The 60,948-nt window shown below is 54.4% G+C and overlaps 3 protein-coding genes across 3 annotated transcripts in view; all 3 read right to left on the reverse strand.

The window, feature by feature from the left end:
- Efcab6 (EF-hand calcium binding domain 6) overlaps positions 1-2,359 on the reverse strand; it is a 224,086-nt gene extending 221,727 nt beyond the window's left edge. The window contains exon 1 of the mRNA XM_045151826.1: positions 2,304-2,359. The gene's annotated coding sequence lies outside the window, so the exon portion shown is untranslated. The remainder of the gene's footprint in view (positions 1-2,303) is intronic.
- Positions 2,360-9,937: 7,578 nt separating this feature from the next.
- Positions 9,938-44,266, reverse strand: Sult4a1 (sulfotransferase family 4A member 1). The gene is made up of 7 exons (XM_045153033.1): positions 44,072-44,266; positions 32,587-32,717; positions 30,786-30,866; positions 30,198-30,324; positions 22,456-22,550; positions 14,402-14,540; positions 9,938-11,353 (listed from the first exon to the last, which is right to left on the reverse strand). Exons 1-7 carry the CDS (start codon positions 44,238-44,240, stop codon positions 11,241-11,243), a joined length of 855 nt encoding a protein of 284 aa, XP_045008968.1. The 5' UTR covers positions 44,241-44,266; the 3' UTR covers positions 9,938-11,240.
- A 5,150-nt stretch (positions 44,267-49,416) lies between these two features.
- On the reverse strand, positions 49,417-60,310 carry Pnpla5 (patatin like phospholipase domain containing 5). The gene is made up of 9 exons (XM_004650632.2): positions 60,118-60,310; positions 59,636-59,868; positions 56,848-56,913; positions 56,418-56,627; positions 55,385-55,445; positions 54,377-54,538; positions 53,093-53,219; positions 50,636-50,752; positions 49,417-50,033 (listed from the first exon to the last, which is right to left on the reverse strand). Exons 1-9 carry the CDS (start codon positions 60,308-60,310, stop codon positions 49,925-49,927), a joined length of 1,278 nt encoding a protein of 425 aa, XP_004650689.1. The 3' UTR covers positions 49,417-49,924.
- Positions 60,311-60,948: the final 638 nt, after the last annotated feature.

The following is a 60,948-nucleotide window of genomic DNA, read 5'->3' on the forward strand; positions in this document are numbered from 1 at the left end:
TCTCTTGCTCTCCCCCGCCCCCTTCTCTCCCTCTTTCTCTGTTAATAAAGTTTTTTTTTAAGTTTCTGCTTGCTTTGTTTGTACACCATCTTCTCCTTCCATGGGCAGCCCATAGATACCACATACATGGGTGAATTACTACTAAGCAACACTGTTAGTGATCATAACTATAGCCCTTGATCCTGGCTCCATGGGAGCACATCTGTGTTAAGCCTAAGTACCCAAGTTTGATTCTCCAATTCCCACGTTAGCCATGTGCACATTGTGGTGCATACATCTGGAGTTCATTTGCAGTAGATAGAGGCCCTGGAATACCCATTCTCTCTTTCCCTCTGTATCTAATAAATGAAACGATTAAAAAATAGGCTGGGCATTTGGAGGCAGAGGTAGGAGGATCACAATGAATTTGAGGCCAGCCTGAGACTACATGGTAAATTCCAGGTCAGCCTGAGCTAGAGTGAACTACCTCGGAAAAAATAAAAATAAAAAAGTTAAAAATATTACACTAAATGTGAAAAACTCAAAGCATTCCACTAAAATCAGGAACATCCAAGTGTGCCCACTGTCTTCACTCTTATCAAATATAGTGCTTGAGGTCTTTGCAAGCAATAAGACAAAGAAAACACTGTTATCATTAAGGTGAATATTCGGGTTAAAGCAGCAAGGTCTGGGAAAAAAAAAAATTAAAAGGGCTTGCAGCTGGGTATTCCAGAACCAAGATGACCAGATAAGAGGGAGTCCATCTTGACAGACTCTGGGAAGCCTCTCTCTGAGGAACGTACACAAGGCACTGTGGCCCTTTCATAGATTCTTGGACCTAATGCATTAGTTATAACCGACTAGATTATGGGTAGAAACAGTTTAGGAAGCCACCAGCTACTCCAGAAAGAAGATCACCCCAGACTGCCCATAGACAAGGAGCTAGATAGGAGCACACCCAGGAAACCACAGTTACATTTTGGTAGCTGTGTATCCTGAAGGCCACAATGTCCCTTCCTGGTTTAACATCCCTGAAGCTGCAGTTAGACTGCTGCCACTGTGCCAGAAACGGAGGCTCCAGGGTATTCACTCCCTCGTGTGCACTAACAAAGGGGCTGACGCCTCACTGGACCTGACGTCATTACAGCATCATTCACATTGTGATTTTGACACCCCTTTCTCTTTGTGGAGATTATATTGCACACAGGAGAAAGCTGGCTTGCAGGCAGTTAAGTAAGGGGCAGGAGCCCAAACAGAACCATAAGGTGTCACCCTGCCGCCTTTGACAGACCTGCAACTTGCAGTCTGACTTGGTCTCCTCCGAGATGGCTGCCAGTGACACCAAACTTCTCGCTTCTTCCTCAGCCCAGCCTCTCTGGGTCAGCTGAGTCCATTAATCAATGAAGCCTTGGCCTCTCCTAGCCCATAAGCCAATTGGTTCTCTTTACACCTGAGTCTGATGACAAGGCTCACCCTAATTGGATGTCTGACGTACATAAAGGACCTTACCCACATGGCCCAGCTCTCTCCTTTTGCCCTGTGACCTGGCCTGAACACATGTTAAGTCTGGCTCCTCTCTGCCCAGCCCAACACTTCTCTCTGCCTGCATGATTCTCCACTTGCCTTCTCCCTGGGTCAGGCTTTGTGGAATCTCTCACTTTGATTATATGCATGGTTCTTCTTTGACCTCTGAGCCCTTTGTCTCATAACCTCTCTGGGTTTTCATTGAAGGAAATCTATGGGTTCTTCAGCTTTGCTTTCCACATGTGGAATGTCTCTGCCTGCCCTCTCCCAATCCAGCCAGACAAGCATTCTCCTCTAGCTTCAGCCCTCCAGCTAACCTCCTTCCTGGATCATAATTTCCCCTACAATTCACGATTTCTCCTAAGTAAACTTAAAAATTCATAGTTTATCCTTCTTAGAGTCTGTTTTTCAGTTCCTTGTCAAAATAAACAAGGACTCAAAATCTGGGGTCATAAGCCCTCCCTGGACCCCCGAAATCTTGCATCAACAGGAAAATCTCATTCATCATGACTTGGGACGGAAAAACGTTCATCTTACTTCATAAAACATACCACTTACCTCATAAATCATTCGTGAGGACGTCTTTAAAATCTACAACATGAAACCCAGTGTGCCACTTCCCTGCCTCCCACCGGAGGGCAGCCTGCTCAGTCTCTCTGTTTGGAGTGCTCGCCTTGCTTAGCTTGGCTTCTGCTACCTTGCTTTTGCTTGAAGTGCCTCGTAACTGAATTCATTCCTTCAAGAAGAAAAGACCCAAGAGACCCCGCAACATTTGGTACGCTGATTTGGATGCTACTTACTTTTTCTTTCACTGCATCAAACTTCTCTTGTCTAAAAATTCTCCCATCGTTACCAGTGAATTTATTCAAGTCTGTGAGATGAAGAAACTGGAGCCACTGGCTCAGAACAGCTTGAGTGACTGTCGATCATCCAGCACCCTACACCCACCTAAGAGCCAAGAAAGGCTCCAGCAGCATTATGTCTGTTTCAGACAGTGTGATCCCATATGTAAGAGACCTGATCCACTCCACCAGACAACTCTTAGAATTTTAGCAAGTAGAAGGACACAAAATCAACATACAGGAATCAGTAGCCTTTCCATATATCAATAATGACTATTCTGAGAAAGAATGAAAACAACTCCATTCACAATTGCTTCAAAAAAAAAAAATCCCTCAGAGGGCTGGGCAGATGGCTCAGCTTCCTGCACAAGTATGAGGGCCTGAGGGGGCCCAAGGCTGCCTAAGCTCAAGTCTCTAGAAGACATAAACAGATGAGCGTGGCCAGGCGTATCTGTAACCCTAGTCTTGTGGGAAACAGACCAGAGATTGCTAGAGCTTATGAATGCAAGCTCCAGAATCAGTAAGAGACTCCATCACAAGGAAAAACATGAGTAAGGGAGGGGGTACCTGACATTCTCCATTGGCTGCCACAGCTGAGCACACAGGGTACTGCCTCAGCACATACACAGGCATATACCACACACCCATGCCACACACACACACACACACACACACACACACATACTAAAATAAATAAATAAATAAATAGGCCAAGCATGGCAGCACACGCCTTTAATCCCAGCACTCAGGAGGCAGAGGTAAGAGGATCACCGTGAGTTTGAGGCCACCCTGACAGTACATAGTGAATTCCAGATCCCTCATTTCTTTGAACCCAATGTTGTTTTAGTGGTCCTTACTCGTTTCAACATTCTCCAGTTTCAGCCGCACAGGGTCAACTGCTGTCCAAACATACTACATGGGGAATTCCAGAAATAAATAATCCATCAATTTTAACTTGTACTGTGTCCTAGGCAGAGTGATGAAATCTTCCCTGCCCAGGACGTGAGCCGCCCTCTGTCCAGTGGATCCACACAACGAACATCAGCCACCTCTCAGGTGCTGACTACCCGACTGCATAGTGAGATGGCCTGTCGCAGGCTCCGTGCCTGTGTCTAGTCGAAGTCCTCCTTGCACGGTGGCTTGCAGGTCACAGTGCCCACAATGCTCACCTCTCTTCATCACGTCACACTCCCAAGACTACTGTGACTATATTTTTCTTTGCTTTCCTTTTTTTTTTTATCCTTAGGAAAGAAGAACTTATTTTTTTAAATATTTTTAGTTGTTTGAGACAAAAAGAGAGAGAAAGTGCATGGGTACACCAGGGCCTCCTGCTGCTGAAAATATGCTGTAGATGCATGTGCCATTATGCATCTGGCTTTACTGGGGAACTGAACGTGGGCCAGCAGGCTTTGCAAGCAAGTGCCTTTAACCGTTGAGCCATCTTCCAGCCCAGAAGAGAAGAAATTAAATGGGAATGAATGAGGTATAAGTAGCTCCTTCGGAAAACCACTGCAGTTGTTTATTTATTTTTAGTTTTTTGGAAGCAAGGTCTCACTGTAGGCCAGGTTGACCTGGAACTTAATCTGTGGCTTAGGCTGGACTTGAACTCACAACAATCCTCCTACCTCAGCTTCCCAAGTGCCAGGATTAAAGGCGTTCACCACCACACCTGACTCATTGCAGTTATTTTTTCTTGGCTAAAATAGATTCATATTCATCCTCTCTCTCTCTCTCTCTCTCTCTCTCTCTCATTTGACAGATGATGCAGCTTTTCATTTCTGTTCAATCAGCCAGAACCCAAATTACACATTTTAAAATTGCCACTATTGATAACTTGTAAACAGGGGGCATTTTCATGCCTATTTTCATCAGACCCAACACTGAGAGAGACTGTACCTGGCTCTGCCTGCCCCTTGGCAGTTCCGTCTCCATCCGCATGATGATGTACTATTGAAACCCTCATTTCCTGGAATGGTAGCCAGTTGTCTCCCTTCATGGAAACAGAACCAAATCCATTTATGCCTCTCCAAATAGGACTCAGCAGCGTAAAATACTGAAATTCAGAATCCTGCCCTCTAAACACAACATTGCAGCTGCCTGAGCAGCCCTCCCTCTGGGACAGAGAAGGGCAAGCCTATGTGTTCTCTGCCTGGACCGTAAGCAAAGGCCTGCCAATCACACGCGATTTTTTTGCTAAGAACCGAGATCTTAAACAGCTTGTACTGAGCGCTGTTTAAGCATTTCATCGGCCTTTAGTCAGGTAACAAGCACTTATTGATTACCTGAGAGTAGCAGAGCGCCGTACTAAGCAAGCATGGGGACAGGGTGATGAATGAGGCAGTCTCTGCTTAGAATCTACTTGGGGCTGAAAATATCCACCTTGGAAACCAAACATGAGAACAGCTAAGAAATGGAAAACAACATCCCATTATGGGTTTCAAAATCCAGGGCTCTAAACCCTGGCACGCTCTGCTCTACGGACAGACATAGGTTGGGGCATCTTATCTTGGGATGAGAGTGACCGGGGGTATCCAGTCCACCTTGCCCAGGCTTTCCTCTGCAGAGTCCCAAGTGTATTAAGGGGCCAAGGACACAGACAGCTGCCATATTGGTGACCCTCCTAACATCTCGGGTGAATATGGGGGCCTCGGTGTGAACAGGCTGGTGGGCCATCAATCCAGGACTCATCACAGTGGCTTCCAGGAGGCTGTTTGAAGGCCAGCGTGTGACACAGGGTGGCCCCCGGATTCCACCCTCAGCACCAAAGCCAGAAAGGAGGAATAGGAAGACATTCTGACAACTTGTCAAAGTGAGACGGACCAACATGACCCATGGAGGTCACATGGCAAATGACAACATACTTTCAAGGTGAGGGACACAGGTGGCAGGATGGCAGAATCACAGCCTGGCAGGAGGGGACCTGGCCAGGCTGGCTCCCATGAGCAGTGGGCAGGTTCCAGCAGGCCTCACAGCTTCTCACTAACTGCTTGATTTTCGTATGTGTATGCATGTGTGGTGTGCATGTATGTGGCACATGTGTGCACGTGTGCGTGGAGGCCAAAGGCTGGCATTCACCCACTCTCCAGCTTATTTTTTAAAAATATTTTTATTTACTTATTTGCAAAGAAAGAAAGGGGGAGGCACACCAGGACCTCCTGCTGCTTTAAATGAAGTCCAGATGCATGTGCCACTCTGTGTATCTGACATTATATGAAGAATCCAAGTTGGGCCTTTCGGCTTTGCAAGCAAGTGCCTAAACTGCTGAACCATCTTTCCAGCCCTCCATCTTATTTCTTTAAATATTTTATTTATTATTTATTTGTGTATGAGAGAAAGAAGTTCAGATAAAGAGAGAATGGGCACACTAGGGCCTCCAGCCACTGCAAACAAACTCCAGATGCATATATCACCTTGTACATCTGGCTTATGTGCATACTGGGGAATCGAACCTGGGTCCTTAGACTTTGCAGGTGAGTGCCTTAACTGCTAAGCCATCTCACCAGCCCTCCACCTGTTTTTTTGAGACAAGGTATTTCATTGAATTAGGCTAGACTAGCTAGACAGCAAGCCCTGGGGATCCTCCTGTCTCTGCCTCCCTGGCTCTGGTATTACAGGCTCGAGTCACACACTTAGCTTTTCTGTGGGCGCTGGGGATCTGAACTCAGGTCCTCACACTTAAGTGGCAAGCACTTTACCCATGAGCCATCACCCCAGACCTCACTATCCTAACACCAAAGAAAATAAGAGACACATCCCTGACCTCCCAAAGCTGAGCAGGAGGTCACCGTGTCCCAAACGTCACAGGAGGTGCTGTGATAACCAGCCCGAGTCAGCATAAAGCAGATCAACTCCAGGAATGGCATTCCTGGCAGAGGGAAAAGACTAAGGTAGGGGTGCAGCTGCCAGCAGGACCCCAGCCCAGGGAGACAGGCTCGGAGCGGCCAGCAGTCTTTCCCTCTGCGTACTGACGGGGGACAGACAGAACACCAGCCAAATGGTCCACATAGGGACCAGTGTCCCTGGTGCCTCTGATGTGGTCTGTGCTTCACATGTGGTACGTTGAGCCTGCCCTCCCAGCACCATGGGTCTGAGTAATGACAACTTCAGAGAGGAGAAGATGCATTTTCTGCTTGGTTTTTATTTTTCAGACACACAGCATGCTCTGCGTGTGCTTTTTTAAAAATGCTTTTAAATGGAGCAAGAGCTCCCTTCCGTGGCAGCAGGAGAAGTGTTTAAGAACTGCCACACTGTCACCTGATGAGAGGAGTTGACAAAAGCTCAGCCACGGATACCCAGACCAAAGGCCACATCATGGGGCAAGGGCCAGATCCCCCTTGCTGGGCCCGGCCCTCCTGGGCTAAAGCAGCCGCTGTCCACTCTCTCACCTGCTCTCGCTGGAATGAAGTCAGCAGAGACCTGAGCCACACAGGCTTCAGCAGGGCCTGATGTGAGGCCACCTGGACCAAGATAAAAAGGGCCCTCTTTGTGGCCCCGGAAGTGGTGGCAGAGCTAGAAAATGAACAGGGGCAAGCTCAAGTTCTAGTAAGGAAATAACATGCCCTCATTTGATCTGTTCCTCCAGGGCCCCTTGTGTCCCCACCGTTTCCAGCTCCAGCTCCCCCGTTTCTCACAGTCCCTCCCCGGCTACATCCTTCTCTTCCAGAGATCCCATGTTGGGCCTGAACACACAACCACGTCTGTACCTGCAGGGGTCCGCCTTACCGTCCTCACCCCACCCTCCCTCAAGCCTGAAGGATGCAATCAGCATGTAGCCATCAGGGCGTGCTGGCTGGCAGGCTGGAGCAGCACAGGACACACTTGGTGTGGTTTTGAGACAGGCCTGACTCGCCCAGCCTCCTGCTTGGGCCTCTCGGTTGCTGGGATGCAGCGGTAAGCCATCACTCCTGGCCCAGTAAGGGAGCTTTGAACCCTCCATCCTGCCGGTCCTGGCTTGGTAAAGGTTTTGCTTACTTGGTTTGGAGGTGGTTTTATTTGTGGGGGGGAGGATCTGTGTGTGTGTGAGTACAGTGTCCACATGGAAAACAGAGGACAACTTTTGGGGGGCTGGTCTTCACCTCCCACCTCATTTGAGGCTGAATCTCTCATTGGCCCACAAGCTTCCCAGAGATTCTGCCTCCACACCTCCCTTCTCACTGGAGGTGCACAGGGTCTGCAGACAGCCACACCAGGGGCTGGCTTTAATTTTTTTAATAATTTTTTAAAATTTTTATTCATTTGAGAAAAAGAGAATGGGAGATCCAGGGCCTCTAGCAGCTGCAAACAAACTCCAGACCATGCACCGCCTTGTGCACCAGGCTTACATGGGTTTTGGGGAGTTGAACTTGGGTCCTTTGGCTTTGCAGACAAACACCTTAACCGCTAAGCCATCTCCTCAGCCCTGGGTTTTTTGTTTTTTTTTTTTTTAATGTGGGTTCTGGGCATCTGAATTCATACACTTTCACAGACAGTGCTTTATCCACTGAGCAATCTCCTCGGCCCTTCCTTGGTTTGGGGGTTTTCAGACAAGGTCCCATGATGGAACCTAGATAGACTTCGAATTTATAATCCTTCAGCCTCAGCCTCCTCATTACAGGGATTATAGGCAAGCACCACCATTGTCATCTTTGAAGGGTTTTGTGATTTTTTTTTTTTTTTTTGTTTTTTCGAGGTGGGGTCTCACTCTAGCTCAGGCTGACCTGGAATTCACTATGTAGTCTCAGGGTGGCCTTGAACTCATGGTAATCCTCCTACATCTGCCTCCTGGTTGCTGGGATTAAATGCGTGCACCACCACACCCGGCTGGGTTCTGTGATTTTTATTCAGCTTCCAAAACGGCTTCACTCTTGGCGGTGGTGTGTGACCAGCCCACCAAGTGGAGGTCCTACGAATGATGGCTGGGTGGGAGGCATCCAGTCACCGCTTCAAGACAGAGCAATCCTTCCAGCGCTCTCAGGCGCAAGGAGGGGAAAGCTAGTTCACGCTCTAAGGGAATGAAGCAAGCAGAGGAGACCCAGAGGGAGAGGCTGGAATCTCTCTAACTCAGCTGTCAGCCCCTACTGGTCCCCTGGGGACTTGCGTCTGTGAATTGAAGTCACCCAGCTCAACTTGTTGCCTGGACACTGGGGGATATGTGAAGGATGGTAACTCTGCCCTTCCCCGCCTGCCCTGCTCAACCCACCACAGAAACCCTCAGATTGTGACTGCGAGGTGAGGGCCCCGAGATGCCCCAGCACCACCCCATGATGTCCCACACAGCAGGCATGAGGCCAGCAGGAAGCGATGAGCAGAGCTTTGGAAGTCAGGTAGCAACTTCCTGACTAAACTTTTGCCTTTCTTTCTTAGCACAGAAAAACCTACTCTTATGACCCAGAAGGCTCTCTGTGAGCGGCCACCTGTATAAGCCTCCAGTCTGTACACACAGGGTCTTTGAACTGGCCAGCCTGCACGCAGCATGTTCCCCTCCTCCAGAACCCGCTCTGTGTGCTTACAGACGGAGGCAGCAACTCTTCATCCTGAACTCGCCCAGGGACTCCTCACAGACCTGTCCCCCACATGGATGCAAGCTTGAGCCGCTGCCCAAGGAATGAGTCCACAGACGCGGGGCAGTGGACAGAAGAGATGAAGCAAGTCCTGAACCCTGCCTCCTCGGGGCTCCCTGCCTTGCTCCTGCAGCTTGGAAATGATCCAACACCCCACTATTAACCTAGGTCTGTGCTCACTCAAGACACTCCCAATACACCCCAAGCTCTCTCCTGAGACCTGAGGTCGCCACTCACTGGAACAGGAGCCCGAGTACCCAGAAGGCTGTCATTCCTGCAGGGAAAACAGTACCCCAGACTTTCTTCCCACAAGACTGGGGAAGATGGACCTAGGATGTGACAGCCAGGAAGTCACTCTCTACCCGCCACACCAAGTGTGGGGACCCAGATGCAGGCCGAGGCTGCAGGGGTGAAGGTCCAAGATCCAAACACCACTCTTTCCCCAATTCACTCCTTCCTTCCCCCACCCTTCCTATCACTTCTGTTTATATGAGGTCAAAAGTCAACGGAGGGCTGGAGAGATTGGCTTAGCAGTTAAGGTGCTTGCCCATGAAGTCAAAGGACCCACGTTTGACTCTCCAGATCCCATGTTAGCCAAACACACAAAGGTGAGGCAAGCTCAAGGTCACCCATGCCCACCAGGTGGTGCCAGCATCTGGAGTTCCACTTCAGTAACTGAGGCCCTGGTGTGCCAGTTCTCTCTCTCTCTCACCCTAATAAAAATCATATATATTTTAGAAGTCAATGGAGAAGTAGGGGCCCCAGCCCTCGGAAGGTTTCTGTGTGAGTGACATGGCCAAATGCTGCCTCCTCAATCCACTGGGCCATTTCCTCTGCACCTAGCCCCAGGCCCCTTTTTCTCAGTGCTGATTGATGGTCATCCTTATCCTGGCAGAGCCTCTGGTGCGTGCTGCAGCCTGCGAATGCTGGCCTACAATTCCTAACACATCAGCACTTTTTCTTTGGCAGGAGCAGGGCTCACGCTCTTGTATGTCCCGCAGCTGCAAGGACCCCCAGGGGCCCTTCTCCACGGGCCAGCACACACGTCACACAAGCAGGGGAGGCGTCTTTATTAAAGATGCAAGCAAGCACAGAAGTACCATGTGTAGTGCTCAGGAATATCCGTACAGTACTAAAAATAGAAAAATAGAAACAAAATTTCACAGAAGGCAGTCTCCCTCCCAGACACACAGAAAAGACGTGGCCGCACCCGTTGTACAGCCACATGCCCGGCCAAGCTTCTCCCCAGACCCAGGTCCGCCCAGACCTGGCCCGGACAGCCCACCGCAGGCCCTCCTGCAGCCTGAGCCTCCCGAGAGACAGGCGTGGGTCTGCACAGTCCCTTACCCCCTGGTGGTCACCCACCTCTCATCTAGGCTGTCTGGCCTTTACTTCAGCCAATTTTGACCCAGAAAATGGAGTGGGTGGAGGAGCAATAGGCACCCAACCTTTGTTCCCTGTGACGCTGGGCGCCAGGTGCGCGAGCCAGGCAGGATGTTGTCCCCGCACGCTTCCCCCAGCTGAGAGGCTCGGGCACGGCTGGGGCCCGTGGAGGGACAGAGACCCTCAGCTCTTGCCAGTAGGAGTACGTCACTGCCTCGGGGAACAAGAGGTAAGCATGTAGCAGATGCCACTTCTTGGGGTTCGGTGAGCTCACACTGCACCACCTCCACACGCCAGAGCCGCCTTCGCTCTATGCGCCACCTCAGGCCAGCTTCCCTTCTGGAAAGTCCCGCAGGTTCTTCTGCACTGGGCTTAGACGGCCTGCTGGAAGAGCCTCTCTGAAAAGGATCTGGGACAGGTCCTGATGGGTGCTAGGAAGGTCACAGAGGGCCGAGCGCCACAGGCTAGACCAGCCTCCTGCTCCCCTCCCCTGCAGCCTCCCATCCTGTGTTCTCGCCGCGATCTCGGAAGTGAGGGGGCACGGCTGTGCCTCAGAAATGACCACAGAAACACAGCGAACCCCGAGATCTTCCTACCATCTGGGCGTGGCTCGCTCCTGCGTCCCCTTGGAAAGGAACTTGAGTTTGGTTGACTGACATTTATTTAGACTTCCAGTGAAAAGCTCTATAAAATACAGCAAGAGAGATGGGTGTACAGGGCGGACACTGGAGCCACCTGTGGTACCGGCCACCAGAGCTGCGGTCTCAGACGTGTGCAGGCGTCGAACGCCAAAGGGGAGGCAGCTGCTCTGCGGGGCGGCGTCACACTCCTCAGCTCTCTCCACCGGGCTCATCCCCCCGCTGTTCCCACGCGGCCTCCAGAGTGTGTCCGGCAAGGAGTAAATGAATGCATACAGGACTTAGCTAGGACAGCGTCTGGGGACCGTGAGCATGCAAGTTCGCGGTTTCTGTTATTATAAATAAAAGTCAAATGTGAGGTCACACTTCCCCATCTTCTGTTTATACACCAGGTCGAACTTCTCGTTCATGGAGACGGTGAAGATGTCCTTCCAAAGACCAACTCTTCCTGCAACACAGACCAGAGCACGGCGGCTGCACCCACTGCTGCTAAGCAAAAGGAAGCCTTGGAAACAGATCTGGAAGCTTTCAAGCAAGCAAGTGCCTTTAACTGATGAGCCGCCCACCCACCCCCAGCCCGTCTGGAAGCTTCCAGATCTATTTCTGGACCACTCTTGAACTTAGCCTACGAGGCTATGGGGTGAGATAGGCCACATGAGCTACCGGCCACCTGGGCCCCACGATGTTCTGAAACTCCTGCACGTGCTAGGCTGACACTGCAGCCAGCTTCCTCGAGCCTGGAGTGCGGGGGTCACAGCCCCCTCCCGCCCCTTACTCACCAGGCCTCACGCGGACCCCACCGGTGGCCCACAAAGGAGGGAGTTCACTTCACTCCCGGCTGACTCTCCAGCACCCACAACAGCAGTAGCACTCCGTGGGGCTCAGTAAGCCTCCCCAGAAGCGAGTGCTGTGGGCGGAGGACAGTGCTCGGGACTCACTCCCAGCTCTAGAGCACCACGGGGTCCTGCTGCTGGGAAGTTGGGGGGAAAAAAGGAAACTCCATCCCAAGAGCAGGAAAAACTGTAGCAGCCAGCAGGAAGCCCTCCTAACCTGACGGGGGTCAAGGACCAGGCTGTGCAGAAGCCTGCAGTCTGCCCAAGAGTCCCATACCCGGGCCCAGAATGTCTCCCCCTCCCCTGGCTGCTGTCCTCAGCTGGTTAGAACCAGACTCCATCTGGTAGCTCCAAGGGGCGCTGGGCCACAAGGTAAGGTGCAGACACTGGGCTGCAGGCTATGAAGTTTAAAGGGAAAAAGAGCAAAAAAAGCCAACAGAAGCTGAGCCCTCATTTTCCTTATAAACTACAGAAATCTTTGCTTGGTCCGGTCCAACAGTAACGGGTACCCCGCAGATTTCACGAGTGGGGCGCCTCAACTTCCCACCTGTGGGAGCAGCAGCCGGTCACGGACTGACCCTGTGCTTTTGAATAAGACCCTTGGGGACAAAGCCTTCCTAAAGAATTATCTCACTGTCAGAGTTCTGATGACTCTGGCAAATGCCTTTTGGCTCTTATTAGCAGTTGCCCTTGTCCCGGCAGGACCTCAGGCTGCTACCCTGCAAATGCCAGGCTAAAATTCCTGACACATCAGGACTTTCTCTTCAGTAATGAAAAATTATCTAGCAGTGTCGAAGGGGAAAAAAAAAATTCTTGCCGCCCTCTGATGATACCAAAGGGACCAAATTAGAAGCTTCTAGACCAACCACACTATAAATCTATTCTTCCATGATTATGATTATTTTTCTCGGCCGAGAGCTTGCTGAAGGAGTAACCCACCTGGTGTAGGGTTTGGAATCAAGACAGTTTATGCTGTGATATGAACCAAATGTAAACATGCAGCTGGCTCCCCAAGCCCCTGCATTCTCACCACCTCAAGGCGATCTTCAGAGCACAGAGGCAATGTGCTAAAAGAAAACAAAACCACAGAACTGAAACAAAACAAAACCAAGGCAGACAGTGACAAAACAAAAACAAATGTCTCCGGAGGAGCGTGTGGGCTTGTGGCATGTCCCAACACGGTGCCACCACACACAAACCTACGCGGGGCTGAGGAGGTTGTGGACAAGGAGAACGAAAGACAACAAAAGCACAACAGAAAAACAGCAAATAAACTTTAAATGATAAATGCTGGTGAAGATGTAGCCGGGAAACATGCCACAAGGAATCTGCGTTTGGGTAGCTTCCTCCTGTAACAGCACAAGACAATCATGCACTTGACCCTCAGAAATGCCACAGGCCGCAGTCAGCTGGTTCCTGTTTGTGTTATGTGTGTGGGAATATATGTGTGCGTTTGCATGGGAAGGCCAGAGAACAATTTGAATGTCATCTTCACGGTCTTTCATGGGCCTGGAACACAACAATTAGGCAAGACTAGCTGGCCAGTGGGCCCCAGGGAACCTCCTGTCTCTGCCTCCTCTGTATTGGGATTACAAGAACATGGCACCGTGCCTGGCATTTTAAGTGGGTACTGGTAACTGATCTCAGGTCCACATGCTTGTGAGGTGCTATAATGACTAAGTTATCTCCTCAGCCTCCCCCCCCCCACCCCAGCTCATTCACAGAGGAAGGCCAAGAAGCGAGGATGATCTGGGGCTGTTCAAGGTCGCGTCCTGGGAGGCAGCCAGAATACAATTCGAGACCAGCTTTTGCTGTCCCACCTCAGGTATGTCCCCTCCACCCTACGCTGCTGCAGAAAACAGATCTACAGGTCCAGAGCCTCTCCCGTGAACCTCCTCAGCCCCAGAAGTTTCCAGTTCACACAGCTAGGAACTGGTTTCGAGCCTCCACCATGGGCCATACTTACCCACAGAGGTGTGTGACATGGCCACCACACGGAGGGGGGGTGGTCTACAGCACCTGAACTGCTCACTAAGCAACAGCACATGTCACATGCCCCTAAGGGCTGGGAGTGCCACCTGGTGGCCCTGAGTGGACTTTTGCCCGAAACACCCCCTTCTAAAGGCTGCCTTCCTTCCTGCCAACTGCCTATTGCTGCCAAGGGTACCTGTGTGCTATGGGCCACCTCCATGCCGCTACCCACACTTGCCTGCCCTGAGCCCAGGCCACTGGTCATCTGAGCCACCTGCTCACACCCAGGAAACCCTCAGACAGCATCCTCTGGGTGAAGGGAAGCCAGGGTGTCTCCTTACATGGGACCCATCTTCCTACACCTGAAGCTCACGCCCAGCCTTATGCTGTGAAATGCCCTGGCACCATCCCCTGCCCTGGGTCAGCTCTGTAGACCTCCGATGCTGGCTACGATGGGAGGCTCCTTCTGAACACACCTTGCTCAGAACCTGAGCCCCCATGTGTCAGATGCCACGTGTGGGTGGCCAGGCCCTACCAGCGTTCCATCACCCAGCACTGTCAGCAAGTGACCATCTTGTCCAGGCAAAGTGGAAGGCAGAGGTCAGCAAGAGCTGCTGCCCGAGGAGAAATCAGTCCAGAAACGTCTCAGGTATAGACAGGGAGGCAGCCGGGAGGAGGGCAGGGACACGTACCCCGGCCCACAGGCAGAGCCTCGGCATTGCAGCACTGGTCCACCAGCTGGTGACAGTGCTCCACCAGGGACTCCAGCTGGGCCTTGTCACAGGACACACCCAGGAATCTGGCCAGCTGCTCCACCATGGTCACCAGATCCTGGAAGACAAGGACAGAGCAGAGCGGCCCATCAGAGGTGGCGTGGTGCCTGCAGTGGGGGGCTGAGGGCCGGCTGGGGATCACACCTGTGGCTCCTTCCCTCACATTCAGGACAGCCCCTCCGGAAACGAGCTGGGGGGCTAAGACACTGCAGCCCTCGGCTCCCAAGCTGCAAGTGTGGGATTCAAACCCACAACCTTGGAGGGGAAATGGGATGCAGATTTGAGGTCTTGAGAGCGGTGGTTCCCTTTTAACCATCAGCAGGAAGGCGGAATTCTCTCTACTGGAAAGCTCTAGCTGCCACCAGTACTGGGCTCTGCTGGCCCTGCAGGTCCCCAGGAGGCCCAGGCCCGCTCCACCTCACGTGCCAGAAGGCAACAAGAGGAAGCGAGAACCTACTATGGAGCTTTCTTGCTGGACAGACTCCAATATGCCCATGATTGAAGATGAAACATCACTGATGCCACAGCCAAGAGGTGCACACCCATGCTCCCCAGGGCAGTCGCTTCCTCGCAGGGAGGTGCCGAGGAACCTCCTATTCCCAGCGGATCCCTAAACTGTCACTCCCTAGTCCCCAGGCCTGTTGGCTGCTGCCTGGTTCATATATGAGGAAAATTCCGGAGGCTGTTTCCTCTCCTGGAGGCTCTTGTTCAACTGCTCTAACCTTAGCGGAACAACCTGACGAAGGCTGGTGGACATGTCTGTGCCACTCTGGATTCCTGTGGCATCTGCCTGGCAGCCTTGATCTTGTGGTTCCCATTTCTGCCTCCATGGCCTCCCCAGGAGTGGGTAAGCCCCAGGGCTGTGTGCAATGGGCTAATCAACAACCATGTCCAGGAGGGAGTGCAGGACTAGACAGGTCGTCGTACATTCCCTACCATCAGGAATTCTGATTAAAATCAACAGAGCACAAGAGAGGAACGATACTGGCCTTCAAAAGAGATGGCTGAGGACAGGGCTGCGGTGGGCAGACACAGCAGCCAGGGCGCCCCACAGGGCAGCTCGGCGTTGGCTCACCACCCTTCTTGGAAGGCGCACGTTAGCGGAGCTGCTGTGGTTACCGGGTCCACGAATCCCTGTTCTCACTGCTGTGACCCAACACCTTGCAAGCAGCAGCTTGGAGGAGAAAGTGTTTATTTTGGCTTATAGTTCCAGGGGACACAGCCTGTCATGGGGAGGCGGGAAAGCATGACGGTGAGAGGCAGCCAGGTAGCTTTGTCAGGCAGCTGGGGTGCCTGGGACCCTGAAAGTAAAAGCTGCAATGTCTCTGAGCTTTGCTAGCGACCAGAGGGGAAGCTGGCTTCTCATCTCCTGCCTGAAGGAGTTCCCTAGATCTGTTTTTCCACAAACAACCTGAGACCCTCCTGGGGAGGAGGTCCCCTTTCCTAGAATTTAAGTCTGATCCAGACATTGTGGTTGGTCAAGTTCAGCCCCCAGTTCAGGGTCACGGCTGGCCTCTTCCTGAGCCAGCCCCCAGCCTGGACCAATAAACTCTCTCTCTGGCTCATCTGAGGCTGAAGGAAAAGTACGGTTGTAAATATGATTATGAGGGAGGACCAGCTCTCTTGGCTGCTGGTTCATGGCTCCTGAACCTGCAGGTTCTGGTGAGTCTCCCTTGACCTCTAGCTCCTCCTGCCCTCACATTTCAGGAGCTCTCCATTCGTTCTTTCTTTTTTTTTTTTTCTCTCTCTCTCTCACTAAATCTCTTTTCACATCTCTTTTAGGCCTTTATGGGCTCTCAGACCACGTGGATGTATTCATTTGGTTTTGTACTTTTTTGAATAAATAATTTAATAATTATCGTTTTCAGTTTGGTTTGCCTAATTCTTTGGTTAAATGAAAGCACGAACCTAGGGTTCTTGAACACCTAACACTCCATTTCAACAGGAGCAGTTGGCCACATTGCATCTGCAGTCAGAAAACAGAGATGAGGGGCTAGGCTATAAAACTGTAAGGCGCTCCCCACCAGTGACCCACTTCCTCCAAGACTCCACCCCCTAAAGGCTCCACAAAGCTTCTCACACAGCACCGCCAGCTGGAGACCAAGAGTTCACACACGTGAGCCCGTGGGAGACACCGCACATGCAAGGCACACGGGGTGGCACACAGAAGTGAGTGGCTCACTGGCCTCTCTAAGAGTCACTTTCCCTGTGACCAGTACTGGAGCACCTACCCTTGGCACCTCACACTGTGTCACGCAGCCAGGCCCACTGTGGGGATCAAGCCCCAGCAATGTCAGGCACACATTACCAGTGACAGATCACCCCTTAGGATGACTGTGAGGATGAAGTGGGTGATGTTCTGGGGCACCTTGGGCATGAGTCACACTCGGCCTTGGAGGGGCAGTGGTGAGGCAGTAGGGCATTAAGAAAGGTGAAGGCTGGGGAAGGCCCTGGGGTATAGGCGGTGGGCATCCAGCCCTAGTGACCACTCACCCTGAAGAGAGCAGCCAGACTCATCCTGAGCTCCCGGAAATGCAGGCATCCCCTCAGTAGGAAGGAAACATCAACTCCTACAAACATAACCTCAGCCCCCAGGCCCCATTAGAAATACCCTAGACCACGTGTGAGGTTGCTGAAAAGAAAACAGACACGCCCATGAGAAGCTGACATTGCCTGTACCGGGGGAACATGCCTGAGCGTGTCCCCCACGGAGCTTGTGCTGGAAGCTGGGTCCTCGGCGTAACGCTATGGGAATCTTTAATAATAAAACAAGCGGCCATTGAAGCACTGGCCTCAGAGGAACCGTACATCTCAGTTCCGGTGGGATCCTGAGACAAGCCTGACGTGGCACGGCAAGCCCGGTCCGCATCCCTCTCTGGCCTCTCGACTGCCACAAGTCCATCCACCATGACGTATGTGATTCACCTCGCCAAAGCAAGACAGCGCAGGCACCATGGCCCTGAACCGCCAAAACCGTGAGCTAGCTACATCTTTTATTTCCTCACAAAACATCCAGCCTCGGGGATATCATTATAGTAACTGAACACAGACAAATGACACTGACCGGGGAATGCCAGCGAGTCATGGGACAAGGACTCCCCTGCTGGCCCAGAAGCTCCAACAAGCACAGGCAGGAGGCCTCGACTCGGGCTGACCGAACACGGTGCGCATAAGCACCGAACGAGATGGCCTTTGAGGGATGGGGATAAAGCTCCGACAGACCACGTGTTGTGCGGAAAGCATGTTTTCAGTCCCTTACCCACACAGAGTAGTGAGGCTCCAGGAAGAACCCGGGGGCTGCGGCAGGGGACCCCAGCAAGCGTGTGTGCCGCTGCTGGGCTCGGAGCTCTCCTTGTTACCTCCTCCTAAGCAAGCCCTCACCTGTTCCCACCGCCAAGTCACAGCTAGCTGCCAATCTGTCCCATGCCCAGTGTCCCAGAATCTCCACTCCAAGAACAGAGCAAATCAGCAAGAGTGCATGTCCACACGACCAGGGAGGGTCCCCGCAGCTCTGCTCACAGGACCCAATGATGCCGGCAGCACCAAGTGGATACACTGGCACAGTGGCAGTGCAAGACGTGCAAAGGGCACACCCCTGCCACATGAGAGATGCCTCATTGTTATCTCGCTGCACCCGGGAAGCCAGGTGTCTCGGACACACAGGACTCCATGCTGCGCTGAGTTCAAACACAGGCAGCACTACATGATGGTTTGAACCTGAAACACCCCCATAGGCTCCTGTGCCCAAGGCTTGGTGCCCATGTGGTGGTGCCATGTGGGGAGGTGGTGGACACATCAGGAGGTGAGGTCTAGCTGGAGCGGGGAGGTCACTAGGGGTGGGCCATTGAAGGTCAGACCAGGTCTCTGGTCTCCTCTCTCAGCTTCCCGTCCCCAGTGAAGTGAGCAGACCCTGCCACACGCTCCAGCCTCACCACACGGCCAGTAGCAGCAGAGACAAGAACTATGGGTGTCACTGTCTGAAACCATGGGCTAAAATAAGCCTTTCCCCGTGACGCTGCTTCTGCTGGATGCTTTGTCACAGCGACACACAGGACACGGACACAGCAAGCCAGGGTGGGAGAGGGCAGAACGGCAGCTTCCCGTGGAAAAAGTTAGAACATTCTGGACGTGCTGTAAGTAAACGCTGCCAAGCTGTGTGCTGCGATGGGTCTACTTACCATTAACCAGTGGAAGTTACCCCCACAGCCAACACCTCCAGAGACACACCGAGAGTGCTGACGCGTGGGCAGGCCCCCACAGCCGCGCCCCATCATCTCCCGCCACGCTAGGGACGGGTGTCACCCCTACTCAGCAGCCTGGGGAGATCATGGAGTCGGGCCGAGCCATCCGGTGTCCAGACTCCTCACCAAGGAGCACAGCAGAGCCAGGCACAGCCCTGGCTTCCCTCAGCTCTGCAGAGCCCAGCTGAGAGGTGCAGAGGAGGGAGTGTGTCCGGCTCAGCTGGGTCTGTGTGTGAGAGAGGCCCTGGCCAAGGCCCACTGCCTCCTGCTTCCTCATCTGAACCAGGCTGAGGAGGGGACTCAGGGACTGCCGGAAGTATCACAGCAGTAGACACACAGACAGGCTTTCCTGCAAGCAGAACAAGCCCGAGAAGTTGATACATGCAAAGGCAGGACCCCCAGATCATAGGGCGTGGTGCCCAGGGTTCCTCGAGTGTGTAGATGGAGCCAAGGCCCGCCCCTCCCCCCCTCTAGACGTCCACCGGCTCTTTGCACAATTGGGTCTGTAATCCACCTAGGATCCTCCTATGGGTGTGGCATGAAGCAGGAAGTTCTCACTGTCCTGGGGTTCTCAGCCACGAGGGGCAGTTAGTGGGGCTGTCAGTCCAGTGCCCGTCACGACCCCTGCAGCTTCCCCAGTGGGATAGGCGGGTCTCCCTGCTTCTACTGCCGCATGCTTTCTGAGGCTGGCTGACCCCTGACTCTACAGGACCAGCCCAGAGTCACTGCAGAGGGACAGGCGAGGATAGGACACTGGGGCAAGTGGCGCCACGTCACTCACAGCCTCTACCTAGCTCTTTCCCGTCTGGGCTCCGGAGCCTGGCCATGCCACCGCTCCCCCCGTCAGCAACCCTCCCCCCCCCCCGTGAGCACCTCACCTCTACCTAGAGACCTCTCCCGCCATGTTCCCCGTCAGATCTCCAGGGTCACGTCGAAGGCCACCCAAGGCTGCCTCACTCTCACATGTCAGCTCCAGCCCACACCGACTCCTGTGCCCGCTGGACTCCACCAGACAGAGCGGGTCATGAGCCACTGGCACAACAGCCCTTATAGGATACGTGAGCAGGGCTCCTCTGCAGCCCAGGCCTCTGAGCCCTTGGGGACTGTAATACTGGGGGCCAGATTTCTGAGCTCTAGAAACGTGACCTATACAGCCCCTCGACTCTCTGGGGCCTCAGGTTTCTCATGAAATGAGAAATTTCATGATGAAAGGGATTTAAGTACAAGGACCAGACAGAAGCCCCATCGGAGTCTGTTCTAGTCGAACCCCGTGAGCAGATACAAGTGACGAGCTGCATTCGAGACAATACGTGACCTGGGGAAAAAGGAAGCCGAGGGAAGTGCGGAGGCCGCGGGTGGGGCGGCCCAGGAGCAGACCTGGGAGAGGCCAGAAGACCCGTATGTTAGGTGAAGCGCATTCTGATCGGCAGAGCAATGCAAAGACCCTGAAACAGGTTCAAGGAGTCACTAGGTGATCAGTGTAAGCTAAGACAGCAGGACCTGTGACCACTGCAGAGGTCTGTCACCCAGGGCCACTCGGGCTGAGGCAGGACATGAGTGACATGTTTTAGTGCCAATGGCTCAGAAGCTTGCCGAGAGGACTTGATGGGCAGCGAGCATGCCACAGTAGGAGGCTGAAGAGACCCAGAGTGGACAGAAAGGTGGGGAGAGCCGAGCTCAGACTGTGACAGAGCTGAGGGCTAGATAAATGGATCCGCGGTTAAAGGCGCTTGCTTATAAAGACAGAGCTGGCAGACGTACGCTGTGAGGCACGTCAGGGTGATGGGCGAATCCTGTCTGAGCAAGGCCTGCTGGTGGGGTCAGCTGCCACAGATTCAGACGTGGGCGGGAGAGGCAGCTGAGGCCTTGAGGGGCAATGTCAGAGCCTGCTCCGGACATGTTAGGTCTGAACTCTCCTTGGGACATCCATAAAGCCATAGGTCTCGAAGAGTCCACAGCTAGCCTGCTGTGCAGGGAGGCCATGCTATTCCAAGCCTGGCAGATGATTGAGACCCCAAAGGAAGGAGCAGGTGAGAAGCGGAGAGGCGAGGCAAAATACTGAAGCCTGGGTGTGCACCATGTGGCCATCTGCTGGCAGAAGGGGGTCAGCAAGAGATGCCAAAGACAAGGAGATGAGGAAAGGGCAGCATCGTGGCAGCCAGACAGAGGAAGAGCCAGGCTGTGCCAAGCACCGCTAGACGGCTGGGTGGCAGGAACCCAACACTGACTATTGACTGTAGCAACACGAAGGTCACTAGGGACCTGGAGCCGCGGGGCAAGGAGAGGAGGAAGGAGAGGAGGAAGGAGAGGAGGAAGGAGAGGAGGAAGGAGAGGAGGGGAAGGAGTTAGAGTGAAATGAAGCCTAGGGAAAGCCACCAAGAGGGAGAGCAGCCAAAGTCAAGTTTACTCCTGGCCTTTTTCTTTCTTTCTTTCCTTCTTTTCTCTTTTTTTTTTTCCTTTTATTCTTCATTTTTCACATTTTTATTAACAACTTCCATGATTATAAAAAATATCCCATGGTAACCCTCCCTCCCCCCACTTTCCCCTTTGAAACTCCATTCTCCATCATATCTCCTCCCCATCTCAATCAGTCTCTCTTTTATTTTGATGTCATGATCTTTTCCTCCTCTTATGATGGTCTTGTGTAGGTATTTTTTTCCTGGCTTTTTGAGGTAGTATCTCACTTTAGCACCCAAGCTTTACCTGGAGTTCACTATGTAGTCTCAGGCTGGCCTCAAACTCAAAGCAATCCTCCTACCTCTGCCTACCGAGTGCTGGGATTAAAGGTACGTACCACCACACACAGCCCCTGGCCTGTTTTAAGACAGAAACTGTGTTCCTCCGACAGGTGTGTAGAGTCGATAACAAGTACCGATTCCACAAGAAGACACGGCTGTGCCAGCAGCAACGTGCTCACGCACAAAGCGCTTTGGGACACGTGCACATGCCGAGGGCGCGCTGGTAATCCCTGCCGTGCAGCGAGGCCTGCTCTCTGCAGCCTTACCCCCGCCCTGTGGAGCCCGCTCACAGCGAGGTGCAGCATCAACATGCTGACCCCCCTCTCAGCCTAGGGCAGTCAGCAGCCTGAGAGCCACCATGGCTGAGGGCAAAGGGACGCAGGCACCCCAGCACGCTGCCCCTGACCAGCACGCCAACAGCAACGGCGCGGCACTGGAGCAGCAGGCGAGTGTGGAGAGGCTTGACTTCTGCTGTCAAGGCAGGAAAACCAGTTGGCAGACTTTCTAAAACGCCACATCAGGGGATGGAGAGATGGCTGAGTGCTTGAGGCAATAGCTTGCAAGGCCAGAGGACCCAGGTTTGATCCCCCAGGAACCACACAAACCAGATGCGCAAAGTGGTGCATGTGTCTGGAGTTCCTTTGCAGTGGCTGGAGGTCCTGGTGTGGCTCCCCCACAATAAATAAAATATTAAAACACCACATCACACGACCCAACCTGGAACTAGCCAGACAAGGCAGAGGCCACGCCCTGGCCCAGAGACTCAGACCCGGTCCCCTCTGTGTCCTGCATGCATCCCTGGGCACAGGGACTGAGCGTGCTTTCCCCCTGCCACCCACTGGGTCTCCACGGATCATGCCAGAGCCCTGGGCAGCAAGCTTTCCCTGTTGCCCAGTGGGGCGTCCAAGGGCAGTTCCAGAACCCTGGACAGCAGCTTTCACCAGCCGGGGTCTCTGGGCAGCCCAGGCCCCGTGGCCAGTGACCCCGCACTCACCCGGTGCATGTCTTCGTACTTCAGGAAAAGCACGTTGGCGTCCATGCGGTGCTCCCAGAACTCTTGCACGTGCTCAAACCAAGAGCCATAGCCCACTGTGGAGACACACAAAACAGCTGCAGAGGGGACCGCAGAGACAAGTGGCGCCCTGTCCCCCCCACAGGCTGCCCTCCTCCCATCCAGCAGCACTGAGGTGGCCCACGGGCCCCAAGGTCAGCGAGCATTGGAGGGACAAGCCCACGGAGGGACCCCTCACCATTCCTGCTGACACACCTTCACCCTCACCCTCACCCACCTCTGGACTCCCTGAAGACTAGACTGGGCGTGAGCGTTCCAAGGACATGGTGTGCACCACAGGACATCAGGGGTACCCATCACGTCACTGTGTAGTGAGTATTCAGTGACAGACTGTGAAGCCCACAGGAAGTGGGGCAGAGGACCGGTCAGTTGCTGGCGGAGTAGGAAGGTGCAGGAAGCTCTAAGGTAGTCCCGGAGCATGGGCCCATAACTTGCGAGTGATCCAGGCATTCTCTGCAAACCCCATAATCTAAAGAAAGGGGGGGTCCTGCAAAGCCCCACAGGCCTGCGCTATACCATGGGCCTGCCTGGCCTGAGCGTAGCAGGCTAGGGCTGGGCACACTCAGGTGAGTGCCTGGCACTATCTGCTGGTTGCATCACAACATTCTTAATGACAAGGACTGATGCACGCCTGTCAATCTGTCAATCTGTCCCGCCCAGTCTGAGCCTGTGGGGGTTTGAGTCAGGTGTCCCCCATAAACTCAGGTGTTCTGAATTCTAGGTTCCCAGCTGATGGGGATTTGGGAATTAACGGCTCCAGGAGGCAGTGTATTGTTGGGGGCGGGCTTATGGGTGTTAGAGCCAGTCTCCCTTGCCAGTGTTTGGCACGCTTTCCTGTGGCTGGTGTTCATCTTATGTTGGCCAGGGGGTGATGTCCACCCTCTGCCTATGTCATTGTTTTCCCCTGCCATTGTGCAGCTTCCCCCTTGAGCCTATAAGCCAAAATAAACCTTGTTTTTCCCACAAGCTGCTCTTGGTTGGGTGATTTCTACCAGCGATGAGACCCTGACAACAACAGAGTCCCTGTGCCACATAGGTGCGGCTGTTGACATAGGTGGACCTCAGTGACATGCACTGGAGGGGGTTCACACTGACCCCTTAAAGGCACAGGAGGAAGCCAGCTGTATGTAAAGCAGGGGTAGGAAAAAGACTCGCAAAGGTTCGCTGCCTGGCCTTGACCTCCAAGCCCCTACAAGCTCCCTGGGTGAGGAGCGGCACCCACCCCATCCTACAGGCACCCCGCTCATACAAAGTCCCCTAAGTAAACCTGGGAAAGGACACTGACCATACAAGCCACAAGAGACCATCTGTAAAAGAAGCTGGAACGGGGGGACCCAAGAGGCCTGATTCTCATGCTCAGCCAGAGCTGAGTCCAGGTAGATGCGGTCCCGGGAAGGGGAAGGTAAGTAGCATACAGAAAGGAAGGAGAAGACTTCCAGGTGGCCGGGGCCCATGGGGGCCACATGGACCCTGAACAGATGAAGCCAGGAGTCAAGCAAGACATGACTGACACTAAGGGGGCAGGAGACTCCACCACCCTGTACCTGCGGGCCCGGAGAAGAGCTGTGTGCAGAGTCTCCCTATGCTAAACCTCTCAGAGAGGGGTCCCTGCAAGGTTCCCTGTTTCTCTCAACACCTCACCCACTCACCCAAGGACTGAGGGAGAATGACAGCTGACCACGGCCCCGGTGAGGAAGATGCCTGTCGTGGAACATGTCCCCACATGCACGTGTCACAGTGACCCTGCCCACAGAACACCCACACTGCATGTGTCACAGTGACCCTGTCCACCGAACACCCCACACTGCACGTGTCACAGTGACCCTGCCCACTGAACACCCACACTGCACGTGTCACAGTGACCCTGTCCACAGAACACCCCACACTGCACGTGTCACAGTGACCCTGTCCACAGAACACCCCACACTGCACATGACACGGCTAACCACCCTATTCACAGAACAACCCACGCTGCACATGTCACAGTTAACCACTTTTTCCACAGAACACCCCACACTGCACGTATCACAGCTAGCCACCCTGTCCACAGAACACCCCACACTGCACGTGTCACAGTGACCCTGTCCACAGAACACCCCACACTGCATGAGTCACAGTGACCCTGTCCACAGAACACCCCACACTGCATGAGTCACAGTGACCCTGTCCACAGAACACCCCACACTGCACATGTCACAGTGACCCTGTCCACAGAACACCCCACACTGCACATGACACAGCTAACCACCCTATTCACAGAACACCCCACACTGCATGTGTCACAGCTAACCACTCTGTCCACAGAACACCCCACACTGCACGTGTCACAGTGACCCTGTCCACAGAACACCCCACACTGCACATGTCACAGTGACCCTGTCCACAGAACACCCCACACTGCACATGACACAGCTAACCACCCTATTCACAGAACACCCCACACTGCACGTGTCACAGCTAACCACTCTGTCCACAGAACACCCCACACTGCACGTGTCACAGTGACCCTGTCCACAGAACACCCCACACTGCACATGACACGGCTAACCACCCTATTCACAGAACAACCCACGCTGCACATGTCACAGTTAACCACTTTTTCCACAGAACACCCCACACTGCACGTATCACAGCTAGCCACCCTGTCCACAGAACACCCCACACTGCACGTGTCACAGTGACCCTGTCCACAGAACACCCCACACTGCATGAGTCACAGTGACCCTGTCCACAGAACACCCCACACTGCATGAGTCACAGTGACCCTGTCCACAGAACACCCCACACTGCACATGTCACAGTGACCCTGTCCACCGAACACCCCACACTGCACATGACACAGCTAACCACCCTGTCCACAGAACACCCCACACTGCATGTGTCACAGCTAACCACTCTGTCCACAGAACACCCCACACTGCACGTGTCACAGTGACCCTGTCCACAGAACACCCCACACTGCACATGTCACAGTGACCCTGTCCACAGAACACCCCACACTGCACGTGTCACAGCTAACCACCCTATTCACAGAACACCCCACACTGCACGTGTCACAGCTAACCACTCTGTCCACAGAACACCCCACACTGCACGTGTCACAGTGACCCTGTCCACAGAACACCCCACACTGCACGTGTCACAGCTAACCACCCTATTCACAGAACAACCCACACTGCACGTGTCACAGCTAACCACCCTGTCCACAGAACACCCCACACTGCACATGTCACAGTGACCCTGTCCACAGAACACCCCACACTGCACGTGTCACAGCTAACCACCCTATTCACAGAACAACCCACACTGCACGTGTCACAGCTAACCACTCTGTCCACAGAACACCCCACACTGCACGTGTCACAGCTAACCACGCTGTCCACAGAACACCCCACACTGCACGTGTCACAGCTAACCACGCTGTCCACAGAACACCCCACACTGCATGAGTCACAGTGACCCTGTCCACAGAACACCCCACACTGCACGTGTCACAGCTAACCACCCTATTCACAGAACACCCCACACTGCACGTGTCACAGCTAACCACTCTGTCCACAGAACACCCCACACTGCACGTGTCACAGTGACCCTGTCCACAGAACATCCCACACTGCACATGTCACAGTGACCCTGTCCACAGAACACCCCACACTGCACATGACACAGCTAACCACCCTATTCACAGAACACCCCACACTGCACGTGTCACAGCTAACCACTCTGTCCACAGAACACCCCACACTGCACGTGTCACAGTGACCCTGTCCACAGAACACCCCACACTGCACATGTCACAGCTAACCACCCTATTCACAGAACAACCCACACTGCACGTGTCACAGCTAACCACCCTGTCCACAGAACACCCCACACTGCACATGTCACAGTGACCCTGTCCACAGAACACCCCACACTGCACGTGTCACAGCTAACCACCCTATTCACAGAACAACCCACACTGCACGTGTCACAGCTAACCACTCTGTCCACAGAACACCCCACACTGCACATGTCACAGCTAACCACGCTGTCCACAGAACACCCGACACTGCACGTGTCACAGCTAACCACCCTGTCCACAGAACACCCCACACTGCACGTGTCACAGCTAACCACGCTGTCCACAGAACACCCCACACTGCACGTGTCACAGCTAACCACGCTGTCCACAGAACACCCCACACTGCACGTGTCACAGCTAACCACCCTGTTCACAGAACACCCCACACTGCACGTGTCACAGTGACCCTGTCCACAGAACACCCCACACTGCACGTGTCACAGTGACCCTGTCCACAGAACACCCCACACTGCACGTGTCACAGTGACCCTGTCCACAGAACAACCCACACTGCACGTGTCACAGCTAACCACTCTGTCCACAGAACACCCCACACTGCACATGTCACAGCTAACCACGCTGTCCACAGAACACCCGACACTGCACGTGTCACAGCTAACCACCCTGTCCACAGAACACCCCACACTGCACGTGTCACAGCTAACCACGCTGTCCACAGAACACCCCACACTGCACGTGTCACAGCTAACCACGCTGTCCACAGAACACCCCACACTGCACGTGTCACAGCTAACCACCCTGTTCACAGAACACCCCACACTGCACGTGTCACAGTGACCCTGTCCACAGAACACCCCACACTGCACGTGTCACAGTGACCCTGTCCACAGAACACCCCACACTGCATGTGTCACAGTGACCCTGTCCACAGAACACCCCACACTGCACGTGTCACAGTGACCCTGTCCACAGAACACCCCACACTGCACGTGTCACAGTGACCCTGTCCACAGAACACCCCACACTGCACGTGTCACAGTGACCCTGTCCACAGAACACCCCACACTGCACATGACACAGCTAACCACCCTATTCACAGAACAACCCACACTGCACGTGTCACAGCTAACCACTCTGTCCACAGAACACCCCACACTGCATGTGTCACAGCTAACCACGCTGTCCACAGAACACCCCACACTGCACGTGTCACAGCTAACCACGCTGTCCACAGAACACCCCACACTGCACGTGTCACAGTGACCCTGTCCACAGAACACCCCACGCTGCATGTGTCACAGTTAACCACTTTTTCCACAGAATGCCAAGACTATACAAGTCACCTGGCCTGGGGATCTCTTGGCTCCTGGACCCTGGGTCTTGGGCCACCAACCAGCACATGTGGGTCTCACTCTGCTACCTCCTGTCTAGCAGGAAATCTTTTGAAATTTTTGGTGGTACTGAGGATTAAACCCTAGGCCTCTTGCATGCTAAGCAAGCTCACTAGCTCTAAGCTGCATTCTCAACCCTTCTTCCACTTTGTGTTGAGTCAGGGTCTCACTAAGTTGTCCAGCCTGGTCTTGAACTCATCCTGTGGCCCAGGCAGGCCTTGAATCTGCATTCCTCCTGCCTTGTACCGTGAGGCCTAGCTAGGAAATGGTGTCCTTTGAATGTCCCTTGTGCTCTTAGCTTCCACCTTGAGGAAAAATAGGAAGCGTTCACAATAGTCTTGGCGCATGTTAGCTGATTTCTCTAAGTCCCTTGTGAAGCTCCTAGCAGAAGCCACCTTCGGTCAGTTTCCTGTTCCTCCTCCCACACTAACCTCCCTGCGCAATGCCCCCTCGGACCCGCGTCCTGCCGTCTGCCTCTGACGCCCAGTCCAATGACAAGTGTGCCGTGTGGCTGCATTCATGGGCACCTAGTGCACCTTGAGCATGTGTGCACACGTGGATGGTTGCCCTCCTCCCAACTCCCTCCAGGCAAGAACCTAGTCCTCTTGTCCCAAAGGCCATAAGGTCACGCTGTAGGGAAATCGTCTCCCTTCCAGTGGTTTCATTTCCTGTCAGAGTACACAAGAATGCTTGTAGCTACTGTAATATATTCATTAATATCTGAGAGACCTTCAGTGGACAATGGGAATTAACTCTCCCAAAGTGAGTATCAATTAAATAATTAACATGTACGTTGACTTAATAATTGACTAAATTTCAAGCTTCAGGCCTTTCAGATGAAACCAGGAAGTCATTATGCAGGGGTTTAAAATCATCTGTTACAAGAGATACGTGATACTACCACGAACTCATACCATAACATTTTTGAGGTATTTATTTTTCTTACTAATAAAATAGATGATGACTTTCAGGCATTATGTAGGAAACATGGAAGCTTTCAGTTAAGGTGCTATTTGCTAAGGAAAGCAACAGAAACTTTTTAAAGTTTTTTTCTTGTTTATTTATTTATTTAGTTTGTTTGTATGTTTTATTTTGTTTTTCAAGGTACAGTCTCACTCTAGTCCAGGCTGACCTGGAATTCATTATGTAGTCTCAGGGTGGCCTCGGACTCACGGCAATCCTCCTACCTCTGCCTCCCGAGTGCTGGGATTGAAGGCATGTGCTTATTTTTATTTCTTTATTCGAGAGGGACAGATAGACAGAGAAAGAGGCAGAGCAGGAGAAGAGAGAGAGAGAGAGAGAGAGAGAGAGAGAGAGAGAGAGAGAGAGAGAGAGAATGGACACTCCAGGGCCTCCAGGCACTGCAAACTCCAGATGCATGTGCCACCTTGTGGCTTACGAGGGTCTTGGGGAATTGAGCCTCAAACCAGGGTCCTTAGGCTTCACAGGCAAGCACTTACCCACTAAGCCATCTCTCCAGCCCCAAAGCAACAGAAAATTTTGTACATGCCAAACTATGGGAGGGCCTCGAAGAAACCTGTTCTACTGATTGGGCTTTGACCTGGCTGCCCATGCGCATGAAAATCAAGAGTATTGCTGACATTCAGAGTGGCGTGACGGCACTAAATGTGTCCCATTAAAATATTTTATTTCAAAATTTGTGTAGGAAACGATATAATGGCTTTCATCACACACAAAAAAAGTCCCGGTGTGGATTTACTGTGTGACATAAGGCACTTCCAAATGTCTGGGTGCCCACCAGACTGCCCACTTGCCAGTCGCCTCATGGTGACATGAGTATCACCAGGGGAGGCGGGAGCCCACACGGAGGAGGTGCTACCACTGCTCCAAGGGGACAAGTGGCCTGGTGGGGTAGAGAAAACCAAAGTCAGCTGGACGTGGGGGGACGCACCTTTAATCCCAGCACAGGTAGGAAAGTCGCCGTGAGCTTGAGGCCAGCCTGAGACTACATAGTGAACTCCAGGTCAGCCTGGACTAGAGTGAGACCCGCCCTCAAAAAACCAGAGAGAGAGAAACAACCAAGGTCTGGGAGATATGGGGTGCTTCCTCCCTGGCTAACGTCCTCACCTCCCTGGGAGAGCTGGCGTGGCCCTGCTCAGCGTACCCAGCCCCCAAGTGTGCCCAGCTCTTCAATCTGCCTGCCTAGGAAGTCCCAAGGCCACATGCCTGTCACTTCTCAATTAACAGCAGCGGGGGCGGGGCCTCTGGGTTCACAGTTCCTTCTCACCTGGTTAGCAACTCAGGCAGGAAAGATAGGGGGACTCAGGACCCTCAGGGTGGCTGGGTTAGGGCCCTGCTCTGCCAGCGCCACCTCCAGCACCCAGAGTCCCCCAGCCTCGGCATCTCCGCTGGTGGGTGGAGGTGGGAAGGTAGGCCCACCCACCCTGTTGCTGGGTTCAGGAGGCACAGGTGAGTGTGGGCGGGCCGGGCCTGGCTGGGGCACTCACATTTGTCGTTCATGAACCTCCGGCAGAACTCCTGGAAGGTGCCGCGGTAGCTCATGGTGCGCAGCGAGCGGTGGAACTGGTAATAGGACACCACCAGGTCCTTGGGGTTGCGGGCCATGTAGATGACCTGTGGACGGCAGCACAGGACGGCGGTCAGTTCTTCCTCCTCCAGGGCAGGCGGCTCCCCGGCCTGCTCCCTTCATGGCAGGGGGCCTCCGGGCCTCATCTGGCTGCAGCTGTGCCCGCCCACGTAGATGCCCGCTGGCCCAGGCGCCCTGTGTGTTCAAGCACCTGTGGCCGCCCTCGTCCCCTAATGCTACTGGGACGTCATGACTGAGCACCACGAGGAACAGCAAAAGCGAGGCGAGCCCGCGCCCTCACATCTGGATCACGGAGGTGATCAACCATGAGGGGACCCCCTTCCCTGCTGAGCGGTAATGCACGGAGAAAGGACAGGCAAGATCCAAGCTGGTCTCAGACGATCTCCACACGCTGAAGTTCCAGAGGAAGATCCCAGGGCAGGGACAGGGGGACCTCGGGGCACTGCTCAGGCCTTGCTAAGGACACAGTGAAAGGGGCGGAGGTTACCTTGGAGTCCCCATTGTGGAGGTCAGAGGGCAGGAAGCGGTAGGGGAGATGGCTCTTGATGAGGCGGGGAGATGTCAGTTCCTGCAGGCAGAGGGGACTCTGAGAAGAGGTGTGATGCCTGTACACACACACACACACACACACACACACACACACACAACACCTCTCCCCTCACAGCGCACTGGGAAGAGACACACACCACCTGACTGATTTCCCACCTGACCCATCTGGACCTGGTCCATAGCAGGCTGAACCTAGGGGTGGAGACAAGGGTGCCACCCTCAACCCGAGGCGTCTGGTCTGCTCAGCCAAGACCGAGGAAGGGCCTTGCAAAGGGCCAGCAGGGCACAGGCAAGGAGCAGCGCCTGCAAGATCATGACGGCTCCCAGCCAGCGCCTGCTGCTTCTGTCCATCCCTTGTCCCTTCCCACACAGCGCCTGACTGATGCTGGACAAGGGTTGGCTCAGAGCCCCTCTTCCCCCATCTGCTTCTGTTTGGACTGTGGGGTCTCTGTGCCCACTGGTCCTCTGCTCCTCCCCGCTCCCGGGCCATCCCCAGATACCTGATCCTGATCCGCTGGCCCAGCTCTCCCTACGGTGACCACAGCTTCCTGCCCACTGCTGCCCCCCATGCCAATGGCGGGGGCAGCGCCAGCACAGAGCACTCGGAGTGACTCGAGTGGGGCAGCCAATGCAGCTGGGCATGGAGTATAGACAGAGGGGTGAGCTCAAGGGGCCCGATGGAGTCAGAGACGGGCTCACTCAGGATCGGAGCTGCAGAGGGGTTAACTGCTACGACATGGGAGTGGCCATTCCAGAAGGCTTTCCTAGTGGGAGGGGGCAGGCGAGGCCATGACTGTGGTGGCCTGAGCTCCAGAGGTGGCAGCAGAAACAGAGTAGACAGGGCAGAGGAAGAACGCACAGAACCTGTTGATATCTATCCTTCCTCCCTCCCTTCCTGCCTTCCTTCCTGCCTTCCTTCCATCCACTCATCCTCTTTTTGGTTTTTTGAGGTAGGGCCTCACTTTAGCCCAGGCTGACCTAGAATTCACTACGTAGTCTCAGAGTGGCCTCAAACTCACAGCGATCCTCCTGCCACTGCCTCCAAGTGTTGAGATTAAAGGAGTGCGCCACCACGCCTGGCCATTATTATTAATTTTTTGACAAGGTCTCACCCTGCTGGCCTTGAATTCGTAGTGATCCTCCTGCCTCATCCTTCCCTATGCTAGGATTACAAATGTAAGCCACCTCACCTATCTTATTTCATTTTGAACACCAAAGATCTGACGTAAACATCCGCTCATGCTCCATAGACAGAGGAAGGGGGGAGGATGCCAGGGTCTGCTGCCCCCTGGTGGTCCTCTCATGCTTCCACACCCTATGCTAGTTCCTCCCCACCTCAAAAACTCCGTGAACTGGGGCTGGAGAGATGGCTTAGCAGTTAAGCTCTTGCCTGTGAAGCCTAAGGACCCCGGTTCCAGGCTTGATTCCCCAGGACCCACGTTAGCCAGATGCACAGGTGGGCGCACACATCTGGTGTTTGTAGTGGCTGGAGGCCCTGGCGCGCCCATTCTCCCCCCCCCCCCCGTCACTCTCAAATAAATAAATAAAAATAAACAAAAATTTTTTTTTTAAAAACCTTCATGAACTGGACAGTCATTGGCTCCAAGGTCACGCTCATGCCACAGGCCTGTGAGTTTCTGGCTGTCTAGAGCTACCTGGAGGCCCTCAGTCATCCCCTCCCACAGAGCCGCCACGAGCCCCTATGGAAACAGCCGTCATGCGTGCCTGCCCCACAGTACCTTGATGATGTCCAGGCCAGGCTGAGGGTACTCCAACACGGGGAGCTGCTCGTCAATGTTCATCAGGCCAATCTCGTCAGGGTCGGCCCCCTGGCTCACCAGGTAGACTACCTCCTGCAACAGGCTTGTGCCTGGGGAAAGAGGCCGGGGGCGAGGACTCAGAAAGCACCTGGGCTGGCCCTGAACTCGTGCCGTCAGGCAAGGGGGTGAGGGGCCACAGGGAGCAAGTGGAGCCTGGTAAGCCAGGTGGTGGATCCTGCACCGCTGGTACCTGCTGGGCTTGCAATTATGCTTCTGCAGAAGGATCCAGAAGGCAAAATGAGCTGCAGTGACAGAGGGGATACCGGTGGCCACGCAGGGAGGTCACTAGTGACCCGGGACCTTTTGGTAACAGACACTTGCACTTCCAAGGTCTAGCTGTTTTGTGAATGATGAGGCTAGGACTGTTCTAGAACATGCCTGCTGGCTTGCTTCCTTTGGGCATATGCTTAGTTATAGTAGACACCAGGCCAATGTGTGTAATGAGCCTGCTGCTGACTCTGCTCGTCTCTCCTGTGTCTACCAGAAAGTTCCGCTCCAGGCTTGAGAGCCGTCCACCCCATGGTCCCTGAGTCCCAGCGTGGCAGGATCGCTTCTCCAGACATCCTGCCCGCTGAACACTGAAGGAGCCCTTAGCCGTAGGGTCTGCATGGTCAAAGAAGAAATGTTCAGGAAGGAGAAGAAAAGTTTTACAAAGCCATGGCAAAAAAGAGTAAAAGGATAGATGAGAGCTGGGCATGGTGGCACAGGCCTTTAATCCCACTACTCTTATGGGAGGCAGAGGTACGAGGATCGCCATGAGTTCGAGGCCACCCTGAGATTAGATAGTGAATTCCAGGTCAGCCTGGGCTAGAGTGAGACTCCACCTCAAAAAATAAAAAAATAAAAAAAATAAAAAGCTAGGGGATGGCTCAGCAGGCAAATTGCCTGTCTGGCATACCTGAGGACCTGAGTTCAATCACCAGCGTCTACAGAAGAATGCCAACTATGGCAGCGTGCGCCTGCATCCCAGCACTGGGAAGGCGGGGACAGGAGGGTATCTGGGGCTCACTGGCCAGCTGTCTAGCCTGCTGGGTGAGCTCCGGCCAGAGGGACCCTGTCTCAGGAGAGGTGTACAGCACCTGAGAAACTATTCCCAATGTTGTTCTCTGGGTCCCACAAGCATGTGCCATGCATGCACATTCACACTCAGGCACACTCACAGATTTAAAAGAGTTAGGACACTAATCTCACGGTCCCAGAAGAGAAGACAAGAGAATGGGGGAGCAAAGATGATTGAGGAAGGATGGCTTAGCAGTTAAGGCATTTGCCTGCAAAGCCAAAGGACCCAGGTTCAATTTTTCAGGACCCACGTTAGCCAGATGCACAAGGGGCGCACATGTCTGGAGTTTGTTTTCAGTGGCCGGAAACGCTGGCATGCCCATTCTCTCTCTCTCTCTCTCTCTTTTCTGTTAAATAAATAAATAAAAATAGAATATTTTAAAAAGATGATTGAGGTGAGTTTTTTCACAATGCAAGCACATGAGCCCCTTTCCCCCAACACAGGGCCACATAGACCCTGTGGGGCAGAGCCATTCTGCCGCTGCAAGGTGGGGACCCACTAAAGGATGGGGACACTAAAGCCTAAGGTCCTAGGAGCTGGCTCCAGTACCCTGGGCACCCAGGAAGCAGAGGGAACCTTTGGGAGAGTGAGGACAGACTGGGCCCTGGAATCTTGTGCCCCACTGAGCTGTCAGGCGTTTACAGAGTGGAGACACTGGAGGTCATGCCCATGAAGCAGCTGGAGGTGGGAGTGAGGAGGGTCCCTGATAAAGGACAGTGCAAAGACAGTGAAGACGGCCCCAAGCCTCTACTCTGAGCCTGCCTAGAGTGTGAGTGGCACCGGGTGTTGTCCATGAAAGGACAGAGGAAGCGCCCTGATGCCAAGGCTCTGTGGCTCCCCGTCTCCTGCCAGGAGTGGGACAGAACAGCCCTGTCCTGGGAGCTGGAGCCCAGGAAGAAACACGGCCTGGTCCTAGGCTGCGGGCACTGCAGGTACAGTATGAAAGGCAGTTCAGCGGCCCTTGCTGATGAGTGACATTTGAGCAGATACAGAAGGAGGGAGGGAGGAACGGGCTCCCACAGAGGACCAGCAAGGAGGGCTGGGGCGCCGCTGATATGCTTCACAGCCTTAGTAAGCTCTTGCATTCTTGCTTTGTTTTGCATTTTCAAGGTAGGGTCTCGCTCTAGCCCAGGCTGGCCTGGAATTCACTATGTATTCTCACGCTTGCCTCAAACTCACAGTGATCCTCCTACCTCAGCTCCCCAAGTGCTGGGATTAAAGGTGTGTGCCAACAAGCCCGCTTTTATATCTATAGGGCCTGGGTATCTAGCTCAGTCTAACCCTGAGCTCACCATCCTCTGGCCTTGGCCTGCCAAGTGTAGAGATTATGGGGTTACAGTGGCATCTCACTCTTTTGGGGGTCTAGGCTTCCTTCAGCTCCTTATTTCCTGACTCCTCGGTGGTCTCCTCCATCCTGCCCGAGGCCTCACTCTGTGTGAGCTAGGCCCCTCCCAGGTGAGGGTGGGAGGCAGAAGCAACCTTGTGTGAAGGGCAGGGCCGTGTGTGTGTGTGTGTGTGTGTGTGTGTGTGTGTGTGTGAGAGAGAGAGAGAGAGAGAGAGAGAGAGAAGCAGTCCCAGACTGGCTACTAGCTGCTTCCACAGGAAGCGCTTACTACCTCCACTCCCTGTGGGCCCCTCCCACCCCACAAGGCAGTACTTTGGAGTCAATGTCCCCAAAGAGGATGCCTCCAGTGTGGCATCTTGGGAGTCAAGGATTTCGGAACTCAAGTGTGGCATCTTGGGAGTCAAAGATTTCGGGACTCTGCTTCATGTTCTACCAGGTACCTCCACCTGTGCCGTGTCCCCACATCTACAACTTCTCAGCACCTGTGCCCTCAGAGAACAAGCCTGCTTTCAACAGCCCCTGTGAAGCGGTCACTGGGAGCCACCGCCTTCCCTCAGCCAACACCTGGCTAGTGCATCTCACCTGTCCACCTCCTCAGCTAACATCTGGCCAGCACGCCTGACCTCCCAGGCTCCTCCAGGTCACAATTTTGTCGCTCCAGTCTTCCTGTCAGTTGCATGGGGCTTTTAATTTATTTGTCTGTCTGTCTGTCTGTCTGTCTGTCTGTCTGTCTGTCTGTCTATCTATCTATCTATCTATCTATCTATCTATCTATCTATCTATTTATTTATTTATTACAGAGAGAGAGAAAATAGGTGTGCCAGGGCTTCCAGCCACTGCAAACGAACTCCAGATGCAAGTGCTACCTTCTGCATCTGGCTTACGTGGAATCGAACTGGGGTCCTTAGGCTTCGCGGGCAAACACCTTAACTGCTAAGCCATTTCCCTAGCCCTGCCTGAGGATTTTAGAGCAAGCACTGCTCCATGCAGTGCTCTGCCTGCCCCGCAGACACCCCACAGTCCACTCAGCACAGGAGACTGAATCCTCCAGGACCCTGGACAGCAGCGAGCGTTCCAAAGAGGACCCAGCAGAGCCTGGCCCCAGAGGCCCCCTCAGGACGCTGAGGAAGGACGCTCGGCCTCCATGGGGACCCCGCTTCCAAATCTGAGCTGAGCTGCACCACGACATGCCCCACCCCTGCCAAGGCCCGGGCACCCCCGCCCTGGGGGCTTCCACCCACCCAGCTCTCAGCTGTCAAGACGGCCCAGTTTGCCGAGGAAGCCAGGAAGCTCCAGTGGAGAAGTGCTGGTCACCCGCCTTGGTACCCGTGACGAAGCCGGGGTGAGAGCCAGCTGGCGGCACTGGCCCGGCCCACACGGCCATCCCAACTCTCCGAAGAAAATGCTCGCCATCACCTTCCTCCTCTGAGCCTCACACGCAGGCACCGCTTCTCACAGCGTCTCATTTCACCCCGGCAACCTACGCCTACAGCAGTAACATGAGTTCATGTGAACCGGCCCTCCTCACCCGCTGCTACCCCCACAGACATGCCTGCCACACTCACACACTTTCGCCACACAGACATGCACCATGTCACATACACACGCACCCTACATGCGCTCTACGGACAAGGGTTTGCATTTGCATATGCACACCACGCAGACACCTAACAGCAACATGGCACATACACGTACACACTTGGATTCATACACGTGCATCACATCCCCGTGCCATACACACATGTACCGACCATGCATGTGTGCACACCTGGCTCACAAAGTAAGTGAGCGGCAAACTGAGGCCACACATGTATGTCTTCACCCCCGTGCCAGAGTCGTGACCTTCAGCCTTCCATTCCCAACTAGGGATGGACTGCACAAGGGTGAGATGAGAGGCACTGGTCAGGTGTTAGATGGGGGTGCTGGGACCCACCCATGGTGGGTGTGCAGCTCAGCCTCACCCAGGGCCCTGGGAGATGGGAGGTGGCCACATTCCTGCTGGGCCCTCAGTCTAGTAGCCAGACCTTTCCCCCATGGATAACAAGAGGAAGTAGCCCCAGTCACCGAGAGTGACCAGCTCCTCTGACACCACGAGGCTGCACACATTGGGCCCCACCATTCCCAGGGGCTCCGGCAACCCTGTCACAGTGTAGAGACCCTGAAAACCTGCACGTTGCCAGTGACTCAAGCACCAATCCTCTGGGCCTCAGTTTCTTCACAGGGCAAGTCTCTGTGGAACCATTCCTCTGTCACATTCAAGTTGCACCCAACCTGCCCAGGAGGTGCCAGGTGCCACCGCAGCCCCTGTAAGCAGCTGTTAGGCCTGCGGGGCAAAGCACCCAGCCCTGGGAAGCGCACCAGAGAACATCCAGGCAGGCACCTGGAGGTGGGCCTAAGCACAAGCAGGAACACGCGGGCTGCAGGAGGCCCTGAGAGGGGCCATCCGAGTCCTTAAAACATGGCCACGGGATCCCGCTGCGGCTGAAGTACAACCAGGTGACCTTCCACGGTCATCACGAATCTCTGGCCATGTCTGCTCATTCTCTGCATTTCCTCCACCACTGAGAAGAATGTCCCCCAGGCTGGCCTGCTTGTCCCTGAAGCCAAAAGGAGATAGAAGCAGAGTGGCCAGCCATACCCCACTGGAACAGAGCCCAGACACCCTGCAGATATGGGAGCCATCTCCAACCAAGCCCACTTAGACAGAACCAGAGCCTTGTCCTGATCCAAGGTACAGAGCGAACACGCAGGCAGAGGGGAAAGACACTTCAGAGGAAAGCATGAGCGCAGGCAACACTGCGTCCCAAGCTCTGCAGGCCGGAAGACAGTGGAGGCCGGTCTGCAGAGCGGACAGGCTGGGAGGGAGGCCCGGGAAGGAGGCTCGGTCCCACAGTTAACAGACAAGTGGGGTTCTGAAGATGGGCCGTTCTCCTCAGACACGAGGGATGTTTAGGGAGAGGAAAAGGAGAGAGTAGTATGCCTGACAAAAGATGAGGGGCAAGAAATGACCTGACCGCTGACTGTCCCCACAGCTGGGTGCAGAAGCCTGCAGATCACATGGGGCAGAGAACCAAGGTGTATGCTTCCAACACCACCTCTGAGTTAAAGGTGAACAATAGGGGAGCCAGAGCCGGGTGTGGTGGCACATGCCTTTAATCCCAGCACTCAGGAGGCAGAGGTAGGATCACAGAGATTTCGAGGCCACCCTGAGACTACATAGTGAATTCCAGGTCAGCCTGGGCTAGAGTAGGACCCAACCTCGGAAAACAAAAACAAACAAATAAACTTAAAGGGAAGCCAGAAGGCCACTGCAGTGCCCCTGGGGTGAAGGAAGGGTCCCAAGACAGTGGACAGTGGGTAGATCTGAGCCCCTATTGGGGGCAAGGCATAGAAGCCAGAAACAAATGGATTTGTTTCATTCCCATGGAGAAATTCCTATTGTCTGGAAAAGGAATGAAGACTCGGGAAGAAAATGATCCCAAGGGCAGGGACAGTGCCTAGAATGGAAGTAGAGGAAGAGCAGTCTGTTGGGGATTCCCCCCCCCAAGCTTCTGAGCAACACCCTCCATGCACTGTTCTCGTCTCTGTGCCTCAGCAGCAGGGTGACTCTGAACTAGCCTGAGCCTCTAAAAAGAAAGTACAAAAGCTTGGGAGATGGCTTAGTCGGTCAAGCGCTCGCCATATAATCGTGAGGACCCGAGTTCAGATCCCCAGCACCCACGTGAAATCCAGGTGTGGTGGTGTGCAGCTGTGCTCTCAGAGCTGTGGGGCGGAGGCGGGGGCCTCAGGGGCATGCTGACTAGTTAGTGTAGACGAGTCAGTGAGCCACAGGCTCATAAGAGACCTGCTTCCAGAGCATAAGGTGGAGAACAACAGAGGAAGACACCTGATGTCTGCCTCTGACCACCACACACGTGTGCGTGCACACACACACACACACACACACCATACACACACACACCATACACACACACACACCATACACACACACACACACATACACACCATACACACACACACACACACACCATACACACAAAACCTTTCTAACTAAAAAGTAAACAGGGCTGAAGAGATGGCTTGGTGGTTAAAGCACTTGCTAGCAAAGCCAAAGGACCCAGGTTCAATTTCCCAATACCCACACAAAGCTGGATGCAAGAGGTGGTGCATGCGTCTGGAGTTTGCAGTGGCCAGAGACCCTGGCATGCCCATTCTCTCTCTAGTAAAGAAATAAATAAGAAATATTTTAAATAAATAAATAAAGGGCTGGGAAGATGGTTCAGTGGTTAAAAGAGACTTGATTGCAAAGGCTGACAGCCTGGTTCGATTCCCCAGCACACACACAAAGCCGAATGAACAAAGTGGCACACGCGTCTGGAGTTCATTCGCAGTGGCCAGAGGCCCTGGCATGCCCATACTCACTGTTTCTCTTTCTCTCTCAAATAAATAAATAAATAAAGTATTTTAAGCTGGGCATGGTGGCACACACCTTTAATCCCAGTACTCAGAGGCAGAGGTAGGAGGATCACTCTGTGTTCAAGGGCAGCCTGAGACTACAGAGCAGGTTCCAGGTCAGCCTGAGCTAGAGTGAGACCCCGCCTCAAAAGCCACAAAGAAATAAATAAATTTTTAAAGCGCATGAGCCCCTGGCAGACTACCAGCAGTGAAACACAGGCACACAGGACTCCAATACTGGCCACAGAAGTATGAGGGCATGCCTAGCCATTTCTGTTGTATTTTGATTCTGAAATGTCCCTCACAGCTCACATGTTACATATTTGGTCCTCCAGCTGGTGGCACTATTTTGGGAGGCTGTGTCATCTTTAAGAAGTGGAACCCAGCTGGCAGAAGTAGATCACTGGGGGTGGGTCCTTGGGGGACTTATCCCTGCTCACTTCCTGTCTCAGTCCTCTTCTTGGTCCACCATGACATGAACAGCCTCTGCCACACACTCCTGCCACCATGCACCAAAGTTAACCTGTCCTTCCTTAAGTTGCTTCTGAGGGCTAGAGAGCTGGCTTAGCAAGCAGTTACAGCACTTGCCTGAGGAGCCGAAGGACCCATGTTCTATTCTCCAGATCCCACATTAGCCAGATGCACAAAGGTGAGGCAAGCACAAGGTCGCACATGCCCACTAGGTAGTGCAAGCGTCTGGAATTCAATTGCATTGGCTCAGGCCCTGGTGTGCCAATTCTCTCTCTCTCTCTCAAAATAATAATAATAATAATGTAAAAAATAAATTAAGTTGCCAGGCATGGTGGTTCACGCCTTTAATCCCAGCACTCGTGAGGCAGAGGTAGAAGGTTGCTGTGAGTTCACCCTGAGACTACAAAGTGAATTCCAGGTCAGCCTGGACTAGAGAGTGAGACTCTACCTCGAAAAACAAAACAAAATAAACAAACAAAAAAACAACTAATAAGTTGCCTCTGTGAGTCAGGATAATTCCTTAAAGGACTCAAGGGCCCCCTCGACCATAATCAGTGTGTGCTCCAGGTGACAGCCTCTCTCAGACCCCCAGCACTGGGCAGTGACGTACAAGTTTCCAGCAGAGAGAGGGAGATGCAGGCTCACCCAAAGACACCACCTCACTAGGCCCTTGCTGCTATACCAGCCCTCGGGAGGCTGCCGGGGACCCTCGGGTGCAGAAAACTTCTGGGGAGTTGGGAACCAGTTCTTCAGTGCCTTGACCACATCATTCAGGAGCTTTGTGGGAGGAGGAGCAGGGCATAAGAACCCTCAGTGGCACCTTAGGGCTGGCATGGCCATCACTCCTTTGCAGACTGTTCCCTGGTGCCCGCCATGGAAAAATAAGTGCGAAAGGAACAAAGAGAAGCAGCAGAAGGTGGGGAAGGACCAGGGACCACGGGCCTGCACAGTGTGTGGGCGCTCAGCTGCTCCTGAACTCCCAGCCACACGGTGACCAGAGCCTCGCCTGCCCGACGCATGCATGTGGGGAGAATGTTCTGTGGCGGGGGCTACAAAGGGGCTGCCATCAACCCGGCGCAGAGCCCAGCAGATGACCAGTGTCCAGATGCCCCTGGCATTGGCTCCTGGCTCTTCACGGTTCACACGCCTTCTAGCAAGGTGGCCTTCAGGCTGAAGGGGACAGGGAGAAGGCAAGGAGCAGAGGGGACCCAGTGAGAGCCAACAAGACCACAAGAGGGTCGGAAAGCACTTTCCTGGGGCTGGGGAGACGGCTCGGGGGGCAACACGCTGCTGCGCACGTGTGAAGACCCGCCTGCGGACTCCCAGGGCCAGTGGCAAACGTGGGCATGGTGGTGTGGGCCTGCAACCCTGGCACTGAGGCAGGGACAAGAGGATACCTAGAACTTACTGGCCAGCTAGTCTGGTCACACTGGTGAGTTCCAGGTTCAGTGAGCGATGCCGTCTCAAAGATAAGGTGCAGAGCAATGGAGGAAGGTCCCCAACATCCACCTCCGCCCTCCACACACACGTGACATGCACGTGCACCCACACAGCAATTCTCCTTCCGTTTCAATGAGGTGGCTCTCCAGGGTGTGGTGCGGGGAGGTCCTGAAGGGTCTTGGGGCCTCAGCTGTGGGAGGAGGCTCCGTTACTACGAACAACGGAGCCCCCGGTGTGCACCGTGGCATGTGCTTTGTGTAGTTGAAAGATGCACGTTACAAACAAGGGGAGAGCGTTATCTAGAAAACAACCTTAAAGCTGCATCCAGCCAGGCGTGATGCATGTCTGTAATTCCAGCACTCAGGAGCCTGAGACAAGAGGATCAAGAGTTCAAGGCCAAGCCTGGCATGGTGGCACACGCCTTTAATCTCAGCACTCCAGCACTAGGGAGGCAGAGGCAGGAGGATCACTATGAGTTCGAGGTCACCCTGACATAGTGAATTCCAGGTTCCAGGTCAGCCTGGACTAGAGGGAAACTTTGCAAAAAAAAAAAAAAAAGGAGTTCAAGGCCACCTGAGAGCTATGTCAGACCCTATCTTAAAAAAAAGTTAAAAAAAAAAAAAAAAAAAACCAGATGTGTTAGCACACACCTTTAATCCCAGAACTCAGGAGGTGGAGGTGGAGGTGGAGGCAGGAGGATTGCTGTGAGTTCGAGGCCAGCCTGAGAATACAGAGTGAATTTCAAGTCAGCCTAGCTAGAATGAGACCCTACCTCAAAAAGCCAAAAGAAAAAGAAAGGAAGGGGGCTGGAGAGATGGCTTAGCGGTTAAGCGCTTGCCTGTGAAGCCTAAGGACCCCGGTTCGAGGCTCGATTCCCCAGGTCCCACGTTAGCCAGATGCACAAGGGGGCGCACGCGTCTGGAGTTCGTTTGCAGAGGCTGGAAGCCCTGGCGCGCCCATTCTCTCTCTCTCCCTCTATCTGTCTTTCTCTCTGTCTGCCACTCTCAAATAAATAAATAAAAATTGAACAAAAAATATTAAAAAAAAAAAAGGAAGGAAGAAAGAATAAATGAGTGAATGAATGAACTGGTGCCTTATGGGGTAAATGGGATGAATACACCTCTAACTCCAGTACTGGAGAGGCTGAGGCAGGAGGATTGAGAATTCAAGGTCAGTCTGGGATATAGAGAGATCCTACCTCAAAATAAAAATAAAAAAACATAAAAGTTTATCTCCCCACCTCCCCACCCAGGTACCCAGAGAGCTCCCCACAAGAACCCACTAGGCCCCAACACAGGGTCCCCCCAGTAGCCCACCAGAGCCCCCAGAGGGGTCCTCAGTCCAAAGTCCTTTCCCAGTCCCTTCCAGTAACTCCTCAGTCCTCCTTCCCACCCAGCACCCAGGGCCTCGATCCCAGCAGCACCCCAGATACCTCCGAACTCCAAACTCCAAGTTTGCAAGAGTTCATCACAAGCAAACCCCATCCTGCACCCACAGGAGCCGCTGCTCACCCTCGCCCCACGTACACACCATCCACTCTGCGGCTACAACGGTATAAGCGTGTGTCGTCCTAAGCACAGCCCGAGGCTGGGTGCCAGAGCACTTGCCCGGCCTGCCCAAAGCCTTGGACTCATGCCCAGAACTAATAACAACAACAAAATCATAACCCAAGTACTGCCCCAAACCCAGCCGGGGACTTTGCACATCTCGACCCACACAGAGCAATTTCTCTAAAACTGACGTCCTAAGGTGCGGACCATGGGATGCAGTGCGGACCGCTCAGCCACAACCTGCGTTGACTCCCTCACCTGAACCTCGACTTGGTCCTCCAAGTGCAACTGTCTTCGTACCCCCGTACCTCCACTGACAGTCCCTACCACATTCTTCAGAGGGGCATTGGGCACCTGCATTGGGGGACTGGAACTCCACTCGGGGGGCCCAGGGCTTTTCGCATAACCTGCCACTTCGGGAGTCCAGCACCACGACCTGAGAACTACTGACCATCTTCTAAGCCATGGTGGGCTTCTTGGCCCAGTAGCAGCAAAGGTGCCCTGTGAGCACCCTGAAAGAACAGGGGAGTCTCGGCCTGCTCCTGCAAACCGCAGAAATGGCACCACACAGCCGTCCCTACACCAGACCTGGGCCTTTAAATCTCAGGTCTGCCTCTCACCAGCTGTGTGACCTTGGACAAGCCTCCTCCCCTCTCTATGCCTTGGCCCAAAATGTAAGGTGGGCTACCTTTACACGAAGGGTGCTGAATGCCAGGGTGGCAGCCCTGAAACATGGATGCTCGGGGACAGGGCTCGTCCCATCCCCCACCATGGCCCACGCTGGAAATGAACCCGGTTCACCTCCCTCCCCCCCCCCTTCCCGGATGTTCACTGGGACTTTGCAGTCATCAAAGGCTGGCCAGGACCCCGGAACAGAGAGGTTAAGTGACCTGCCCAAGGTCACACAGCCCAGCAGGTAACTGATGGGGCAGCCGGGCAGGGTGGAGGCCCGGGGTGCGTCCTCCCGGTGCGCCGGCCCCGCAGGCCCCATCGCCTGGGGCTGCGGCCGGGCGGAGGGCGCGGACCCGGGGCTCCCCGCCGCACGCTGCCCCCGGGCCCCGGGCGCCGGGCGGGGCGGCTCACCGGACTTGGGGTAGGTGACGATCCACACGTCGCTGGGCCGCACCGGGAAGTTGGTGATCTCCTCCATCTTCCCGCGGCAGAAGGGCGGCAGCCGCACGCCGTGGAACTCGAAGTACTTGCTCTCGAACTCCCCCGGGGTGCTGGGGGTCTCGGCCTCGCTCTCCGCCATGCCGCCGCCCGCGCCCCGCGCCCCGAGCCCCGCACCCGCGGCCGCAGCTCCGCAGGCGTGACGTCACGGCGCCGGCGCGCGGGGGCTCCGCTCCGCGGGCATGACGTCATGGCCGCGCCCCACGCACGCCGCCCGCCCGCGCCGCGTGACGTCACGGCGCCAGGGCCCGGGCCCGCCCCTCCGCTCCGCCGCCGCCGCCGCGCCCGCCTGCATGCGCGGGGACCCTCGGTCCTCTCGGTGATCCCCGGCCCTTGTTCCCCCTCCTCCCCATGGAACCGAGCACCTGCTCCTCCCTCCTCCTCCTCCCTCGTGAGCCTCAGCACCTGCTCCTCCATCCTCCTCCCTTACGATCCTGAGCACCTGATCCTCCCTCCTTTCTCCTCCCTCGTGATCCCCAGCACCTGCTCCTCCCAAGACACATGCTTGTACAATGTACAAATATACACTGCAGAAAGGTTTAAAATAAAATGCAGGTGGATTGCCATGAGTTTACTGACCCTACAGAGCTTACCAGCCCGGCTAGACCACCTAGCCAGTGAGTGACAAGAATCCTCCTGTCTCCGCCTCCCCAGTACTGAGACTACAGGCAATTCACCAGCCCAGCGTTTTGATACGGGTACTCAGGTCGTCGGGCTTGTGTGGCATACACTTTTCCCACGGCCTCAGGCTGGCCCTGAACTCAATAGACTCATTTCACAGCTTCTGAGCGTGAGTTTTGCAGGCTTTTATGCCTGGGTTTTCCATGTTCCAGCTCGTTTCCCGTAAGTGAAGTGTAATGGAACATTGGGGCGTGCGCAGAGGGCCCCAGCTCAGAGGGTACCACCTCCTCCCACCAGCCACAAACAAGCTTTTGATGGCCCACTCCTGTGTGGTGCCCCAGCCTTACCCAACCTCTGCCCCACTGCATTAAGTGGTTACGGGGATGTGGGCGCAGCTGCACAGGGTTAGCGGGACACTCTCCATGGTCTCTCAGAGTGGAGCACAATGAGGGCTGTCCTGCTGTGGACTGAGCATCATGGTACAGCCACTGGACAAGTGGCAACACTAGCTGCTCACCACCATGAAGGCGGCCAGGCTACAGAGGAGAAAACTGACAGCTGTCAAGCGTTTATGGAGCCGTGCAGTGGGCCCACTCACACCCCTCAAACAACCCAAAGTTCAAAAGAGCAGCACCCAGTTTCAAAAAAAAAACAAAACAGTACAAGCTGGGCATGGTGGCTCACAGCTTTAGCCCCAGCACTGGGGAGGCTGAGGTAGAGGGATCGAAGTGAGTTCCAGGTCAGCCTAGGCCAGAGTGAGACCTTGCTTAAAAAAAAAAAAAAAAAGAAAAAAGAAAGCAGAAAAAGATTGAGAGTGAAATTAGGGGCATTTCTTTCCTGCATTCCCTCTCTCCCTTCCCTCACCTCATCCCTTCCTTCCTTCCTTTAAGCAGAGTCCTATGTATCCCAGGCTGATCTCAAACTCCCCTTAGAGCTGAGTGACCTTGAACTTACAATCTCCCTGCCTTCACCTTCCAGGTGCTGGGATCACAGGTATGCCCGGTCACACTGCTCTCCCTCTCTTTCCTGCCTTCTGAGCAAAGGCTCTACATTTTAGTCTTGCTCTGGGCCCTCAGACTGTGTTTCATATAGGTGAGCATGTGAACATTACTGATGGTTTCACTGGGTTTGCATATGATCTACTTGATTGATGATGCAATGTGTGCATGTATATTTAAGCTGACCTAAAAATTGTAACAAGTATGGGCCGGGCGTGGTGGCACATGCCTTTAATCTCAGCACTCGGGAGGCAGAGGTAGGACTGCCATGAGTTCAAGGCCAGCCTGAGACTATACAGTGAATTTGGGTCAGCCTGCACTAAAGTGAGGCACTACCTCAAAAATTTAAAAAAAAAAATGTAATGAGTATATTAAAAGGAATGAAGGGAGCTGGAGAGATGGCTTATTGGTTAAGCCACTTGCCTCAAAGCCAAAGGACCCAGATTCAATTCCCCAGGACCCATGTAAGCCAGATACACAAGGTGGTGCGTGCGTCTGGAGTATTTTTTTTTATAAATTTTTATTTATTTATTTATTTGAGAGCGACAGACACAGAGAGAAAGACAGATAGAGGGAGAGAGAGAGAATGGGCGCGCCAGGGCTTCCAGCCTCTGCAAACGAACTCCAGACGCGTGCGCCCCCTTGTGCATCTGGCTAACGTGGGACCTGGGGAACTGAGCCTCGAACCGGGGTCCTTAGGCTTCACAGGCAAGCGCTTAACCGCTAAGCCATCTCTCCAGCCCGTCTGGAGTATTTTTGCAGTGGCTAGAAGCCCTGGCGCTCCTGTTCTCTCTCTATCTGTCTCTCTCATAAATAAATAAAATTAAAAAGGAATGAAGGGGTGGGGGTGGGAGCTAGTGGCAGACCACTTGCCTGGTACACGTGCAGTTCCATGTTCAATTCCCAATAACTAAAAAAAAAAAAAAAAAATAGAAAAGGAAATGAGGAAAGACTCCATCACAGAGAATAAAGAATGATAAAGGAAGACTCCCAGCATCTTCCTCCGCTGTCCTCTGTATGTGTGCACAGAGTGTGTGCATTTACACACATGCATACACCACACACACCACATACAACCACCAAAAAGAAAAAGAAACAATAGATGTCAGTGTCAGCAGGACATGGTGACGCATACCTTTAGTCCCAGCACTGGGAAGCGGAGGTAGGAGGATTGTTATAAGTTTGAGGCCTGCTTGGGACTACAGAGTGAGTTCCAGGTCAACGTAGGTACAGTGAGACCCTACCTCAAAAAAAAAAAAAAAAACTCTTTAAAAAAATGCCGGTGTTGGGCTGGAGAGATGGCTTAGCGGTTAAGCGCTCGCCTGTGAAGCCTAAGGACCCCGGTTCGAGGCTCGGTTCCCCAGGTCCCACGTTAGCCAGATGCACAAGGGGGCGCACGCATCTGGAGTTCGTTTGCAGAGGCTGGAAGCCCTGGCGCGCCCATTCTCTCTCTCTCTCTCTCTCTCTACCTGTCTTGCTCTCTGTGTCTGTGGCTCTCAAATAAATAAAAATTAAAAAAAAAATGCTGGTGTCATGAAAGAGAAAAGGCCAGGAGATCTGTTCCGAGGAAGAAAGGCTGAAGAGGTTTCACAGCAAAATACTCAGCAAGCTCTGTGCCGGCCCCCGCCTCAGTAGAAACCCTAACGTTCATGGCTGGGCCAGTGTGCAGTGTCTAAACACACATGATATCGCATCTCTTACTGCTAGGGTTTTGCATGTTTTTACAGTGTGCTTATGCATGTTTGTGTGTGTGCCCACACAGCTACTTGTGTGGGTCTTGGAAAATAATTTTAAAGCAAGTTGTAGACCCCGTGATGTGGCGACACAATGATGTCAGTATGCACCTCTGGAAAGAGGAGGATTGCTTTGCCACGTGTGGCGGTACATGCTTACAATGAGCGCTAGCCCAGGGCGCTGAGGCTGGGTCGCTGTCCGCGGTGCTGAACAAGCCCAGCTCAGAGATGCCAGTGCCCGTCCCACCTGGCACTCAGTACCACAGCTCCCAGAGCCCCAGTTTTGCTTTGTTCATGGTCTGTCTTGAGATGTGTCTCCAATTGGATGTACTATTCATTTGTTATAACAATTTTACTGGGCTGGAGAGATGGCGTAGAGGTTAAGGTGCTTGACTGCAAACTCAAAGGACCTCGGTTCGATTCCCCAGGACCCACATAAGACAGATGCACAAGGTGGCACATGAATCTGGAGTTCATTTGCAGTGGCTGGAAGCCCTGGCGTGCCCATTCTCTCCCTCTCTCTCTCTCTCCCCCTCCCTCCCTCCCTACCTCTTTCTCTCTCTGAAATAAATACCTCCCTCTCTCATTCTCTCTCTCTCTCAAATAAATATATAAATAAAAACAAAATATTTTTAAAATTTTACTGAGGTGATGGCTCTGCAGGTAAGAGCACTTGTTACACAAACAGGAGGTGCTTGCCTGAAAAGCCTAAGAACCCAAGTTCAATTCCCTAGTATCCATGTAAAGCTAGATTCATAAGGTGGCTCATGTGACTGGAGTTTGTAGTGTCTAGAGGCCCTGGTGTGCCCATCCCCCCTCCTCTTTCTCTCTCTCTCTCTCTCTCTCTCTCTCTCTCAAATAAATAAAATATTTTAAGCTGGTATGGGGCTGGAGAGATGGCTCAGTGGGTAAAGGTGCTTTTTTTGAAAAGTTTGCTGGCCCCAGTTTGACCCCCCAGAACCTACATAAAGCAGCCAGATACACATCATGGCACATGGGTCTGGAGTTCATTTGCAGGAGCAAGCAACGCCGGCATGCCCATGCTTGCTCGCTTTCTCTCCTTTTCCTTCCTCTTTCCCTCCATACCCCCTCTCTGTCTCTTCTTGCAAATAAATAAAATAAATAAAAGCTGGTATAGCCATCCATGTTTTGTAATCCCAGCCTTGGGGGTTGGAGGCATAGAGGAGGATCACAGTTCAGCCAGTCTAACCAAGTCTGTCTCAAGGAGATATGGAAGAAGAGTGATGGAGGATGCCCAGTGTGACTTCCACATGCATGCACATGGGTGTGCACGTCGGCACATGCACACGTGGATACATCATATGCAACATATACACACTGCACACAGAAAGAGACACACAGGCACACACCAAAAAAAAAATAAAGTTAAGTACTTTTGTTAGTACATTTTTATCAAAATGCCAAACATACAAAGTGTGAGAGGATGGGATGGATGGAGAATGAACTTCTTTGCACCCCTCTCTGCCCATCACCCAGCATCAACTATTACCAACTCTCATAGCCTCAGCTCCCATCCCTCCCCCCTACACACACACCAAGATTATTATTCTAAAACAAAGCCTACATTTGAATTCATTCATCAATATTTTCAGCATGGATCTCTAAGAGGTAAGACTATTTTTGAAAGCACAAACCCAAGACACTAACACACTAAAAAAAAAAAAAAAGTGGTCAGGTGTAATGGCACACCTGTAATCCCAGCACTGGGAGGTGGGGGCAGGGGGATTAGGAAGGAGTTCAAGGCCCGACTCAGTTACACAGTGAGTTCGAGGCCAGCCTGGGCTACCTGAGAGCCTGTCTCAAAGAAAAGTACTGATTGTTTCTTTTTTTTTTTTTTAATTTTTATTAGAATTTTCCATGATTACAAAAAAATCCCATGGTAATTCCCTCCCTCCCCCCTGATTGTTTCTTAACATCAGGTGTCTGATGAGCAGACAATCAGACTCGTGGCTGAGACACAGAGCTGAGGGGTGAGACAGGGCAGAGAGTGCCTAATGTCAGTAGGCAGCAGAAGGGCAAAGGGGCCCCATGCATCTTGGCACCCCAGCTGCAGATTGGCACCTAGCAGCCTTATCACAGATGACAAGCAGTGAGTCTGAGGCACAGGGACTGGATTAGGTAAATGGCCACACCCAAGGCACGGCCCCCAAGGACACGAACATGCGTGTGCGGGGCTGTCTGCCTTATGTGGAGTACACACCTCAGAGGAGGTAGGGAGCGGGCTGTCTTCAGCCAGTGACTCAGCGCCCTCCTGCACCAGGGGCCCAGCTGCAAGCTCCCTGATGATGCACCAGACACAGGCCACCTGTCAGAGTCACCACAACCAGGGGGGTCATGGATCCAAAGGACAAGGCCAGAGGAGGGGGTAGAGGAGCCCAGTCAGAGGCTGGCGCTCAGTGGGCGGCAGGCCTGTTCGGCAGGCCTGAGCTCCGAGGCTGGGTCTTTAGAGGCAGCTGCCCCAGGCTGAAGGGGGCTGGATCCGTGTTGCCGGTGACAGGCTTGCTGTGGAGAGGACAGGAGGTGGGTGTCAGTTCAATGCCTGCAGTTTGGCAAAGGCAGGGTGAGGCCCCAAGGGGCAGCCACCCTCTCTTGAGAGAGTCTAGCCGCTCTATCCCTAGGCTTCTCAGAGGTAGGTCTCACACCCTCGGCAGGACTGAGCAGAAGGGGCAGTGGGACTCCGGGGTGGCCACACCCAGGAGGACAGGGAAGAGAGGCGTGCCAGGTCTTCTGCAGCAAGGACAGCATGCAGGAGACAGTCACGCAGTCCCCAGCCGCACATGAGGCCCCCAGGGAATATCTGGACCAACTATAGACTGATGGTTGAGGGTCCTCAACTTAGGGTGGCACAGACAGCAGCCACCTACACGGCTGCCCAGGAGGATAGGCAGAGAGGGTAGCGTTGAGAGCTGGGCACGGTGTGTGAGTGCTGGGTTCTGACTGCCGGATGGTAGGCAGTGAGTGGTGAAAGCTGACCTCTAGTCAAGGGATACTAGACACTGGGTGAGAGTGGCAGGCACTTAGCAATGGGGGTGGATGGCATGCATTGCCTTCCCAGGTCCTGGCACAGCTGGCATCCCAGCCCAAAGCCCTGCCACCTGCCTCACCTGTGCAGCCTGAGGAGCTGATCCCTCACCCTGGTGCAGACCTTGAGGGCCGCGCTCTTCAGCAAACCCTGCATCCAGCGCAGGTCAGCTGGCGCCTCAGGCAGCCACAGCAGCAGCCTGTGGGGGGGGGGGGGCATCAGCTTCAGGGGAACCCCAGGATTGACCCAGAGCAGACCTGGGCCTTGTGCTTGGGCACCATCTGAATAACTGCCCAGCTTGGGCAAGAAGTGGGCAGGAGTGCTGTCCACCACCGCCCAGCAGGGTAGGACCCTGGGCACCCACATGGCAGGATGGCCAAGGTGGACACTGGACAAGGGTGGGCCTTGGGGGTCTTCTACTCCACGGAGCTTAAGTGGGGAGCCGGAGTGGAAAGGGCAGGGTAGGGAACCAGACTGGCTTGAGGGCCACTCCGCTCCAATGTTCATCTGTGCTGTGGCTCGGGGGAAGGGTTCTGGCCCTATGTTTCCCCACCTGCCCATTGAGAACCACCTACCTACGCCTCTTAGCCGCTGTGGATCTCCACCCATGCCTCCCCAGCCCCATGTCCTTCTCCCGCACTCTTCTCAGAAGCCAGAGACTGCTGCTCACCCTCAAGCCAGCACTGTTCCTGCCCCAAACCCCCTGTGGGTCCCCACTGCACAGCACCAGGTCCCGGGTGCTTGGACCTGACTCCTGTCCCATCACAGAGGAGAACTGGAATCAGCCAAGCTGTCACTCGCACTGGCCACACAAGGCTGGGCACCCACCCACCTGAGGCTGAGAAAGCATGGCTGGGCACCTCCTCACACTCGGTGGACACTGTGGCCAGGATTCCTCAAAGGGCAAGTAGTCCAGAGGGCATGGTGTGGCAAGCAAAACATAAACACACTGCCACCTCCCTTGTTCCAAACCATCTGCCTCCATTCGAGCGACCCGAAGTTAGTGCGCAGGCTGTGGGAACCACGAAGGGCGGAGTCCCTGTGTCCCCGGAAGACTGGGGGTGCTTGCACAGGAGAGGGCTTTGTTGTTGTTGTTTTTTAATTTTTTGTTTTTGGAAGTAGGGTCTCGCTCCAGCCCAGGCTGACCTGGAATTCACTATGTAGTCTCAGGCTGGCCTTAAACTCATGGAGATCCTCCTACCTCAGCCTCCCAACTGCTGGGATTAAAGGAGTGCACCACCACATCTGGCTCACACAAGAACTTTTAATGGGAAAGGCTAGACTTTTCACTTACTCATTTCAACTTGTGGCTACAGTGAACATGGGGCGATTCTGCCAGTGGGAAGGTCTTTTCCCAGCTCTGGCTAATTAAGCGTGAGGCGGACTCAGTATAGAACAGGCCCGAGCCCTGTGCTCACTGTCACGAACCTCTTCCAAGGATCAAGAGAACTTTTAGAACTACAGCTCTCAGCAGGTCGTGGTGGCGCATGGGAGCCTGAGGCAAGAGGACCCTGGGCTGGCCTGGACTAGAGTGAGACCCCATCTCAGAAAAAGAAAATCCGCTCTCCTTCGGGCAGCTCCCGTTAGCCCATTCTGGATAAAGTGGGCACTCGCTGGCCACCAGATCTCTGTGTCCCTGTTTGCCAGCTTTCAGGCCAGCCACACCCGCTTCCCCTTCCGCTCCTCAGGCTGCCTTACCACCTTCCACCCCAGACCTTTGCACACACTACCCATCCATCTGGAATGCCTTTCACTCCCTTCCCTTTGGCCTGGTGGACAATGACCCACCCTTCAGACTCTAGCTCAAATGTCCTCTCTCTGGCCAGCCCTTCCTGGTCAGTAGGCCCCAGCGTGGACTGGGCAGCTCAGAATGAGGGTAGACTTCTGGAATCTCCAGGAAATAAAAACACTCAGATGAAGGTGTGATTGAGCTATGGGCTCCACAAAGCCAGGGACTGGGTCTGGGTGGGTGCTGCCTCCCTTGCCCACAAGCATGGCTTGCCCTGCTGGGCCTCCGCGGCTCGCAGAGTGAACAGAGAGGGCAGTGTGGGTCCCTAGCCCAGCAAGTTGGAATGGTCAGTCAGGACTTCACCACAGCCAGACAGACCTGGAGGAGCCTTGCTTTCTAGAAAAGGTCTAAAGAGATAGCTTGGCCATTAAGGCACTTGCCGGCAAACCTAGGTTTGATTCCCCAGGACCCCCAAAAGCCAGAATCTGCCTCTGGAGTTTGCAGTGGCTAGAGACCCTGATACACACATTCTCTCTCCCCCTCTCTCTCTCTGCCTCTTTCTCTTTCTCTCTCTCTCTCTCAAATAAATAGCTAGATAAAGAAATAAATAATTTTAGGAGATAAAAAAGAAAGAAAAGAAACTGTAGCTATAGCCCAGATAAGTCAAGACAGGTGGCCCAGGCCACATAGCTCTTGGAGCTATAGCAGCTCCCAGAGGGACCCGGCAGCCCATGGCCTGAAGCCCAACCCACTAGGCCCTGGGGGAGGCAGCTCGGCCCGCCCCCGTCCCCCTTTCCTGGCCAGCCTCACCTCCTGCTCCGGAAGTAGACATACTCAAAAGGCAGCGTGCAGGGCAGCAGCAGGTAGGTGAGCGCCTGGCCGGGCACCGAGCACTGGAAGCGAGCCCAGGGGTCCCTCCTGCACGCCTTCCTCAGCGCTGCAAGAGAAGCCGCCCATGGCCGCTTGGCACCCGCGGAATGACAAACCGGCTCCCCGAAGTCCTGGGGCAGCTGAGCCCAGGGATCCACGGGGTGTGGCCCGTGCCCACAGCGCCCCGTCCGCAGAGGGAGAGGCGCGGGCCAGCAGGGGGCGATCCGCGCACGCCTTCCAGGGGGGATGTCTGTCGCTGGCAGAAACGGACAGATGTCCCCAGACCTCCCTCCAGGACAGGGCACCCGTGACAGCAGCGCCCGGTTCACCGGGCTGAGCAGGGTGTGTGTGACCCGCCTGGGGCGGGGGCTGGGGGCTGCTGAGCCAGAGCCACAGCCCCAAGCCCGGCTCGGGCACAGTTCGGTCACCCAGCCTGGCGCCCAGGGCCTGAGGGTCACAGGCCACGGGCCCAACACCCATCTCCATCCCTTCCTGGGCATGGAACGTGGTCCCTGCTTGCAGGGTCCTAGCTGGGGACCGAAGCCGGCTGCGAGGGAGCCACCGGCAGCTCGTGCGCGCCTCTGTGGGGCGCCAGGGACAGCGCATGGCTCCAGACTTTCAAGCCTCGGCTCTCCGCGGACCCCCGAGGCCCGCTCGCCCATCTCCACTGCCCTGGCTCAGATCTCCATCGCCACCGCCGCCTCCACCTCTCTGACCTCTGGCCCCCCAGCTAGGTCCACGACGCGTCCCCAAGGGTCCCCAGAGCTCCCCTCCCACCCGACTGCCTCTCTACCTGCTGCTGAACTCCTCCTACTCCTCCTCCGCTATGTTAGACCCACAGGCCCTGGCAGCGCTCCCAGGACCTCTGCCCAGGCTGTGTGCACATGCCCAGCCACTCCCCCTGCCGTCTTTGCCTGGACAACATCCCCCCCCCCCAAGTGTCCCTGGGAGGCCACCAGCATGAGTGCCTCTCCCGTGCGCCTCAGTACTCCCCACCCTGCCCTGGGTCGTGGCCACAGACCCTGTTTGAGGCACAGACTTGAGTCTCCATCTCAGAGTAAAACGGAGCTGGATTATGGTCAGGAATGAATGGCATGGCAAAAACCCCTTGCCACCCTTGGCACTTAGTAAAAGTCTGCCCCTGCCCACTGGGGCACCGAGGACAGGGTGCATGCTGTTGGCTTCAGGAGGGCGGGCAGGCAAGCAGCCGAGACAGCGCAATACCAGCTTCCAGTTCTGGGGCCAGCTGCTCAAAGTTGGGCACGTCCTTGACCAACACGTTGGGCACGCTCCAGTTATAGGTCCTGTCAGCAGTCTGGGGATCCTCCACGGGGACCGGAGGCCCCTTGCATACCAGCGACCTCAGCACCGGCTCCTTGGTGAGTCCTGGGTGGGGAGGGAGGAAAGCATCTGATGGTAGGCGCTGGGGAAATGGCATCTCGCTGTCCATGCCATCCACACGCCTTGGTGCTCACGCGGGTCCTGTGCTCAAGGCTGCAGGGTGGACTCGCCCCTCCCCAGTGGCTCCTATTCTGCTGTCCCCGTCTGTTCCCTCATACCTCATCAAAACGAGACCCTGGAGATAGCTCAGTATTCACGGTCTATGCCCCGCTCCCCGCCGCCTGACAGTTGTGTGACCTCAGCCCTCCTGCCTCAGTTTATCCTCTGTTAAAGAAGTCAGGCCAGCTGTCCTAAGAATTAAATACAGTACTCATGCCAAGACCCGGTGTGGGCTGGGGTGGAGCAGAGGCCAAGGGTGTGCATTCTAGAGCCAGAAGGCCTCCATCCACCTCTCAACCCTGCCGGGGGGAATAGCACTGCCCTGTGGGGTGACATCAGGCTCTCCAGCCACAGGGCCACATGTGCCACCCGCCTGGATTATGTATCCCCCGGAGTGCACCTCTGTTCCTAAGCTCGGCCTTCCTGCCTCACCCAGTGCGGTCTCCATGCATGGTCCCAATCCAGCCCAGCTGCTGCCTCCAGGAAGCCCTCCCTGCTCTCCTCCTCCTCCCCTGGATGGAGTCACACTCCTCCTCCACTTTCCCCATGCCTGTCATTGTCACCCACCCAGCTTCAGCAGCTCCAGAATGGGAAATGTGTATGGCTCAGGGAGCGCACAGAACAGACTGCAAGGGACAGATAGACAAGCCCAGGTCCCAGGGGCTCAACACCAGAGAGGCAAGGGCCACCTGATGCTCAGCGTCCATCCAACCATTGTCCCCTGCCACCTACCCCGTTTCTCCAGGAACCTCAGAGCATCTAGGAACCCTTGCCTGCAGCTGTCAGCCACCACCTGCAATGCACACGGGGAGGTGGAGGACAGGGCCTGGGGCTTCAGGGCTGTACATTGCCCCAGAGCCCAGCTCCCTGACTCAGTGACCCACTGCTAGGTTCAGGGACCCCAGGACCTAGCACAAATCAGAGAGAACTACAGGGCAGCCAACCTCTCCTCTCCTGGAGCTCCATTTCCACCTCTCTCTGTGGCCTCAGTAGCCTCCTCTGGAAAATGGGGCAACAAGACCTCCACCTGGTTCCCCAGAGGTCTGTAGGGCAACCCTCTTTCCTGTCCCCTTCTTCTGGTATCTACAAGACCAGATTGGGGATGTCCCCGTTGCTGCTGGTAGGAAGAGGCCCCTGAGAGTTGAGGAAAGAATACAGTCCCCTCCACACACATCCTAACTTGCTGTGTGACCAGGGCCCTAGGGTCATCTTCCTGAGAGCCTCCATTTGCTTATCTGCAAAATGGGGCTGAGTCTCTGCCCATGCCAGGAGAGTGGGAAGGATTATCATGGGCAATGCATAGCTCCCTGGCATGTGAATTAAAAGGCACTTCAAAAGAGGGAGGCAAGGGAGAAGCACTAGGAAGAGTCAGTCCACTGATCCACTGTTAATTGTCCAGCTAGTCACTTTCCACAAGTTCCGAGGGCAGGAGCTGTACAGCTGCCATTTTCTGTGTTTTCCCTGGGTACCATCTGGGGCCACAGTAAGGCCCATGGGCTATAGATGGCTAAGGCTCTGAGTTTTGCCTTTACCACTTCTGGGCTGTGTGACTTTGAACAAGTCACTTCACCCCTCCGAGCCTCTGTCTTTTGCTCACAGATCCTGGTGAGCAGAGCACAGACCAAGCCCAGGCTCAGAGGTGGTGGCGAGGATGCATCTCTGGACCTGGTAGTCCTGACCCAACCCTCACCCAGGGAGAGGTGGATGGGCAAAGGGCGAGGAACCCACTTGAGCGCGCTGACCTGGCCATGCAAGAGTGACCTACCTCGGGCTTAGGGGGGAAGAGGGATGCAAAACCCAGGAAGAAGTTCTTGGTGCAGATTTGGAAGCTGGCATTGAAGGTGTTCAGCTCGTGCAGGCTGGCAGAGCTGCTCTGGGGACAGATGTCCACTGTCCCATGGAAGGGGGAGACCGTGATGGTGGAGAGGGAGTCAGCGAAGGGCAGGTTGTTGCTTAGAGCCCCGTCGATGTAGCGCTGCAAGGCAGGCGGCAGAAGGTGACCCTCTGGCTGCTCTGGGTCCCGAGACCCCTCCAAGGCCAGGTCCAGGGTCCCCAGCAGTGGGGAGGTGTGGTACAGGGCGGGAGCTCACAGCAAGGATGCCCCTCCACCCACACCCCCACTTCAGACAGTTTGTGCCCCACTTGCCCAGAGCCCAGGGAGGGTCTAAGACAGGGAGCCTCCCCAGCATACTCACCTCCCCTCTGAATTCAGGGGGAATATTCCCACAGTATAAGGGGAAGTACAAAGTGCAGACCAGGGCCTGAAAGGCACAAGTGGGTAGAAAGGCCATGCTTCTTGTCCCCTGGGCTGTGTGAGCAGGAGGGAGCCCAGCTCAGAGGCGCCCCTACCCAGCATGAGCCCAAGCGAAGAAGAGATGAATTCAGGCCTGCCTGACTCCACGCTCCTCTCTCTGCTGAGAACACCCTTGCTGCCCGGGGGCTGCAGCTGGGAACCCCTGCCCTAAAACAAACCAAGGCAATGAGCACCATTCTCCCTTCACCCGCCTGGGAGGAAGAGTCCATCAAGAACCAAGGTATGGGGCTGCAGAGATGGCTTAGCGGTTAAGGTGCTTGCCTGCAAAGCCAAAGGACCCTGGTTCAATTCTCCAAGACCCATGTAAGCCAGATGCACAAGATGGCACATGCATCTGGAGTTCGTTTGCAGTGGCTGAAGGCCCTGGTGTGCCCATTCTCTCCCCCCTCCCACTTTCTCTCTGTCTAATGAAATAAATAATTTTTTAAAAAGACCCAAGGTATGTGTTCTCAGAGCACCAAGCCAGCAACAGCACTTGCAACAGAAACCCTAGCCTCTCTACCCATGTGAGCCACACCCTCTATGCTCCCCAGGAAAGGCCTGATAAGTCTTACTGTAAAATAGAAGCTTTGCTTAGACTTGCTATGAACTTGGGTGTTTCTGTAATGAGGATACCTGTGCTGTGCATTGTGGGGTGCTTAATAGCACCCCTGCTCCTATGACCATGCGTACACATGCAGACTTGCGATCAAAGAATATCTCTGACACCTAAGGGTTGGAGTCCTCCAGTGACACTCTGGGGCCCCACCCCTCCCTGAGGAAGTAAACAAGGTTAACGTGTGGTTGGGATCGGGGGGGAGAGGCACTCTAGTGTGTAGCCATGGTAAGGTGCCCATGCTCCTGTGAGCAACTTGATGAAACTCAGTGGGTCACAAAAATATAAGATGAAAGAGATACAAGGGCTGGAGAGATGGCTTAGCACCTAAGGCCCCTGCCTGTGACACCCAAGGACTCATGTTCGACTCTCCAGGTCCCACATAAGCCAGACGCACAGTGATGCAAGCACACAAGGTCACACATACGGGCACATGCATCTGGAGTTCAGTTGCAGTGGCTGGAGGCCCTGGTGTGCCAACTTTCTCTCTCACTCTCACATTTAAAAAAGGCAGTCTGTTGGGCTTTCCTCCAAAAAATATTTTTAAAAAGGCACAAAAGTAGAGGGGTGCACGGTGGAAAGAAGAAGGGAATGGGTGAGTGGGAGGAGGGGACAAGGCTGGGGAGACGGCTCTGTGGTTAAAGATTCATGCTTGCAGGCTGGAGAAATGGCTTAGCGGTTAAGCGCTTGCCTGTGAAGCCTAAGGACCCCGGTTCGAGGCTCGGTTCCCCAGGTCCCACGTTAGCCAGATGCACAAGGGGGCGCATGCGTCTGGAGCTCGTTTGCAGTGGTTGGAAGCCCTGGCATGCCCATTCTTTCCCTCTCTCTCTCCCTCTCTCTCTCTCTCTCTCTCTCAGTCTCTCTCTCCTCCTCCTCTGTCACTCTCAAATAAATAAAGATTCATGCTTGCAAAGACTTCAATTCCCCAGCACCCATGTAAAGCCAGACAAGCATTCATATGCAACCTCCAGACAGCGGGACACGGGAGTGTGACAAGGTGAAGGTGATCAAAATACATCATGTACATGTGTGAAAATATTAGTGATAAAACTCATTGTTAGGCCAGGTGTGGTGGTGCACGCCTTTAATCCCAGAACTTTGGAGGCAGAGGTAGGAGGATCACTGTGAGTTTGAGGACACCCTGAGACAACATAGTGAATTCCAGGTCAGCCTGGACTAGAGAGAGACCCTACTTCAAAAAGAAAAGAAAAGAAGTCATTACATTTAAACTGAAAACCTGTAACAGGGGTAGTCATGAGCCCTAGGGGTGTAACGTCTGTTTGGCTAAATGTATATGCTATGCTCATCAAACTGCCCAGTAAGCACTTCTCTTAATGTTCATACCCATATATTAATGCTACTCTCACTTTTTCGTTACAGAACTTTCTCTTTTCAGATGGCAGCGACCTTGGGATGAGTAAGAAGGCACCATGTTGCTGAGAAGTGACAGAGGAGTGCTCAGGAGTGCAATATCTCTATCACACCTTCCAAGGCTCAGGGTCTACTGTAGAAGAGGTGGTGGAAAGAATGTAAGAGCCAAAGGAAGGGTAGGACTCCTTACAATGTGCTTCTCCAGACACAAAATGCCTGGATATCCATGACCTCACAGCGCCTGACACTACCTACACAAGACCATCATAATAAAATAATTTAAAAGACACTCAAACTAAGGCTTCCCAAGCTCTTGGAACGTGGACCCTCTTCCGACCCTAGGGAACGTTCCTCCCACCCTCACCCTCTCAGGAGGATGTGCAGTCCTGCTCTGAGCAGCTGAGATGCCCGAAGGAGCCTCCCTCCCACCCACAGCCCACAGGACGGCAGTGAAGGTGTGGCCCCTGCAGCATCTGGCCAGCACGCTGGGGCTGGGGCTGCCGACTCACTCCTGGAAAAAGCAGGGCTGGAGGGTGGGGGGAGCTGGCTGAGAGGCTGGGCGCCCCTCTGCAGGCTACCTCGAGGGCACTGCACAGGGAATGATCCCCTGGCCCTCAAATGGGGACTCATGGGCACACTCCCATCCTCCTGCACACACACACCCCTACTTGCCACTGCTTTCCCCCCAAGGCCAGCGGCTCACCTGGATGAGCTCATCGCGGGTGGCGAAGTCGGTCACTATGTAGTTGCGACCATCTGGCCAGTGGGTCAGGGAGATGCCCAGCCGCTGGGAGGCCAGGATGTGGCTGTCACTGGGCAGATGGTCCTGCAGCTGCTGTCTGATGTGCTCGATGGGCCAGTAGGCGGGATGGAAGACGCCCAGGCTCAGCGTCTCCAACTGCTTCACCATGGCCAGGAGGTGGGAGCAGCAGAAGTCTGCCAGGCAGAGGGAGGAAAGGGTCTCAGCTACCCAGGATCCCCTGCACCCCCGCTGCCCACCTGCTTCCCCGGGTGCCATGGGAGTCAGCTCAGAAGTCCCCTGCCCAGCTCTGCTTTCAGATGTTCCCCGGAGCCCAGAAGTAGGCAGAGGCAGCTACAGCGTCTGGGATAAATGGCTAGATTCCAGGCAGCGACCCCTCTGGACTCCCTCCTCTGGGGTCCCTGGCTCGGTCTCTGGGGACGCACCGACCGACTTGCCGCAGACAATGGCCACGGCGTTGAGCGCGCCCGAGGAGGAGCCGTAGAACCGGCGGGCGCCCCGGAGGAGGCGCGGCGCGCGCTGGCGCAGGCACTCGGTGGCGCCCACGTGGTAGAGGCCCAGGTAGCCCGCGCCCGCGAACGACAGGCTCCAGTCGCCCTCCGCCTCCAAGAAGTCCATAGTGCGCTCCTGACACCCGGATCCGCCGAGACCGGCGCCCTGCTGCCTCGCGGGTCCCGAACAGGCCTGCCTGCGCGGATGCAGGATGCCCGGCTGGGGAGGATGGAGCCCCGGAGTAGCTCACCCCTCGGTGTCTCCGCCCAGTCCCCAGGCTGAGTCAGCCGCGACCAATGGGGTGTCGGGGCGCGGACGCCCACGCCAGCTGTGCACCTGAAGCGCCCTTGGGAGCACCCGCACACCCACTCTGCTGCCAGACAGCAGTTACAGATTTCTGGGTGACATGGTAGCTGGAGCGGAATGGACGGCTGCTTGGCCTCGGGGAGCCTCGCAAGACAGGGTTTCAACCCTCATTTCAAGAGGAAACTGCAGGGCGTGGTGGCACACCCCTTTAATCCCAGCACTAGGGAGGCAGAGGTAGGCGGAGGATGGCTGTGAGTGTTCAAGGCCAGCCTAGAACTACAGAATAAGTTCGAGGTCAGCCTGGTCTAGGGTGACTTCGAAAAATCAAAAGGGGGGGGGGTGCAGAAAATAAATAGAAACTCAGTCTGGAAGTGGACAAGCTGATCTACAATGCCTGGCCTGTAAGAGGCAGGGAGGAGGCAGTCATCAGCACGAAGCCTGGGATCCAGGTTTAGCAC

Source organism: Jaculus jaculus, chromosome 6 (genome assembly GCF_020740685.1).
Source record: "Jaculus jaculus isolate mJacJac1 chromosome 6, mJacJac1.mat.Y.cur, whole genome shotgun sequence".
NCBI classification, from domain to species: domain Eukaryota; kingdom Metazoa; phylum Chordata; class Mammalia; order Rodentia; family Dipodidae; genus Jaculus; species Jaculus jaculus.

Excerpts from the sequence above, each read along its gene's own strand:
- Sult4a1 (XM_045153033.1), bottom strand. The coding sequence starts at position 44,240 with ATGGCGGAGAGCGAGGCCGAGACCCCCAGCACCCCGGGGGAGTTCGAG. Across the intron at positions 32,718-44,071 it reads CGTCACCTACCCCAAGTCCG|GCACAAGCCTGTTGCAGGAG; the intron begins GTGAGCCGCCCC and ends CTCTTTCCCCAG. Across the intron at positions 30,325-30,785 it reads TCCACAATGGGGACTCCAAG|GTCATCTACATGGCCCGCAA; the intron begins GTAACCTCCGCC and ends TGCCGTCCACAG.
- Pnpla5 (XM_004650632.2), bottom strand. The coding sequence starts at position 60,310 with ATGGACTTCTTGGAGGCGGAGGGCGACTGGAGCCTGTCGTTCGCGGGC. Across the intron at positions 50,753-53,092 it reads GTCTACTTCCGGAGCAGGAG|GCTGCTGCTGTGGCTGCCTG; the intron begins GTGAGGCTGGCC and ends CCCCCCCCACAG. Across the intron at positions 50,034-50,635 it reads CAGCTCCTCAGGCTGCACAG|CAAGCCTGTCACCGGCAACA; the intron begins GTGAGGCAGGTG and ends TCCTCTCCACAG.